This window comes from Dermacentor andersoni, chromosome 6, assembly GCF_023375885.2.
Source record: "Dermacentor andersoni chromosome 6, qqDerAnde1_hic_scaffold, whole genome shotgun sequence".
In the NCBI taxonomy this organism is placed as follows: domain Eukaryota; kingdom Metazoa; phylum Arthropoda; class Arachnida; order Ixodida; family Ixodidae; genus Dermacentor; species Dermacentor andersoni.
In genome coordinates this window covers 68866869-68938957 of record NC_092819.1, presented here as the reverse complement: position 1 = coordinate 68938957, position 72089 = coordinate 68866869, and positions in this window count along the sequence as shown.

Below are 72089 nucleotides of genomic sequence, written 5' to 3'. Positions count from 1 at the left end.
AACGTCGGAACGATTTATGTAGGAGGGGTGTAGTACAGTGGGACCCGGCTCTCGCGCTTATTTTGGAACACCCGGCGTCATCAGACTTAGCGGCCGCCAAGCCGGTGCGTGCAAGCGCGGAGAAATGCGTCACGCGGCCACCGGATTCTTTCCTCACAGTTCTTTGTGGAGACCTGCGCCATCTAGTGTCCCCACCGAGGACTCCGTGTGTAGCTTTCAAGACGAGAAGCGTTGCGCGCTGGTGCAGGCGAGCGCCCCGAATAGTTCCTTCGCTTGCCGCAAACTTAGTGGCACATACTCAGTCACCGAAGTTGGCGAGAAGTTCATTGAAGAGTGGTACATGAGCAGGGCATCTATGGCGCAGCTCCTAAGGCGTTTGTGTGCGAAGCTTTCAGTGAAAGCGGCACATACGTACTGCATTTGTCGCACTGCCTGCTAATGCGTCGGGTATTTACCGAGAGAGACTGTGCAACAGAAGTACGTATGTACACATTGGTACGTGCTCAGTGAGCCAAGATGGTCCAATGGTTGGTTGCGAACCCGGTTGTCTCAAATGCGCAGCACGATGCTCTACCCATTCCACCACTTACCACTTAGTGACCGAGGTAGACTGGTACATAAGAAGCCGATCAATGAGTTAGCGGTAAGAGGGAAAATAGAGGACTTCCAGATCAAGCTACAGAACAGGTATTCGGCTTTAACTCAGGAAGAGGAAATTAGTGTTGAAGCAATGAACGACAATCTTGTGGACATCATTAAGGAATGTGCAATAGAAGTCGGCGGTAACTCTGTTAGACAGGATACCAGTAAGCTGTCGCAGGAGACGAAAGATCTGATCAAGAAACGCCAATGTATGAAAGCCTCTAACCCTACAGCCAGAATAGAAGTGGCAGAACTTTCGAAGTTAATCAACACGCGTAAGACAGCTGACATAAGGAAGTATAATATGGATAGAATTGAACAAGCTCTCAGGAACGGAGGAAGCCTAAAAGCAGAGAAGAAGAAACTAGGAATTGGCAAGAATCAGATGTATGCGTTAAGAGACAAAGCCGGCAATATCATTACTAATATGGATGAGATAGTTCAGGTGGCTGAGGAGTTCTATAGAGATTTATACAGTACGAGTGGAACCCACGATGATAATAGCAGAGAGAATAGTCTAGAGGAATTCGAAATCCCACAAGTAACGCCGGAAGAAGTAAGGAAAGCCTTGGGAGCTATGCAAAGGGGGAAGGCAGCTGGGGAGGATCAGGTAACAGCAGATTTGTTGAAGGACGGTGGGCAGATTGTTCTAGAAAAACTGGCCACCCTGTATACACAATGCCTCATGACCTCGAGCGTACCGGAATCTTGGAAGAACGCTAACATAATCCTAATCCATAAGAAAGGGGACGCCAAAGACTTGAAAAATTATAGACCGATCAGCTTACTGTCCGTTGCCTACAAAGTATTTACTAAGGTAATTGCAAATAGAATCAGGAACACCTTAGACTTCCGTCAACCAAAGGACCAGGCAGGATTCCGTAAAGGCTACTCAACAATAGATCATATTCACACTATCAATCAGGTGATAGAGAAATGTGCGGAATATAACCAACCACTATATGTAGCTTTCATTGATTATGAGAAAGCGTTTGATTCAGTCGAAACCTCAGCAGTCATGGAGGCATTGCGAAATCAGGGTGTAGACGAGCCGTACGTAAAAATACTGAAAGATATCTATAGCGGCTCCACAGCCACTGTAGTCCTCCATAAAGAAAGCAACAAAATCCCTATAAAGAAAGGCGTCAGGCAGGGAGATACGATCTCTCCAATGCTATTCACAGCATGTTTACAGGAGGTATTCAGAGACCTGGATTGGGAAGAATTGGGGATAAGAGTAAATGGAGAATACCTTAGTAACTTGCGCTTCGCTGATGATATTGCCTTGCTTAGTAACTCAGGGGACCAACTGCAATGCATGCTCACTGACCTGGAGAGGCAGAGCAGAAGGGTGGGACTAAAAATTAATCTGCAGAAAACTAAAGTAATGTTTAACAGTCTCGGAAGGGAACAGCAGTTTACGATAGGTAGCGAGGCACTGGAAGTGGTAAGGGAATACATCTACTTAGGACAGGTAGTGACTGCTGATCCGGATCATGAGAGTGAAATAATCAGAAGAATAAGAATGGGCTGGGGTGCGTTTGGCAGGCATTCTGAGATCATGAACAGCAGGTTGCCATTATCCCTCAAGAGAAAAGTTTATAACAGCTGTGTCTTACCAGTACTCACGTATGGGGCAGAAACCTGGAGGCTTACGAAAAGGGTTCTACTTAAATTGAGGACGACGCAACGGGCTATGGAAAGAAGAATGATGGGTGTAACATTAAGGGATAAGAAAAGAGCAGATTGGGTGAGGGAACAAACGCGCGTTAATGATATCTTAGTTGAAATCAAGAAAAAGAAATGGGCATGGGCAGGACATGTAATGAGGAGGGAAGATAACCGATGGTCATTAAGGGTTACGGACTGGATTCCGAGGGAAGGGAAGCGTAGCAGGGGGCGACAGAAAGTTAGGTGGGCAGATGAGATTAGGAAGTTTGGAGGGTCAACATGGCCACAATTAGCACATGACCGGGGCAATTGGAGAAGTATGGGAGAGGCCTTTGCCCTGCAGTGGGCGTAACCAGGCTGATGATGATGATGATGATGACCGAGGTAGGCGGGAACACAGTAAGATGCAAACTTAAAGGCATAGATAGATAGATAGATAGATAGATAGATAGATAGATAGATAGATAGATAGATAGATAGATAGATAGATAGATAGATAGATAGATAGATAGATAGATAGATAGATAGATAGATAGATTCTATATATGTATCTATCTATCTATAGATAGATACATAGATAGCCCTTTGAAAGTGCGTAATGTACCGAAAGAATGCTAACGCATTAAAATTCGGCAGAACCCATTTCATGGTAACGGTGGATGGTAATGCGCTTAACATTCAATAAGTATAGCGACAGAACGTATTGCCACCGTTCAAAGCAGTTATACTGTTCCCTAAAAGCTCTCAGTGCCATCTAGCGTCATTGCCGTGAAGCCTCCGCATCGATTCCTAAATGCCAGTGGCGCCGGTGCATGCGAATGCTGAGAAAGGCGTCATGTGGCAGCGAGGCTTTTCTTTCGTGCTTTTTTCTAAACACGGGGCGCCATCTAGTGGCGCAGCCGGGAAGTCCGGTGCGTGGCCTCCGAGACGAGAAGCATGGCGCGCATGTTGGTGCAAACGCTGGGATTTGTTCACTCGCTCGCTGCACACACAGGGACCCAAGTTGATGAGAGGTTTATTGAAGAGTTGCCGTTGGCTGAATTTGAAACTGGTAGCCGGTGGGATGACGGTTGTATCCTCGGCCTCGTAAGTGTGACTCGATGGCACATGCCCTATGCATTCATGACAACAGTCTGCTAAAGCGTCCAGCTGCTGTCATTGATGAAACCATGGGGCTTGGGCTTGATTCCAGCAAGAATCACCGATATTTCAAGTATATTTTCTTGTTACTATACAACGGAACACACCTAACGGCACTTGCACTATGACCATAGTTAGCGTCAAGGATATTGATTGATAACCAACCCACACCGATTAGCACGTACTGAGTGCCGCGATTCGGTGTCAAAGTGTTCTATTCAAAAGAAGTTCATACCCAATGGCACTAAGAGCCCCGACGTCGCGTTGTGTCTTTTTCAGCGTTTTCCTGCACCGGAGCGTCATGCATTGAGGAGGTGACACGCAGGATTCCTGGTGACGGTGCTAGACAGATCCGAGTGTTCATAGCGCAGCGTGAAAAAAAGAGTCCCGCTGCAGTGCACGCCTCACACGTGTCTCGTTTCGATGGTGGCAATACGTTGCGTCACTATATTTACACAATGCCTAACGCATCATTACCCTGGATAATTATTGTTACATAGTTTGCGCCGACTCTTATTTTTGCAAGCAAAAATTAGTAAAAGAAATTCATACTATGCAGCGCTTAAGTATACTGCAACTCAATCAATTCGTGATCTTGCGATTGAGCAACAAATTTGTGCTTGTGATCCGTACAGGCGTAGAAACTTGTGTATTTCAGGGTGTGATCATTTGCGACTGAGTCTCAACAACGTGGTCGGCCTCCTTGGCAGCAACCAGTTTGCCTTTTATATGTGAGATATAAAATTAGACGATCATTGACCAAGTATTATTCAATGTTTTAAATTAGCACTTCAAAAGAAAAATGTGGGCCTGTCACGCGCCCATGGAGTAGGTTTAAGCAAAGCTTTCATTGGTTTATGCAACGGTGTTCTTGTTCAGCCATCATTTGCAAGTATAGGGCACATAACCAAGTTGGAACATTTTTACCGGGAAATTCTTATCTCAGCATTAACTTGTGGCACACGACCATGCGGATACAACGTGTCACGATGAAGTAACGAGGGCATGACAACGGCTGCTTGACGACGAGAACGTGACGGCAGTGGGTTGACGATATCAGAAGTACCGCGACGGGAAGGTGTCCATCAAGTTTCCACGATGGCATGATGAAGGCTGTATAAAGACAGCCGATTGACTGCGGTGGCTAACAACGACATAGTTACGGTGACGGCTTGACGACGGCGACGTGCTTGTTTTGGGCTGAAGTCTGCCTTTTCGTGCCTCACTTGTCGCCTCGGCCGCCCCTCACTGCACTATGCGCCCTAGTAGCTAATACCGAAACAGCCAGTACCCTCAGAAACGGCGTTTCGTGAGTATGTCCCGACTCTTACGTATTAATGCGGTCTTTGTATTGGGCATGCATCGAGCCTTGTATGGCATGGAAAAGCAGCAAAAAACACACTCACGAGACTGAGTATATGAGCCCTTTAATTGTCCACCAGGCTAGGGTTTAGCAGTACGGATTGAGTACTGTAAGTGAAGTGCCAAATACAAGGACTGAAGGAGGGCACATCCCAGGCGGTCACTTCAACTGCACTCCTTCTGTCCACGTTTATTGCGCTTCACACGCAGTATGTTGTATCAGAAGACCAAATCTATACCCTTCTGACATGAATACATTCCTTTAGGCTGGCCGCCTCTGCTGGCTGACACGATTTGATTTTGACGCGCTAATATTCATGAAATCAATTTAAAGGAGGACGAGGAGGAAATAACTTTCTTGAGTCCTGAGGAATCCCTCCCCAACCACTCTTGGTTTAGTGGTCGGTAGGGGTCGTGGGCCGCACCGACGTTGCAACGGGAAGCCCGTGAGCTTCCGCCCTTTCGTGAGCCCTCTGCACGGCCCTTAGCTGGGTCTGGTGGTCATCGCTTCGCAGGGCGTCCACCCAGTTTTCTTTACTGAACACGGTGCCGCTTAACGCGGAGCATTGCCAGAGAATGTGTGCTAGCGAGCAGTACGATTCGCCACAATCCGGACATAGCGGCTCTACTTCTGGTGAATAAAGGCTCAGTCGGTCTCTCGAGCGGAACGACCCTGCCTGAAGCATTCTGAAAATCGATGACTGTGGTCTATTGAGTTAAGCGTGGGGGAGCGGGAAGGTCCTCCTCGACAGCTGATAGGGCGTTGTTATTTCGTTGAAGCTGAGCAGCGGGTCTCGGTTTTCCCCTCCCTCCCCGCCACTTTGCTCGCCACCATCGCCACGGTGCGTGAGTCCTCGCGCGCGGCCGTGCGCCAGCTCGTTGGCGTTGGGAAAGATGGGGTGCACGTCAGCCCCCATGTGGGCCGGAATCCATTTGACGATGTGATGACCCGCGGCTCCGTCGTTGCCGAGAACGGCCACCGCTTCCCGCGATATCGAGCCCGAAGCGAATGCTCTGGCCGCCGATCGCGAATCTGTGTACACGTAAGGACGTTCGGTATCCCTCATTGCCGTGGCTATTTCCACCTGAACGTTACCCCCTTGACCAATACTGCGTTAATGATCGTCCAATCCCAGCGTATCGAGATGGTCGCGTACCGGTCGCTGCGCCCATACTGGGCCGCGTCTACAAATGCCGCCAGTCCAGGGCAGCTGGCGGTCGATTTCAGCAGGGCTCGGGCCTTCGCCTTTCGGCGTCCCTGGTTGAATTGCGGGTGGACGTTCCTCGGAAGTGGTTCTACCTTGAAAGTGCCCCTGACCGCCGCGCTGAGCGCGACCTTGCGTGCGTTGCACTCTGCCTCTGTATTTGTGCCTGCTTCTTCTAAGGTGCGTCTGCCGGCCCTGGTGGTCGACAGCCGCACGACCTGTGCCTTCGTCTGTGCTTCGATGATTTCAGCTAGCGAATTGTGGACCCCTAACCGTTCCAGCCGCTCCGTGCTTGTAGTGATTTGAAGACCTAGCACCCTTTTGATGCTCTTGTGCATCAGTGTCTCTATCTTGGCCGCGTCTCTCTTGGTCCATTTTAGAGCCGAGGCTGCGTAACTTACGTGACTCATGAGGAAGGCGTGGTAAAGCCTGATGAGATTGCTCTCGCTGAGCCCTCCCTTGCAGTTCGTCACCCTGAGGATCAGCCGGAGCACGTTCTCCGTTTTGGGCGTAAGTTTCATGACCGTTTGCGTGTTACCGCCTTTAGCCTCAATTAGCAGCCCCAGGATTCTTATAGTGTCTACTCTGGGGATCGGCTGGCCGTCGCTCGCGTTTAATTTGATCTGTATTTGATCGATCGGCGTCAAATTTCTTATGCCTTGTTTTGAGGGCCTGTATAGCAACAGTTCCGATTAGCTGGGTAACAGGCGGAGTCCCGTTTCCTTCAGGTACTCTTCCGTTGTGTCCAGCGCCTCTTGAAGAGCCCGCTCGACTTCTGCCTCGCACCCTCCCGGGCACCAGACTATAATGTCGTCTGCGTACAGGGCGTGATAGACGTTGGTCACTCTCGTCAGCCGGTCCGAGAGCCCTTTCATTGCTAGATTGAATAATAGTGGGGAGATCACCGCCCCTTGTGGGGTGCCCCTCACGCCCAGCGTGTACCAATCAGACGTAGTCTGTCCTATTTCGATCGTGGCCTTCCGGTCTCTGAGGAAGGAGCCTATGCAAGAGTGTAATTTCCGGCCGAGCCCCATCACCGAAATCGTTTCCATTAGAAATATGTGTTTGACCGTGTCGAACGCTTTCGTTAGGTCCAGGGCCAGTATACCCCTGGTGTCTCTGGTCATGCCGTCGATTATATGCTTCTTGAGTAATAAGGTGACTTTCTGTATCGAGACGCCTTGTTTGAAGCCCACCATGTTATGTGGGAACAGGCCCTCTCTCTCTATGTACCGCGATACTCGGTTATGTATGGCATGTTCCGCCGCCTTGCCCACACACGAGGTTAGCGATATCGGCCGCATGTTCTCAGCCGCCAGTGGTTTACTGGGTTTCGGTATTAGTATGACCGAGGCCTCTTCCCAGACCTCTGGTACTCGTCCCGTTTCCCACGCTCTGTTGATTTCTCCGGTGAGCTTCTCGACCGACTTCCCGTCTAGGTTCCTTAATAGATTGTTCGAGACCCCGTCCGGGCCCGTCGCCGAGAGTCCGTTGAGGCCTTGTAAGGCATCCCAAATTTTTTTATTCCGTGAAGGGCGCATCGAGTTGTTCGACCTCTGTGCCGGCGTATTGCGGTTAGTTGCCGTCGCCTGACGGGCCCAGTGGTAGATACGTCTCCGCCAGCTCCTGTAGGAGCTCGCTCTCCGTTTTGCCCTGCGACTTTTGCTTGCGTAAAATCCTATCGATTGCCAATATCTGATTGCCTTTGGATTGCCTGTCGTCTAAGAGTTTCTTTAGGACGTTCCATTTGCCTCCGGCTCTCATTTGTCCGTCAACCGACGCGCACACCTCGTTCCACTGTTGCTCGGAAAGCTTGATCGAGTACGCTTGAATTTCCCGGTTTAGTGTAGCTACTTTCGTTCGCAGTCTCCGACTTAGTCTTTACGTTTTCCACCTGGCCGTGATGCAATTCTTTGCCTCTAATAGGTGTGCCAATGTTGCGTCCATCCTTTCCACGTTCAGTTCGGTTTGGACAACCGTCGTCGCGGTGCTAACGTCGTCTTTGAGCCTTCTAAAAGGCTGTCTAGGTCCGCGTATTCGCTTGCGCCTTCCTTCCTTATTTTTCGGAAGGCGTTCCAGTCGGTGACCTTAAATTCTCTCGGTTGTGCCACCCTGATGGGGATCGTCACCGCCAGTATGCAGTGGTCGCTGACGAGTTTCTCGTGCAGGTTGCGCCACTCGGCCCCTCGCACCTTTCTGACTATGGTCAGGTCGGGCGTCGTGTCCCGCGCCACCGATGTGCCAAGTCGAGTCGGAGAGCGGGGTTCTGTCACCAGCTCTAGCGAGCACTTGGCACTCGAATAGCCGCTCTCCCTTAGGCACTGGCCTTGCGTAACCCCAGGCTTCATGGGGTGCGTTAAAATATCCCGCCACTATTAACGGAGCCCCCCTTCCCATTGAGGTCGCCTTCGTTATTATCGATGCGAACGAATGTCTGTGGTCAGAGGGCGGGCTGTACACGTTCACTACGAATACGCTGTTTTTCAGCCAACCATTTGGTATGCTCTCGATCGCGGTTACCTCCGCTTTCGCGTTGCCTAATTTCAAATCTCGTTCCTGGAAAGAGCACTTGTTCGCGACGAGGGTCGCCACTCCGCGCTTACCCTGTTCGAATTGCGACGAGGTGATTCGGTAGCCGGGCAGGGTTGCCTCATTACCCAAAGTTTCTGGTAGGATTATGACGTGCGGTTTGTCTGCCTGTGAGGCAACGAACTGTAGCAACGGAGCCTTGCGCTTTTTGAAGCTAGCGCAATTCCACTGCCACACGACGAGCTCTCTAGTTGAGTTGTTCGTCATGATTGATACCTTGGATTTGTATAGCACCTGCAGGCGCCATGTGTGCTTCGATATGCGTCACAATTTAAAAAATTCTGGATTTTCGCGTGCCAACACGAAGATCTGATTATGAGGAATGCCGTAGTGGGGGACTCCGGAACAACTTTGACCACCTGGGTTTCTTTAGTGCGTCCCCAATGCACGGTGCACGAGTATTCTTGCGTTACGCTCCCATATATATGGTGCCACCACGGCCGCTGTTTCATGCCGCAGCCTCATGCTTAGCAGCACAACATGGTAGCACCTAAGCCGACGCAGCGAGCCATGAAATCCATCATTTCGCCAAGAAATGGGATTGTAGTGCCCCGAAGTACATGCCAAGACCCATTGCCAAACTGTGTAACAGGCCCTCTGGATATGCGAAAATCGCGTTGGAAGAGGAGGAGAATGTTCGCCTGCGCAATTTTCTAAGCGTCGTCCTCCGTATAGCATCGGTCCACACTCATCAAGCTGGCCGCAGGGAGTGAACCTATTGTGACCAGCAGCTAGTACGCAAGGAGTGATGTCACGGTCGTTGTCATTAATCTTCGCTGTGGCTGGCGCAGCTGCAAAGGTCACGCTGGAGTGTTGCAAGTAATCGACTGCAACGTTCGCCTGGAGGAAACTCATGTCGAGCATAGAGTCGCTTGAATATTTACAGAGTAATGAACTGGCCGATGTAGGTGAAGCCCTGATGCTTCATTCTTGATGTGGACTAGCGCAGGGCATTTATGAGGTGCCCTCCTGCAGTACGAATATGAGTTTCAATCCACAGCGCAGATACATTTCGCGGTATTTACGCAAAGTTCTGGCTCACAATAGACGTCTCTGCAGCCGTATCGATGAGCGCGGTGGCTGCGTGGTGTTGTGCCATACCACGTGACTATCATCGAGGCGACGGGAGCTGCCATACTACGTGCACCACGTGCATATCAGCGAGGGAACGGGAGCTCCGACTTCTCCACGACGAATCAAGAATTCAACGAGGGAGTCTTTAAGAAGCACCCAGCAATCTCCGCGACGAATCAAGAATCCGACGCGAGTAACGTCAGCATCTGCCAAACTGGTTTCTGCCGACGAGGGGTCGCCAAAGGGACTTCAGGGAGAGCCCGCTCATTGTGAGGAGAGAGAGTCGCCTCCAGCCGCGCAGTCGGTCTGATGCGCTCTTACAGCTATATGTACGCTATCATCCACTATCTTTAAACATTGTATCAAGTTTTTCGTTTCTTCTTCGTTTGCGAAAAGAGTCCATCTGTTGTCCTCCACCCTGAAGTCACAACAGTGGGCATCTAGGTTATTGGTACGCCACAATGTTCTTGCACCAAACTACTCGGTGCCTGAAATTTGTTGTGCAGCTGTTTATGTAGTGGAGAATGTCTAGCAATCACAACGTCCCCAATCTCCCCTCCTCCGGTCGCTGGACTCAGTTTTCTCGGGTGTCAGAGCTGAAAGAGTGACGTCTGGTTGTGTTCAAAGCCGATAGCGGGCTGGACGGCCTGTTTCGTGCGGAATCGTTGAGAAAACAAGGTCTTGGCGTACTCGACGTAGGCAGCGATTTTGAGCAGGCGTTTCCCATTGCGTGCACAGGGCACATTAGGTGAAAAGAAGTGCAGCCCCACACGGCAGCAAGGACATGGCTTGTAAAGGTGATCGGGTTCACCACCATGAAAAACGAAAATCCACAGGTCCGCAGTACACCAGCCTCCCCTCTTCAGTGCGCTCTTGAGCACTGTTGCCATTTCAGCGATTATGTCACTTGATTAAGTGACTCACGGGTGTGTTTAGCAAAATTTTTTTTAAATTAGCGAATGGCTTTTGTAGGCGACGTGACATAACAAGTGACGACACTTTAGTGACTTGAAAATTAGCAAAATTTGGGACGCTATCACGTAAAACTATTCTAGACTGTTTCTATTTTATTTTTCCAATCAGCCCTGCATGATTCAGTGAAAATTTTTCGCGGCACCCCCCCTTCGCTTGTCTGTCACGTGACGTCACGGAAACAGCGAAAATTCCCCATCTCCTATGACATGTACACACTGATTATGTATAAGCAGACCGAGCAAAAAAAAAACAAATTTATGCTACTGCCGGACGCAGACCTCTCCCAGTGATCTCAAATTGCCCCTATGTTGCGCTAGCTGATTCCAAGTTATCGTCAAATTTCCGAATTTCCCCGCCACCTAATTTGCGACCGTATTCCACTGCTCTATTTTTTTCCTTGTCACGCATTCTGCAAGATTATTTCACCACAGGTTATCTGGCCTACCGATAGCATGACCTGTCCAGCTCCATGTTTTTTTCGACTAATGTGAACTACAACATCTGCTACACATATTTACTCTTTGATACATGCTGCCTCCCTGCTCTTAATGTACGCCTAACATTTTAATGCGTAAGTATTCTAGGGTTACTTCCCGCGTAAACCTGCCTCTATGCCCATCAGTCTGTAACGCATGACACGGTGGGCTCAATAGGTATGTATAGGTTGCTGTGGGGCTATAATTGAGAATTTCTTGTGGCTTCTTAATACGAGATATTTTTATTATGACTATATAAAGTAAGTACTGAATGGCTACTAACAGTAAGTCGGCTAACGAAAGACACATAAGACATGTTACGAAGAAATTACTTCTGCGGAATGAAGAATAAGTGAAGGTAATTAGGGAGGTTAACTAATATAATCTTAAGATGAAATAATTAGTCTTATAAAAATAATGAAGCCTAAATTAAGTTCAATATTGAATAATTAACTGTAAATAGGCAAGCCTAATCAGAATTCTTTAACTGTAGCAAACGTGCTCAAACTAATTATTTACTATATGTCATTGGGATTGATGAACAAAAAAAAAAAGAAATCGAGCAAACGTCGCCATCATACAAGACGCGTTCGGATACTGCAGACACGTATCCAACTGGAAACAATTCTCACGCTCTGTCTGACGAGGCCAACAAGGGAGTTCTTGCAGTAATATATTTTTTCCATCGATCATTGCACACTCCATATCTTCTCAAGCTACATTCTTAACCTTCACGTTTCTTGCCCATATGGTATCCACAGTAGAATATGATGATTCTGCATTTTTCTTTTCGAAGAAAGCGGTAAACTGGTAAGCTGCCGTCATGGTTTGTTAATGCCTACGGTATGCCCTCCAACCCTTTTTTTTTTCCTGTAAATTTTGATCTCGTGATCACGGTGCCCAATAAGTGCCCAAGGTAAACCTACCCTTGCACAAGTTCTTGTAAGTTCTCGACTAAGGTCCTCTATCATCTGTTACAGTTTATTCCAACTTGTATGAACAAGACAATGTCATCTCTAAACCGGGGCTTACTGAGATAGTCTCCATTGATCGTCGCTTCTAAACCTACCCTCTCTAATAGCGTCAAAACTTATTTGAAGAATGACTTGAGTATCATTAAATAAATTGTTCTGTGTCATCTTCGATCCCTTTCTTACTCGGTGCTTTATTGATTTGCCTTAGAGAATTAAGGTAGCCTGTGAGTACTTATAGATATTTGCTAGGGTATTGATGAATGGTACTTGTACTCTTGATTACGCAGTCTCTAGGACTTCCTAGTATCTATTCAAGATGGCATGCATCTTTATATTTGAAATTACCTTGCTAAATAGTTTATACCATATTGTAACCAAGCGAATGGGCTAGGAATCTTTCAATTCCTAAACGCCTTTGTTCTTATGAATTAGCATAATGCCAGCACTCTTTTGCTTGTTGGTACAGTTGAAGTCGGGAGGCACTGCCCACAGGCGGACGCCAGTATTTCAAGTACAATATCTCCGCCACCTTTAACCAAACTGACTGTCATTCTATCTTCTCCCGATGCTTCTCCAGTGGCGCGCCTTGCAAGGTTCTTCAAATTCCATAGCTAGTTAGACGTGTAGATTCTGTATCCTCTTCGTCGCTAACTGCAGTGAAGATCTCGTGGCTGTTCTGGTAACTGCTGCTATCAGTTTTCGTGCTTGATGCATTTGGTGCGGCGACGCATCGGAGAAAGTGAGTGCCGATGTGGAGAAGGCGAGTGGTGTGCAGGTACAGGAAGGCAATTGGAATAAAATGAATAGGTAAGATGGTTGGGAGGCAGCGAAAAAAAATTGAGGAAAGGAAGGTGGTACTCGCCGTATGTTTGGACTAGGAAGCATGCGAAGATGGCAGAAGCGTGCTAGGTGTCCAGCACCACCACAAGTAAAACGTGTCGGACGTTAATCCATGGTGCGCCACTGCTAGGCGTACGCTTCGTGTCGCGGCACGAAGGTGGCAAAACACAGCCGTTCTAGTGGCGCTGTAAGTGGCGGCGACAAACCCTAGTGTCGAGGTTGGACAACTGCTTCTGCATAATTCAGAGGTGAAGTGACTGGTGGCAGATAAAAGGCTTGAGGGATAGCTTGAGAGACTTGCTCTTGGATGAAACCGTGGAGCCTAGGTGTCAAAGAGGGTGAATGACGCTAGCTAGCGAACTCTGAGCAAACGAGCTCTTGAATTTTCACATGCAGAGGAGCGTGGTCGTTTGCGATGGCGAGACTTGCTAAAGAATGGCAATGCTCAGGAGGGCGTCTAGTCAGAAGTCATTGCCTGCGCAGCTTGTCGTAACTATGACAGAGTCCGATTACATTGACGACAGAGCGAGGGCTTTTTGATACAAGCATTTGGTATGCGTCGCTTCGATACCCTTCACTTTCATTACGTGTTTGATCGTCTCTTCATCGGGCACCGACGCGTTTACGCGCTTTTAAAGGTGGGCGAGTTCGACAATATACCTGGTGAAATTTTCACTCACGTCCTGGGACCGAGTTGACAGGCGTTGCTCCGGGCGAATCTTTCGTAGAGCAGGGTGCGCGCAACCATTGGTGAAACTGTTCTTAAATTCGGTCTATTGAGTAAGGTCCGCTTAGTTTCTAGAACACTTACAATTCTGGGGTTCTACGTGCCAAAACAATGATTTGATAATGAGGCACGCCGTAGTAGGGGACTCTAGTATGATTTCGACCATCAGGGTATCTTCAATCAGCCCCCGATGCATGGGCGTTTTCACATTTCATCTACATCTAAATGCGGTCACCGCAGCCAGGATTTGATCCCGCAACGTCGTGCTTAGCAGCGCAATATCACAGCTGCTATACCCCCCGCGGCGGGTGGGTCAGTGTTCAGAAACCATAACCTGGCAACGTCTGACAGGCAAAGCATTGGGTTCCTCAAATTGGTATCATCTTCCCATTTGTTATGGGCCCTCACTTGTTTGAATGAGAAGATAAAATCTTCCACTTGTTTCTTCCAACTGTGCTATTGAAGATGGATGGACCTCGTTGCCGCAAGGCACCGGCACATACCAGCGTGGGCACTGACATCGAAGCAATGGTACTTGCGTCGTCGGCAGTGCTGTGGGGCGGTGTGTGACTCCGGAGTTCCAGGGTGGACGAGGGCCGGCAGCTCCACCACAGATGTTTATTGCAATGGGACGCGGAAAGACCAGATAGCAGTCGCAGATGTTCAGGCAAGCGAGCCAAGCGAAACACCACGAGCATACGTCGATGGCGATGTCGCTTACGCACATGTCACTGTTCACTACACAAAAAAAAAAAATGCGGCGGAGCACAGCTAACGATCACTTTCGACGGTAATGCGTTAGGACTGACTCAATATAGCGACACAACGTATTGCCAACGTCGGAACGATTTATGTAGGAGGGGTGTAGTACAGTGGGACCCGGCTCTCGCGCTTATTTTGGAACACCCGGCGTCATCAGACTTAGCGGCCGCCAAGCCGGTGCGTGCAAGCGCGGAGAAATGCGTCACGCGGCCACCGGATTCTTTCCTCACAGTTCTTTGTGGAGACCTGCGCCATCTAGTGTCCCCACCGAGGACTCCGTGTGTAGCTTTCAAGACGAGAAGCGTTGCGCGCTGGTGCAGGCGAGCGCCCCGAATAGTTCCTTCGCTTGCCGCAAACTTAGTGGCACATACTCAGTCACCGAAGTTGGCGAGAAGTTCATTGAAGAGTGGTACATGAGCAGGGCATCTATGGCGCAGCTCCTAAGGCGTTTGTGTGCGAAGCTTTCAGTGAAAGCGGCACATACGTACTGCATTTGTCGCACTGCCTGCTAATGCGTCGGGTATTTACCGAGAGAGACTGTGCAACAGAAGTACGTATGTACACATTGGTACGTGCTCAGTGAGCCAAGATGGTCCAATGGTTGGTTGCGAACCCGGTTGTCTCAAATGCGCAGCACGATGCTCTACCCATTCCACCACTTACCACTTAGTGACCGAGGTAGACTGGTACATAAGAAGCCGATCAATGAGTTAGCGGTAAGAGGGAAAATAGAGGACTTCCAGATCAAGCTACAGAACAGGTATTCGGCTTTAACTCAGGAAGAGGAAATTAGTGTTGAAGCAATGAACGACAATCTTGTGGACATCATTAAGGAATGTGCAATAGAAGTCGGCGGTAACTCTGTTAGACAGGATACCAGTAAGCTGTCGCAGGAGACGAAAGATCTGATCAAGAAACGCCAATGTATGAAAGCCTCTAACCCTACAGCCAGAATAGAAGTGGCAGAACTTTCGAAGTTAATCAACACGCGTAAGACAGCTGACATAAGGAAGTATAATATGGATAGAATTGAACAAGCTCTCAGGAACGGAGGAAGCCTAAAAGCAGAGAAGAAGAAACTAGGAATTGGCAAGAATCAGATGTATGCGTTAAGAGACAAAGCCGGCAATATCATTACTAATATGGATGAGATAGTTCAGGTGGCTGAGGAGTTCTATAGAGATTTATACAGTACGAGTGGAACCCACGATGATAATAGCAGAGAGAATAGTCTAGAGGAATTCGAAATCCCACAAGTAACGCCGGAAGAAGTAAGGAAAGCCTTGGGAGCTATGCAAAGGGGGAAGGCAGCTGGGGAGGATCAGGTAACAGCAGATTTGTTGAAGGACGGTGGGCAGATTGTTCTAGAAAAACTGGCCACCCTGTATACACAATGCCTCATGACCTCGAGCGTACCGGAATCTTGGAAGAACGCTAACATAATCCTAATCCATAAGAAAGGGGACGCCAAAGACTTGAAAAATTATAGACCGATCAGCTTACTGTCCGTTGCCTACAAAGTATTTACTAAGGTAATTGCAAATAGAATCAGGAACACCTTAGACTTCCGTCAACCAAAGGACCAGGCAGGATTCCGTAAAGGCTACTCAACAATAGATCATATTCACACTATCAATCAGGTGATAGAGAAATGTGCGGAATATAACCAACCACTATATGTAGCTTTCATTGATTATGAGAAAGCGTTTGATTCAGTCGAAACCTCAGCAGTCATGGAGGCATTGCGAAATCAGGGTGTAGACGAGCCGTACGTAAAAATACTGAAAGATATCTATAGCGGCTCCACAGCCACTGTAGTCCTCCATAAAGAAAGCAACAAAATCCCTATAAAGAAAGGCGTCAGGCAGGGAGATACGATCTCTCCAATGCTATTCACAGCATGTTTACAGGAGGTATTCAGAGACCTGGATTGGGAAGAATTGGGGATAAGAGTAAATGGAGAATACCTTAGTAACTTGCGCTTCGCTGATGATATTGCCTTGCTTAGTAACTCAGGGGACCAACTGCAATGCATGCTCACTGACCTGGAGAGGCAGAGCAGAAGGGTGGGACTAAAAATTAATCTGCAGAAAACTAAAGTAATGTTTAACAGTCTCGGAAGGGAACAGCAGTTTACGATAGGTAGCGAGGCACTGGAAGTGGTAAGGGAATACATCTACTTAGGACAGGTAGTGACTGCTGATCCGGATCATGAGAGTGAAATAATCAGAAGAATAAGAATGGGCTGGGGTGCGTTTGGCAGGCATTCTGAGATCATGAACAGCAGGTTGCCATTATCCCTCAAGAGAAAAGTTTATAACAGCTGTGTCTTACCAGTACTCACGTACGGGGCAGAAACCTGGAGGCTTACGAAAAGGGTTCTACTTAAATTGAGGACGACGCAACGGGCTATGGAAAGAAGAATGATGGGTGTAACATTAAGGGATAAGAAAAGAGCAGATTGGGTGAGGGAACAAACGCGCGTTAATGACATCTTAGTTGAAATCAAGAAAAAGAAATGGGCATGGGCAGGACATGTAATGAGGAGGGAAGATAACCGATGGTCATTAAGGGTTACGGACTGGATTCCGAGGGAAGGGAAGCGTAGCAGGGGGCGACAGAAAGTTAGGTGGGCAGATGAGATTAGGAAGTTTGGAGGGTCAACATGGCCACAATTAGCACATGACCGGGGCAATTGGAGAAGTATGGGAGAGGCCTTTGCCCTGCAGTGGGCGTAACCAGGCTGATGATGATGATGATGATGACCGAGGTAGGCGGGAACACAGTAAGATGCAAACTTAAAGGCATAGATAGATAGATAGATAGATAGATAGATAGATAGATAGATAGATAGATAGATAGATAGATAGATAGATAGATAGATAGATAGATAGATAGATAGATAGATAGATAGATAGATAGATAGATAGATAGATAGATTCTATATATGTATCTATCTATCTATAGATAGATACATAGATAGCCCTTTGAAAGTGCGTAATGTACCGAAAGAATGCTAACGCATTAAAATTCGGCAGAACCCATTTCATGGTAACGGTGGATGGTAATGCGCTTAACATTCAATAAGTATAGCGACAGAACGTATTGCCACCGTTCAAAGCAGTTATACTGTTCCCTAAAAGCTCTCAGTGCCATCTAGCGTCATTGCCGTGAAGCCTCCGCATCGATTCCTAAATGCCAGTGGCGCCGGTGCATGCGAATGCTGAGAAAGGCGTCATGTGGCAGCGAGGCTTTTCTTTCGTGCTTTTTTCTAAACACGGGGCGCCATCTAGTGGCGCAGCCGGGAAGTCCGGTGCGTGGCCTCCGAGACGAGAAGCATGGCGCGCATGTTGGTGCAAACGCTGGGATTTGTTCACTCGCTCGCTGCACACACAGGGACCCAAGTTGATGAGAGGTTTATTGAAGAGTTGCCGTTGGCTGAATTTGAAACTGGTAGCCGGTGGGATGACGGTTGTATCCTCGGCCTCGTAAGTGTGACTCGATGGCACATGCCCTATGCATTCATGACAACAGTCTGCTAAAGCGTCCAGCTGCTGTCATTGATGAAACCATGGGGCTTGGGCTTGATTCCAGCAAGAATCACCGATATTTCAAGTATATTTTCTTGTTACTATACAACGGAACACACCTAACGGCACTTGCACTATGACCATAGTTAGCGTCAAGGATATTGATTGATAACCAACCCACACCGATTAGCACGTACTGAGTGCCGCGATTCGGTGTCAAAGTGTTCTATTCAAAAGAAGTTCATACCCAATGGCACTAAGAGCCCCGACGTCGCGTTGTGTCTTTTTCAGCGTTTTCCTGCACCGGAGCGTCATGCATTGAGGAGGTGACACGCAGGATTCCTGGTGACGGTGCTAGACAGATCCGAGTGTTCATAGCGCAGCGTGAAAAAAAGAGTCCCGCTGCAGTGCACGCCTCACACGTGTCTCGTTTCGATGGTGGCAATACGTTGCGTCACTATATTTACACAATGCCTAACGCATCATTACCCTGGATAATTATTGTTACATAGTTTGCGCCGACTCTTATTTTTGCAAGCAAAAATTAGTAAAAGAAATTCATACTATGCAGCGCTTAAGTATACTGCAACTCAATCAATTCGTGATCTTGCGATTGAGCAACAAATTTGTGCTTGTGATCCGTACAGGCGTAGAAACTTGTGTATTTCAGGGTGTGATCATTTGCGACTGAGTCTCAACAACGTGGTCGGCCTCCTTGGCAGCAACCAGTTTGCCTTTTATATGTGAGATATAAAATTAGACGATCATTGACCAAGTATTATTCAATGTTTTAAATTAGCACTTCAAAAGAAAAATGTGGGCCTGTCACGCGCCCATGGAGTAGGTTTAAGCAAAGCTTTCATTGGTTTATGCAACGGTGTTCTTGTTCAGCCATCATTTGCAAGTATAGGGCACATAACCAAGTTGGAACATTTTTACCGGGAAATTCTTATCTCAGCATTAACTTGTGGCACACGACCATGCGGATACAACGTGTCACGATGAAGTAACGAGGGCATGACAACGGCTGCTTGACGACGAGAACGTGACGGCAGTGGGTTGACGATATCAGAAGTACCGCGACGGGAAGGTGTCCATCAAGTTTCCACGATGGCATGATGAAGGCTGTATAAAGACAGCCGATTGACTGCGGTGGCTAACAACGACATAGTTACGGTGACGGCTTGACGACGGCGACGTGCTTGTTTTGGGCTGAAGTCTGCCTTTTCGTGCCTCACTTGTCGCCTCGGCCGCCCCTCACTGCACTATGCGCCCTAGTAGCTAATACCGAAACAGCCAGTACCCTCAGAAACGGCGTTTCGTGAGTATGTCCCGACTCTTACGTATTAATGCGGTCTTTGTATTGGGCATGCATCGAGCCTTGTATGGCATGGAAAAGCAGCAAAAAACACACTCACGAGACTGAGTATATGAGCCCTTTAATTGTCCACCAGGCTAGGGTTTAGCAGTACGGATTGAGTACTGTAAGTGAAGTGCCAAATACAAGGACTGAAGGAGGGCACATCCCAGGCGGTCACTTCAACTGCACTCCTTCTGTCCACGTTTATTGCGCTTCACACGCAGTATGTTGTATCAGAAGACCAAATCTATACCCTTCTGACATGAATACATTCCTTTAGGCTGGCCGCCTCTGCTGGCTGACACGATTTGATTTTGACGCGCTAATATTCATGAAATCAATTTAAAGGAGGACGAGGAGGAAATAACTTTCTTGAGTCCTGAGGAATCCCTCCCCAACCACTCTTGGTTTAGTGGTCGGTAGGGGTCGTGGGCCGCACCGACGTTGCAACGGGAAGCCCGTGAGCTTCCGCCCTTTCGTGAGCCCTCTGCACGGCCCTTAGCTGGGTCTGGTGGTCATCGCTTCGCAGGGCGTCCACCCAGTTTTCTTTACTGAACACGGTGCCGCTTAACGCGGAGCATTGCCAGAGAATGTGTGCTAGCGAGCAGTACGATTCGCCACAATCCGGACATAGCGGCTCTACTTCTGGTGAATAAAGGCTCAGTCGGTCTCTCGAGCGGAACGACCCTGCCTGAAGCATTCTGAAAATCGATGACTGTGGTCTATTGAGTTAAGCGTGGGGGAGCGGGAAGGTCCTCCTCGACAGCTGATAGGGCGTTGTTATTTCGTTGAAGCTGAGCAGCGGGTCTCGGTTTTCCCCTCCCTCCCCGCCACTTTGCTCGCCACCATCGCCACGGTGCGTGAGTCCACGCGCGCGGCCGTGCGCCAGCTCGTTGGCGTTGGGAAAGATGGGGTGCACGTCAGCCCCCATGTGGGCCGGAATCCATTTGACGATGTGATGACCCGCGGCTCCGTCGTTGCCGAGAACGGCCACCGCTTCCCGCGATATCGAGCCCGAAGCGAATGCTCTGGCCGCCGATCGCGAATCTGTGTACACGTAAGGACGTTCGGTATCCCTCATTGCCGTGGCTATTTCCACCTGAACGTTACCCCCTTGACCAATACTGCGTTAATGATCGTCCAATCCCAGCGTATCGAGATGGTCGCGTACCGGTCGCTGCGCCCATACTGGGCCGCGTCTACAAATGCCGCCAGTCCAGGGCAGCTGGCGGTCGATTTCAGCAGGGCTCGGGCCTTCGCCTTTCGGCGTCCCTGGTTGAATTGCGGGTGGACGTTCCTCGGAAGTGGTTCTACCTTGAAAGTGCCCCTGACCGCCGCGCTGAGCGCGACCTTGCGTGCGTTGCACTCTGCCTCTGTATTTGTGCCTGCTTCTTCTAAGGTGCGTCTGCCGGCCCTGGTGGTCGACAGCCGCACGACCTGTGCCTTCGTCTGTGCTTCGATGATTTCAGCTAGCGAATTGTGGACCCCTAACCGTTCCAGCCGCTCCGTGCTTGTAGTGATTTGAAGACCTAGCACCCTTTTGATGCTCTTGTGCATCAGTGTCTCTATCTTGGCCGCGTCTCTCTTGGTCCATTTTAGAGCCGAGGCTGCGTAACTTACGTGACTCATGAGGAAGGCGTGGTAAAGCCTGATGAGATTGCTCTCGCTGAGCCCTCCCTTGCAGTTCGTCACCCTGAGGATCAGCCGGAGCACGTTCTCCGTTTTGGGCGTAAGTTTCATGACCGTTTGCGTGTTACCGCCTTTAGCCTCAATTAGCAGCCCCAGGATTCTTATAGTGTCTACTCTGGGGATCGGCTGGCCGTCGCTCGCGTTTAATTTGATCTGTATTTGATCGATCGGCGTCAAATTTCTTATGCCTTGTTTTGAGGGCCTGTATAGCAACAGTTCCGATTAGCTGGGTAACAGGCGGAGTCCCGTTTCCTTCAGGTACTCTTCCGTTGTGTCCAGCGCCTCTTGAAGAGCCCGCTCGACTTCTGCCTCGCACCCTCCCGGGCACCAGACTATAATGTCGTCTGCGTACAGGGCGTGATAGACGTTGGTCACTCTCGTCAGCCGGTCCGAGAGCCCTTTCATTGCTAGATTGAATAATAGTGGGGAGATCACCGCCCCTTGTGGGGTGCCCCTCACGCCCAGCGTGTACCAATCAGACGTAGTCTGTCCTATTTCGATCGTGGCCTTCCGGTCTCTGAGGAAGGAGCCTATGCAAGAGTGTAATTTCCGGCCGAGCCCCATCACCGAAATCGTTTCCATTAGAAATATGTGTTTGACCGTGTCGAACGCTTTCGTTAGGTCCAGGGCCAGTATACCCCTGGTGTCTCTGGTCATGCCGTCGATTATATGCTTCTTGAGTAATAAGGTGACTTTCTGTATCGAGACGCCTTGTTTGAAGCCCACCATGTTATGTGGGAACAGGCCCTCTCTCTCTATGTACCGCGATACTCGGTTATGTATGGCATGTTCCGCCGCCTTGCCCACACACGAGGTTAGCGATATCGGCCGCATGTTCTCAGCCGCCAGTGGTTTACTGGGTTTCGGTATTAGTATGACCGAGGCCTCTTCCCAGACCTCTGGTACTCGTCCCGTTTCCCACGCTCTGTTGATTTCTCCGGTGAGCTTCTCGACCGACTTCCCGTCTAGGTTCCTTAATAGATTGTTCGAGACCCCGTCCGGGCCCGTCGCCGAGAGTCCGTTGAGGCCTTGTAAGGCATCCCAAATTTTTTTATTCCGTGAAGGGCGCATCGAGTTGTTCGACCTCTGTGCCGGCGTATTGCGGTTAGTTGCCGTCGCCTGACGGGCCCAGTGGTAGATACGTCTCCGCCAGCTCCTGTAGGAGCTCGCTCTCCGTTTTGCCCTGCGACTTTTGCTTGCGTAAAATCCTATCGATTGCCAATATCTGATTGCCTTTGGATTGCCTGTCGTCTAAGAGTTTCTTTAGGACGTTCCATTTGCCTCCGGCTCTCATTTGTCCGTCAACCGACGCGCACACCTCGTTCCACTGTTGCTCGGAAAGCTTGATCGAGTACGCTTGAATTTCCCGGTTTAGTGTAGCTACTTTCGTTCGCAGTCTCCGACTTAGTCTTTACGTTTTCCACCTGGCCGTGGTGGAATTCTTTGCCTCTAATAGGTGTGCCAATGTTGCGTCCATCCTTTCCACGTTCAGTTCGGTTTGGACAACCGTCGTCGCGGTGCTAACGTCGTCTTTGAGCCTTCTAAAAGGCTGTCTAGGTCCGCGTATTCGCTTGCGCCTTCCTTCCTTATTTTTCGGAAGGCGTTCCAGTCGGTGACCTTAAATTCTCTCGGTTGTGCCACCCTGATGGGGATCGTCACCGCCAGTATGCAGTGGTCGCTGACGAGTTTCTCGTGCAGGTTGCGCCACTCGGCCCCTCGCACCTTTCTGACTATGGTCAGGTCGGGCGTCGTGTCCCGCGCCACCGATGTGCCAAGTCGAGTCGGAGAGCGGGGTTCTGTCACCAGCTCTAGCGAGCACTTGGCACTCGAATAGCCGCTCTCCCTTAGGCACTGGCCTTGCGTAACCCCAGGCTTCATGGGGTGCGTTAAAATATCCCGCCACTATTAACGGAGCCCCCCTTCCCATTGAGGTCGCCTTCGTTATTATCGATGCGAACGAATGTCTGTGGTCAGAGGGCGGGCTGTACACGTTCACTACGAATACGCTGTTTTTCAGCCAACCATTTGGTATGCTCTCGATCGCGGTTACCTCCGCTTTCGCGTTGCCTAATTTCAAATCTCGTTCCTGGAAAGAGCACTTGTTCGCGACGAGGGTCGCCACTCCGCGCTTACCCTGTTCGAATTGCGACGAGGTGATTCGGTAGCCGGGCAGGGTTGCCTCATTACCCAAAGTTTCTGGTAGGATTATGACGTGCGGTTTGTCTGCCTGTGAGGCAACGAACTGTAGCAACGGAGCCTTGCGCTTTTTGAAGCTAGCGCAATTCCACTGCCACACGACGAGCTCTCTAGTTGAGTTGTTCGTCATGATTGATACCTTGGATTTGTATAGCACCTGCAGGCGCCATGTGTGCTTCGATATGCGTCACAATTTAAAAAATTCTGGATTTTCGCGTGCCAACACGAAGATCTGATTATGAGGAATGCCGTAGTGGGGGACTCCGGAACAACTTTGACCACCTGGGTTTCTTTAGTGCGTCCCCAATGCACGGTGCACGAGTATTCTTGCGTTACGCTCCCATATATATGGTGCCACCACGGCCGCTGTTTCATGCCGCAGCCTCATGCTTAGCAGCACAACATTGTAGCACCTAAGCCGACGCAGCGAGCCATGAAATCCATCATTTCGCCAAGAAATGGGATTGTAGTGCCCCGAAGTACATGCCAAGACCCATTGCCAAACTGTGTAACAGGCCCTCTGGATATGCGAAAATCGCGTTGGAAGAGGAGGAGAATGTTCGCCTGCGCAATTTTCTAAGCGTCGTCCTCCGTATAGCATCGGTCCACACTCATCAAGCTGGCCGCAGGGAGTGAACCTATTGTGACCAGCAGCTAGTACGCAAGGAGTGATGTCACGGTCGTTGTCATTAATCTTCGCTGTGGCTGGCGCAGCTGCAAAGGTCACGCTGGAGTGTTGCAAGTAATCGACTGCAACGTTCGCCTGGAGGAAACTCATGTCGAGCATAGAGTCGCTTGAATATTTACAGAGTAATGAACTGGCCGATGTAGGTGAAGCCCTGATGCTTCATTCTTGATGTGGACTAGCGCAGGGCATTTATGAGGTGCCCTCCTGCAGTACGAATATGAGTTTCAATCCACAGCGCAGATACATTTCGCGGTATTTACGCAAAGTTCTGGCTCACAATAGACGTCTCTGCAGCCGTATCGATGAGCGCGGTGGCTGCGTGGTGTTGTGCCATACCACGTGACTATCATCGAGGCGACGGGAGCTGCCATACTACGTGCACCACGTGCATATCAGCGAGGGAACGGGAGCTCCGACTTCTCCACGACGAATCAAGAATTCAACGAGGGAGTCTTTAAGAAGCACCCAGCAATCTCCGCGACGAATCAAGAATCCGACGCGAGTAACGTCAGCATCTGCCAAACTGGTTTCTGCCGACGAGGGGTCGCCAAAGGGACTTCAGGGAGAGCCCGCTCATTGTGAGGAGAGAGAGTCGCCTCCAGCCGCGCAGTCGGTCTGATGCGCTCTTACAGCTATATGTACGCTATCATCCACTATCTTTAAACATTGTATCAAGTTTTTCGTTTCTTCTTCGTTTGCGAAAAGAGTCCATCTGTTGTCCTCCACCCTGAAGTCACAACAGTGGGCATCTAGGTTATTGGTACGCCACAATGTTCTTGCACCAAACTACTCGGTGCCTGAAATTTGTTGTGCAGCTGTTTATGTAGTGGAGAATGTCTAGCAATCACAACGTCCCCAATCTCCCCTCCTCCGGTCGCTGGACTCAGTTTTCTCGGGTGTCAGAGCTGAAAGAGTGACGTCTGGTTGTGTTCAAAGCCGATAGCGGGCTGGACGGCCTGTTTCGTGCGGAATCGTTGAGAAAACAAGGTCTTGGCGTACTCGACGTAGGCAGCGATTTTGAGCAGGCGTTTCCCATTGCGTGCACAGGGCACATTAGGTGAAAAGAAGTGCAGCCCCACACGGCAGCAAGGACATGGCTTGTAAAGGTGATCGGGTTCACCACCATGAAAAACGAAAATCCACAGGTCCGCAGTACACCAGCCTCCCCTCTTCAGTGCGCTCTTGAGCACTGTTGCCATTTCAGCGATTATGTCACTTGATTAAGTGACTCACGGGTGTGTTTAGCAAAATTTTTTTTAAATTAGCGAATGGCTTTTGTAGGCGACGTGACATAACAAGTGACGACACTTTAGTGACTTGAAAATTAGCAAAATTTGGGACGCTATCACGTAAAACTATTCTAGACTGTTTCTATTTTATTTTTCCAATCAGCCCTGCATGATTCAGTGAAAATTTTTCGCGGCACCCCCCCTTCGCTTGTCTGTCACGTGACGTCACGGAAACAGCGAAAATTCCCCATCTCCTATGACATGTACACACTGATTATGTATAAGCAGACCGAGCAAAAAAAAAACAAATTTATGCTACTGCCGGACGCAGACCTCTCCCAGTGATCTCAAATTGCCCCTATGTTGCGCTAGCTGATTCCAAGTTATCGTCAAATTTCCGAATTTCCCCGCCACCTAATTTGCGACCGTATTCCACTGCTCTATTTTTTTCCTTGTCACGCATTCTGCAAGATTATTTCACCACAGGTTATCTGGCCTACCGATAGCATGACCTGTCCAGCTCCATGTTTTTTTCGACTAATGTGAACTACAACATCTGCTACACATATTTACTCTTTGATACATGCTGCCTCCCTGCTCTTAATGTACGCCTAACATTTTAATGCGTAAGTATTCTAGGGTTACTTCCCGCGTAAACCTGCCTCTATGCCCATCAGTCTGTAACGCATGACACGGTGGGCTCAATAGGTATGTATAGGTTGCTGTGGGGCTATAATTGAGAATTTCTTGTGGCTTCTTAATACGAGATATTTTTATTATGACTATATAAAGTAAGTACTGAATGGCTACTAACAGTAAGTCGGCTAACGAAAGACACATAAGACATGTTACGAAGAAATTACTTCTGCGGAATGAAGAATAAGTGAAGGTAATTAGGGAGGTTAACTAATATAATCTTAAGATGAAATAATTAGTCTTATAAAAATAATGAAGCCTAAATTAAGTTCAATATTGAATAATTAACTGTAAATAGGCAAGCCTAATCAGAATTCTTTAACTGTAGCAAACGTGCTCAAACTAATTATTTACTATATGTCATTGGGATTGATGAACAAAAAAAAAAAGAAATCGAGCAAACGTCGCCATCATACAAGACGCGTTCGGATACTGCAGACACGTATCCAACTGGAAACAATTCTCACGCTCTGTCTGACGAGGCCAACAAGGGAGTTCTTGCAGTAATATATTTTTTCCATCGATCATTGCACACTCCATATCTTCTCAAGCTACATTCTTAACCTTCACGTTTCTTGCCCATATGGTATCCACAGTAGAATATGATGATTCTGCATTTTTCTTTTCGAAGAAAGCGGTAAACTGGTAAGCTGCCGTCATGGTTTGTTAATGCCTACGGTATGCCCTCCAACCCTTTTTTTTTTCCTGTAAATTTTGATCTCGTGATCACGGTGCCCAATAAGTGCCCAAGGTAAACCTACCCTTGCACAAGTTCTTGTAAGTTCTCGACTAAGGTCCTCTATCATCTGTTACAGTTTATTCCAACTTGTATGAACAAGACAATGTCATCTCTAAACCGGGGCTTACTGAGATAGTCTCCATTGATCGTCGCTTCTAAACCTACCCTCTCTAATAGCGTCAAAACTTATTTGAAGAATGACTTGAGTATCATTAAATAAATTGTTCTGTGTCATCTTCGATCCCTTTCTTACTCGGTGCTTTATTGATTTGCCTTAGAGAATTAAGGTAGCCTTTGAGTACTTATAGATATTTGCTAGGGTATTGATGAATGGTACTTGTACTCTTGATTACGCAGTCTCTAGGACTTCCTAGTATCTATTCAAGATGGCATGCATCTTTATATTTGAAATTACCTTGCTAAATAGTTTATACCATATTGTAACCAAGCGAATGGGCTAGGAATCTTTCAATTCCTAAACGCCTTTGTTCTTATGAATTAGCATAATGCCAGCACTCTTTTGCTTGTTGGTACAGTTGAAGTCGGGAGGCACTGCCCACAGGCGGACGCCAGTATTTCAAGTACAATATCTCCGCCACCTTTAACCAAACTGACTGTCATTCTATCTTCTCCCGATGCTTCTCCAGTGGCGCGCCTTGCAAGGTTCTTCAAATTCCATAGCTAGTTAGACGTGTAGATTCTGTATCCTCTTCGTCGCTAACTGCAGTGAAGATCTCGTGGCTGTTCTGGTACTCTAGAGGTCAGTATAGAATTCCTCTGCTGCGTTTACTATGTCATCAAAATTGCTCATGACATTGCACGGCTTATCTTTCAGTGCATACGTAATAAAGTTTTGTTTTCACTGATTCCTTGCCGCCACTGTTTTTACTGCTTCCTCAACCTTTAAGTTTTCGGGTATCACTTACTTTCTTCTTTATTAGCATCTTTATCAGCATCTTTATCTTTATTCTACATCATCTCTTTAAACACCAACTTTTATACTTCGTGCCTTCTTTACGATGTCGTATTTTACTTGGGACTGCTCACTTCTTGTCTATGCGTCTTACCTCCCACTTCAACTGATGCTCCTGAAATGACTTCTTACTGTTTCTTTCATCATCTGAATGTTATCTTCGTGTTCCTATTCCAGAACCGCATATTTGTTTGGGAGCAATAACACGCATTAAACTCTTTTTACCCTGACTGCGTCTTGGTTGCCCTGTTTCTCCTTGACTAATTTTGCTTTTTCACTTTCTAAGTAGAGAGAAATCCTAGGCCTCACTAGCATATGATCGCTGCCCTTTACATTACCTAACACTTCTAGATGCTGCAATATGGTGAAGTCTGCATTTTTTTTTCGTTAGAGTTTTTCTAGATTTGCTTCTTGTTATTGCACTTCCAGAAGAAGCTATTCATCGTTCAGTGTAGATTACTGTCTGCGAGCTCTAGAACCAAATATCTTTTACTGTTCTTACAGTCGATGCTATAGCTATCGATTGCCTGTTCTACATCTTGGCCTTCTCCCACTTGTACATTGAACTGTCCGTAACTCCAGTATACTGCGTTCTCACTTGCCTCATTGTCTTGCCTATTGCCCCATTTGTCAGTGACTTCCTTAAACGTCGGAATAAGAACTCGCACCTTAATTTGAGCTTTGCAATATGAAAACGAAATGCTACAGAATAAACTATCACAGCACTTCCTTTGTTATGTAGCATTCTATGAACTCTTCAAACAAATAAAACAGACCGCGATTTTTCGTAGTGTAAAAATTTGCTCAAACATTAACGCTGCCAGTCCTCGATAACAAGCTTTAAGTCACCAAAATAGAAAACAGTTACCGCGGTCTTTCGCTGCAGATAATTGGCAATGTAGTCTGGAAATACGGACAAATGACGCCCACGTGTATTAGTTAGCCAACACCTTCATATGTACTTAACGAGTTTGAAAAGCTAATAGCTCTTCGCGTACCTTCATAATGTTGCATACGAAAATGCACACGTTATCATCAGTTGAATCTATTATCAAGCGCTTTTTATTTCGCAACTGAAGCTTTTCAAACGATGCGTCTGTACACGGCTAGGAAGGCGTACCATGGCCCCGGAATGCCGTGTGTTCCGGGATACTTAAATTTTCCAGTGACTCTAGCTTCAAGTGCTGCTTATGTAATGCTTCCCGCCATCTTTTGGTTTAAACCAAGCTGTATCCCTATAGTGAATGCCAGTTGTGACACATAGCTCACATATGGGCGGCGTACCACCGCTGTTGATCAACCAGCCCCGTCCCACGCTTCGGTGGCAACGCTAACGCAGCGAGGCTGTCTGCTATCATAATTAGGAGTTAACAGACATTTACTTGTGGCAATGAACTTTATGCAATGGCAATAACTAAAAGCTAATATCCTCTGCATTTAATGCATAGGCTAGTGGAAGATTAGGTCCACCGGAAGGATATTACTGCGATACGAATTGTTGAATTTCCGGCGTTCTTCCTACAAAAGAATAAAAGGACGAGCTTTGCGCCAGAGTGCATTTGAGCGTGCTCGAAGAGAGACTGGGAGCCATCGTTTACATTCTGGGCTCAACTGGACGCCAATAAACGCCTGTCTGAGTCTTAAGTGATTGTCGGTTTTCCGTGTGCCTCATATTCTATAGCAATTATATGGACACTCCAGGCGCATTTCCACCGTCGGCGTCGCCGTGATGTTCTGTATAAGGTCCCCCTGGGATAACATCAGGGCCGTGCACCGTATGTGGTAGGCACGAGTAAAAGCGTTCTACTTCGGCGGCGGCTGCGTATGGCGTGGCCGAGCGCGACCGCACGAGCCCTATCTTGAAAGTTATCTGTAATGCGGACAGACTGCACCGAGCGCAGATAACTTAGTGTGCGCTGTGTTCAGTCCAGGCCAGTCCGCTCGGCCAGTCCGCTCGCTGCTGCTGCCGCGCTCCCTCACGCCAGCTTTTTTGACAGCAAGTTTACGCGGTCATCGACTGAGATGTGTTCGTGCTTGCTCGCGCGCACGTAACCCCATGCTTAATGATTGAGTTAGTAAGCAAATGTTTGCAAATTTATGCGGCCCATAAAACTACTGTCTGAATAGCCGTGTAATACTTCGATATCGCAATCGATACTTTGCGTTCGGACGAAAGTGCGACTACTTTTTTTACTTACATTTCTCACGTGTATGGTGCTTCCAGATAACGATCCTGTTTTTTTGTTTTTTTTGTTCATATCTACGTTGATGCATTTGTCTCATGTCCCGAGAACCGCGACAATGTAATGACCGCGTTGGAGCATCCTCGAAGCATCTATATTTCATTCTAAATGCACGTACATTATAATAGAAATTACCTGGTTGTGTATCAGGAGTTGAAATCATGAAAAGCTTGCGAAAGACTTCGCTGTAAGACTTTATTTGAAAACTTCGCATATGTTATTATTCAATTAAACTTGAAATTAGCGACTACAATTAGCAGATCATCTACAAATGTACGCAGAATAAATAGTACTTATTCACTGTATATATAGAGATCACGTGCTTTGTAAAGCCACGAAGCAGAACTTACCTCTAATGGCTTAATTTCACTCGGTACTTCACATTCGTCGTAGAAGGTCGTTTGAAATATGAAGAGAAGACACAATATCAGGACAAATAATGTCAGATTCTTTTAGAGAAACTTTGTTCTAAATTTAACTTTCTTAACGGACAACACAAAAAGCTAGCACTTTCTAATAAGATAAAAAGGCCACTCTTTAGATGAATGGTCTTCCCATACCGTGTATATTTAAACTGCCATTCATATATCAACAACTACAAACAGCCGTCTTTTTATCTGAACAAGGCTGTTGTCGCAAGTCATAGAGAAACATAGCTTGTTTGCACCTTTTGTAAGTTATACGCTAGTTCTGAATTGAGAACCTAGTATTAGTGTAAAAAGAAAAAGATCTTCAATGTGAGTAATCTTTACCTTTGATCTTTACAAAACAATTCCAAAATGTGGTAACAGCCGCACAGAAATGTCTCAGAAGCTGTCCAAACCGAGCATGGTATATTCACGCCTAAATTATAATATCACTAAATACACAATTTTCTACTAGCTTCTAGTGAAAGATAAGTTGTATAATGGCTGAATATTATTTTAATGCGTCAAAAAATTAATCAATCATTTTTTCGCGTCACATAAAGTGTAACAACATTCCTGGTGCGGTATCATGTCTATCTTTTTTACGAGAGAGAGAGAGAGAGATACAAATGAGAGAAAGGAAGGGAGGTTAACCAGATTTATTGCCTCCGGCTTGCTACCCTAGACTAAGGGAACGCAAAGGGGAAGTAAATACGCAAAGAAGAGAAAGGCGTGAGAAAAGAAATTACGGCATAATTATACTCTTTCTAATAGGCCCCTGCCACGTAAAAAGGTCAACAAAGCCTGCATCAAATTTCGATGCGACGACAGTTCATGTCGGCATCCCAAGACTGTCTGTTCTGAAAGGGGCCTGTCGTCAAGGCGTCCCAACACGGCCGCTATCGACAGCTAGTGCACGGTGTATCGAGGACTGTGGCAAAGTGAATAATGTAGTCCCCTCGCCGCCACAGTGACTTGAAGCCGCGCTCTCGTCCACACGGATTCGGAAGGCAAATGATCTTGTGGAAGCGACACCAAGCCACCGTCGGCGAAGTACTACTGTCGCGAGTCGAGAGAGTCCAGATGGGAGTCGAAGTCGAAGAGACGGGTACAGTCGGCGCAGATGTGTGTACTTCAAGCTTGGTGTGCTCCGTAAAGACCTTATGGCATCATTTGCAAGCTCACAAAGTTTCGTTGCTGCGTCCGTACATGAGAATGGTATCGAGTCTTGCAAGCTCTGATCATGTGTAGATCATGCTGCTGCATCGGCGTGTTCATTGGCCATTGTGCCACAGTGGCTTGCAATCCACTGCAACGTCCTGTCGTGTGCTTGCTCTACGAGGTGGTGAAGCAGCAGTCTAATTTCTATAACTAGTTTTTCGTGCGGTCCGTGGCGTAAGGCAGAAACCAGATAATAAAGGGCAGCCTTGGAGTCACTGAACATGCTCCATTTCTTGGGTAATTCATCAGAAATTGCGCGAACTGCACAACGAATAGCTGCGAGTTCCGCCCCAGTCGATGTAGTCTGGTGAGGTAATAGAATTTTTACAATGGAGGTTGTTGCAGGAAAGATCACTGATCCTGCAGACCCATTCACCGTGGTTGAAGCATCATTAAATAGATGGTGGTGCTCGTTGTATGTCCCGTACAGCAAGAGCAGTGAAAGCTGCGTGAGTGCTGGAGACTAGAGTTGTGCTTTAGTTTGTATTCCTGGTACCATTAGTCGAACTTTTGCTTGACCCAAGCACCAAGGGGGAAACGGACCTCCCGCTGGAGCTATATATCCTGGTGGAAGGTGTGCACGATAGGACAGGACTGTCTGAAAAAAAAAAAGCACTTGGTCGCTCCTCTGACAGAGAGGCAAGATGATGGGCAGGGGCTCGAGCAAGGTGTCTTACGTGTGCTCGGAGCACTTCTGTGAATATATGGGTCTTAGCTGGGAAGTCATTTGTGATCGCAATTGTTTCAGCTCTTGACGAGATTCGCGGCAATCCCAGACACACTGTAAGTGCCTGGGCCTGGACGCTTACGAGTGTACGGATATTGGTTCTGCAGGTGTTGGTCAGCACAGGCAAGCTGTGTCGCAAAAACCCGAGGAAGGTCGTCCTGTATAATTGCATCATTGCATGTACGGTAGTACCCCAGGCTTTTCCTCCAAGAAGCCTGAGCACATCAGAAACATCCATCAGGCGCTTCTCTAGGTAGGCCGCAGGAGGATTCTCGCAGAGGTCACGATTGATGATTACGCCTGAGAATCGGTGCGTCCTGACGTAAGGAATGCTTTGAACTTCGATAGAGACATTGTATAACCTCATTCTCTTTCGTCTAAACGCGACCAATGCGCATTTTTGGCGAGATCTTGAGGCCTTGTTCATTGAGGTACGTAGATGTTAACGTCACCGCTTTTTGAAGCCTTGCGCGTACCTGCGGCCGTGTGACACCAGATGCCCAGACCCAGATGTCATCAGCATGCAAGACACTTTGAGCGTGTTCTGCAGTCGTTCCAGAAGACGAATGAGTACAAGGCTGAAGAGCGTGAGACTGAAGACACCGCCTTGCGGAACGCCTTGGTGCGTGTAATGTTGCGAGGTTGGGCCAGCTTCAGTGTTAACAACACGAGTCCACCTATGTAAATACCTGCGTGCCCAACGGCATAATTGACCGCCTAGGCCCACCGATTCCAATGCTTCAAGTATGGCGTCATGACGAACGTAGTCAGAGGCTCCTTTTATATTTAAGAACATTGCGACAGATCTCTTACACGTCTTGTGATGTGGAACACAGGTTACCACATCGATAACGTTGTCGATAAAACATCGGTGACGTCGAAATCCAGCCACGGCGTCTGGGTAGATTTCGTAGTGTTCGACATACCACTCAAGTCGGGCGAGGACCATTCACTCCATTACCTTTCCAGTATAACTTGCCAGCGCAATAGGTGCGTATGAAGTAATCTCTAGGGGAGACTTGCCACGCTTAAGAAGCGGTACCAGGCGACTGATCTTCCAATCTTGAGGAACCTTGCCGTCCTGCCAGGACTCGTTATAGATATTAAAGAGCGCACTTCTTCCCCGTTCACCAAGGTGACATAGCATACGATAAGATATGTCATCCGGACCAGGCGACGGCGACCAATTACATAGGGCGAACACCGCGCCAAGTTCTTGCGTTCTGAAAGGCAGATCCGTGCGTCAACCTCGTTAGTCTGAAATATAGTTCTATGTAAGCGAACCTGTGCAAGTTGGCTGGCACGCAATCGTAAAACAGAAGTCTTCCGCCACATCAATGTCTTGTCGGTGCTGGAACAGTGCTAGGGCTTTAAGCGGGAAGCGCTGTTCCGGAACAGAACGTAGACGTCGCACAGTTCTCCCTATTTGAGGTAGCGGTTTGCGGGGATCTAGTGACGCACAAAATTTTGACCATCACTAGTTTATCAACGCGGCATTGTATCTTCTTCTGCATTCGCCGCGCTATCCTTACATCCAGAATTGACTTAGTACGCCGGTATCTTCCTTCAGCACGACGGCGAATCTCATAAAGCTGCTCCAATTCCAAGTCGAATTCAGAGTACCTTGGAGAACACGTGAGTGTGCGCGTGGCAGTCTGTGCCGTTTTCTTGATAGCTTGTTGAACACTTCAGGAGACGCCTTTGTGGCGAGCGTCCTATTTTGAGACTTAAAAATTGTCCGATTTATTCTTCGTATCGTCGTGGACGTATACGTGTTAGACATCCCCTTTATCTTGAAGTAAGTGGGCATGTGGTCGCTTCCATGCGTTTCAATGTCCTAAAACAAACTAACATGTGTGTCCAAGCGGCAGGAGACGAAAATCAACTCGAGCCAGCTGCTGTACGCTATTCCTTGCAGAAATGTTATAATCGCATCATTCAGCAGGTAGGAACCATTGTTGGAAAGTAGTGAAGCTAGTCATCGTCCCGTCGTCTTAACCTTCGAGTTTCCCCAAACGGTAGGGTGTACGTTGAAGTACCCGGTGATAATCCACTGACTGTGCAGTGCTTTTAAGATATTTTTTAGTCTTTTGGTGTCAAATTAACTTTATTGGGACAGATACATCCCCAAGAGTGCAAAGGTTACTTTTATATTTCTAACACTCACGCACACATACTGATTGTCGTCATGAGCTTGCACAGGCGGGACGACGTAAGTGAGCGAATAAACACGGCGACTTTGCTACCTTTGTTGTCGCTTGACGAGAATAGCGTCTCGTAGCCGGATAGCCTTATTGGATGTTATAATCTTGGTTCACAGATGAGACAATGATTGGGAATCCATAAGTCTGGACAAACCGACGAAAATTGGCGATGCGAGATCTTAGACCTCTCACGTTCCACTGAAAGACCGACGCTTCTCTGACCACCTTGCAACATGACTGGTGATTGTTAGCCATGGCTTCACTCAAGGCTTGCTAGGACGGTACTCAGAGCGTCCAGCACTTGTATCCCACTTCGAGCAGATGGGGTGTCAATGCTTGTCGGCACAGCCCTGATGCAATATTGCCCAATATAGTTGTCAAAATGCTCACATCAGGATATTCAAACTGTGTGTTTCTGATGTCTCGATGTTATCGAAGATCAATTGAAGTAGTTAGTTCTGCCTTGTTCCAAACCACCCTCGCGCGGGTATCGATCGGAGCGGATAACGAACCCGTGCCCAATGGGTGCAGGTTTAATATCCGGGACAATCACGCAATAATACGCGAGGATCACGGATTACTACCTACGGCATACATGGCGTGGGTGACTAAAACATAAAGTGCCGCCTAGTGTGCCTAATTTAACTACAGCCTTTGCAATAACTTTAGTCTTTGAATACTTACGAATCTGTTATACGTAAGGGAATCATGAATGACAACAATTTAAGATCTGGTGGAATCGGGAGCTATGTGAGGGTGATGTGCGTACTGAGATTATAATTTGTAAGCGAATTATAGGCTTGAGGCATAATGCAAAGTTTTCGTTTTCTCCATATTTGAAGGCTCTAAAGATATCGTTATCGGGCGAGGAGGAAAGGACGCGTGGTGGCCCTTTCCTCTTCTCCGACTTCTACGAGCCGGAGCTGCGCTCCTTGAATGCGTCGCCGTCGCGTGCTGCGGAACGATATGGAGTTGTTTTAGTTCGCTCTCCATAAAATGTACGCGATGACAGTTCACACGTAGTCGTCAAGTAACCACTGTGTAGCCTTCCAAGGAAATGGTAACTACAGTATGCGGATAATTTCGTTGGCTGCGCAAACGTGCGACATGCGACATGCGGCGTGCGACACGGACTACTACTCTGGCTGTATCCGTTTTCACTCGACTAAGAAAACCATTGTCTTTGAACTGTCAGCTTAAATTGAATTGGATTGGATCGGAGCCATCTTTATTTGTGCCTGCAGTTGGGCGCTGGCGCGCCCCGACGAGGGCCTACGTCATCAACGACGTCGCCGTTACTCGGCGCGGGTCTCCGCTCGCCGTTGCCGGCTCGCGGGGTCCATGCCTTTCGAGCGCTCCCAGGACCTGCTGGATGGCCCCGAGCTATTCGTCTCGGTCGTAGCTCTTCGCGGCTGCCTTGAGCCGCGGCGGGATCGTTCTTGATTTTGCTTCTGGATTTTTAACGCAATTTCGCAAGATGTGCATGTAATCTGGCGTCTCCCTCCGGAGGACTCTGCACTTATCGGTCGGATATGTCTCAGTGTACATGCGATGCATCAGTCGCGGCTCAGTAGCAATCTGGTCTGGAGCTGTCTCAGTAGTACCGCCTCCGCTCGACTCAGCCTCGGGTGCGGGGGTGGGAGATTCCTGCGAGCCAGGCCGTAGGCCTTCGTGATTTCGTTGTAGCCCGTCGTGCGGTCCTTGGTTCCGAAACACCACGGACGGTCTGTCGCCGGGGCGCGGTTGGTTAGCGCTCGCGCTGCTGCGTGCGCCGTCTCATTGTGGTTCCCATTGCGTTCCGACGCGGCGCCCGCGTGCGCCGAGAACCACTTGATTCTTACTTTTCTGTCTTGTAGTTTGGCCGCTCGCAGTACGCGCTCGGCCTCCCTGCAGATTTGGACTTTGGCGAAGTTTCGCACCGCCTGTCCTGAGTCACTCAGCACCGTGTGGCAGTCTGCATCCGCGATGGCCAGGGCGACGGCTACCTCCTCTGCTTGTTCCGCTCCGGCGCTTCTCACACTCGCTGCCGTCCTTGTGGCGCCGGTTGAAGCCTCTATGACGACCGCTGCGAAGGTGTTTCGTTGGTATTCGGCCGATGTCCACATACCACGCGTGCTCGTCGTGGGCGTGCTGGTCGATGAGAGCCTTGGCCCTAGCCGCTTTTCTTCCCTTGTTGAAGTCGGGATTCATGTTCTTCGGCATGGGGTCGATTCTGGTCTGACGTCGGACCTCTTCGGGGACGGGGAGCTCCATCTCCACCTCGTTCGAGCGTCCTATTCCCAGGTTGTCCAGTATCTTCCTCCCTGCTTTGTTAATGGACAGCCGCTCCAGTTGAGAGGTCCATTGCGCTTCGGCTATTTCTTCGAGCGTATTGTGTATCCCGAGTTGTAAAAAGCGGGTCGTGCTCGTGGACTCGAACAGGCCCAGCGCCGTCTTGTACGCTCTTCTGATGATCACGTTGACTTTGTTAAGTTCGTGTTGAAGCCATCTGTGGTAGGCTGCAAAGTATTCGACGTGGCTGATGACGAAGGATTGGACGACCCTAATTAGGCTTTCCTCTCTCATGCCAGCCTTCCGGGAAGTGACTCGTTTGAGAAGTCGAATCGCGTTGGCTGTTTTTGCCGTGAGACGGGTGATGGTTTCGCCGTTTCTTCCGTGCTTTTCGATGACCATGCCTAGGATCCTAATTTTGCCGACCTCGGGGATCACGTTGCCGGATTTGGTTACGATTCTGATTTTTTTGTATTCGCGTTGCCTGGTCTTGCATCTGCTCTTTTTGGTAGATGGGAGTTTAAGAAGCTCCGATTTGCTCGGCGAACATCTCAATCCAGTGCCTTCCAGCTGGTCTTCTATTGCGTCAACGGCAGCTTGCAGCGCGCCCTCCATGTGGGCGTCGCTGGCACTGGTCACCCACAGCGTGATATCGTCCGCGTAGATGGTGTGCCTGACGTCTCCGATGTCCGCGAGCTTTTCGGCCACTCCGATCATTACCAGGTTGAACAGCATCGGCGAAATTACCGATCCCTGCGGTGTGCCGGTGCTCCCGAGCTTCTTCTCTTGCGTCTGTAGGTCGCCTGCTCGTAGCTCGGCGGCCCTGTCCGTGAGGAAGTCCTTGATGTAGTTGTAGGATCTGTCGCGCATCTTGAGCTTGGAGATTTTGGGACAGAATCGCCGAGTGTTTCACCTTATCGAAGGCACTCTGCAGGTCGAGCCCTAGGATTGCTTTGTTGTGGCAGGCGCTGCCGCCATCGTCGATGATTTGGTATTAGAGCTGCAGCATCGCGTCCTGCGTGCTTAGGTGCAGTCTGAAACCGATCACCATGGCCGGGTACAGCCCTTCTCGTTCCAGGCAGTCTTGCCACCTGTTGAGCAGGACGTGCTCCAGCACCTTGCCCACGCAGGATGTGAGCGAGATGGGCCGGTGGTTATCCGTGTCCGGCGGCTTCCCCGGCTTGGGAATCAGGATGGTCTTGGCTGTCTTCCACAGCTTTGGCGGCGCGCCCGTTCTCCAGCACTTGTTGAAGTATTTTGCCAGGTTCTCAATCGAGCCGTCGTCGAGGTGCTTAAGCGCCTTGTTCGTGACGAGGTACGGGCCGGCTGCCGACCGGCTGTTGAGGTCGTGCAGGGCCCCGCGTGCCTTCTCGACGTCGATGTCACGATCGAGCTCCGCGTTAGGTAGTCCGCCATATGGCGCGTGTTATTCGCTGGGTGTAGTTGGCAGGCATTTGTCGTTAATGCGCCTGATGACTTCGTCGGCGCAGTGTACCGAGACCGCCCGATGTATGAGCCTGGCGAGTCTGTCCCTTTGGTGCGACTTGGTCTTGGTTTCGTCGAGCAGGTGCTACAGCAGGTTCCGCGTCTTCCCGCTGTGCATCTGCCCGTCTGCAGCGTTGCAGATCTCGTTCCACTTTTGTGGAACGAGATCTGCAACGATCTCGTTCCACTTTTGTGGAACGAGATCGCTAGGTTCACCTCCGCCAACTTCTTTCTGAGTCTGCGGTTAAGCCTTTGTTTCTCCCAGCGATTGAGTATCGACTGTTTGGCTTCGATGAGATGCGCAAGCCGGCTGTCTACTTTGTCGATCTCCGCGCCTGTTTCAATTTCTTTGGTCGCGTCGCGTACGCTCTTGGTGATTTCGGCCGTCCACGAGTCGATGTCTTCGATCTCGTCGTCACCGTCTCTTTTCTGGCTTCTGGCGTCTCCAAAGGCATCCCAGTCTATCCATCTTTGTGTTTTGATGCTGGTTGCATTGTGTTCCGGTATGACGATTTCTACGATGGTGGGGTCACTGCCGAGTTCGGTCCCCGTGTTTCTCCAGGTGATCGCGCACCGGATATCGTTCTTGACGAACGTGAGGTCCGGATTGGTGTCCCGGCACACGGAGTTACCTATTCTCATTGGATATGTCGGGTCCGTGATGTGGGCGAAGTCGAGTTCCGTGGCGTATTGGTACAGCTCGCGGCCCTTTGCTGTTTACTTGTAGCCCCAGGCAGGGTCCATCGCGTTGAAGTCTCCGCACGCGATCAGCGTGTTGCGGCCTGCTGCGGTACTGGCTCTGTGCAGTGATGTCTTGAATCTGTTTTCTCTGCGATGGGTTGCTGTAGACGTTGAGCAGAAATATGCTTCCTTTTCTCTTCTTGCCCGGGATGATTTCGGTGAGCGTGTGCTCGATCTTGATATTGCTTTGCAGCTCGTGTTCGATGAACGTTGAGTCCCTTCCTGACCAGGGTGCACAGGCCTCTTCCGTCGGGTGGTCTCTTGTGCACTCTGAAGCCGGGTAGGGACGGTGCGTAGATTAGTGTTTCTTGTAATAGTATAACGTCCGGCTTGCGCGGGGCATGTGCGATGTGCTGTTGAATGACTGCCTTCTTCCTTTCGGACCCGCGATAGTTCCACTGCCACGCTGTTACAGCTGCTGCTGATGATGTTGCATTGGCGGCCATGATTTCGTTGGTGTGTACGGAGCTCCCTGGTTGGGTGGATGTTGCGCGAAGAGGGGCGCAAACGTCGGGTGGCTTACCATCGGCTGTAGGGTCCTTTCAATGTAGGCGAATCTGTTCGTGTTCTCGGCTTGGTAGGTTTCCATTGTTTGTTTCAAGGCTCTCACTGCTGCGATGTTCGCCGTGATTAGCTGCTTGAATTTGGTGAATGTCGCTTCGAATTTCGCTTCGAGGCTGTCGATGCGATCGTTTTCTGTTACGTTACGCGTGGCCTCGACGGCTCGCTTCAGTGCGGGTTCCTCTATGGCTGTCTGCTGGATGTTCGTGGTTGTTTCCTCGGTCTTGCTTGTGCTTGGCGTGGGTCTCTGTAGAGGCTCGTTGTTGCATAGCACCAACTGACGGATCTCGGCAATCTCTCTCCTGAGGTTGTTGATTGTCGCTCGCAACGCCCCGTTTTCTTGTCTTAGAGTTTCATTTGCTTCTCGCACCTTCTTCATATCTTCTTTTAGTGGCTTCAGTGATTTTCTGCGCGTTCCTTACATTGTTCCCTTTCGCTGCCTTGACCCACCTCACTCGCTCACGTTATGGTGACCTTTTCCTGCTGAAGCATCTCTTGCAGCAGCTGCTGTCTCTGGATTTAGGCGCGTGGTTCTCCGGTGGGATCCTTGACTTTCGCGCAGCTGGCGGCTTGTTGAGTGGCTGGAAATCGCTCTCCGACAGCAGCTGGCGTTCTGCCTGTCGTCACTCCCTTTGTCGCTTGCGCACTACGTAGGGGATCTTGTACATCGCCTTGCACGTTCATTCTCCGGTCGGGTGTTCGGCCCCGCACAACTTACATTTTGGGGTACAGCGATGGCCTTCTGTACGGTTTCGCGAGTGCGCAGGCCAGGCACGTCTTGATTATGGGTGTCGGGCACACCTCCTTGCGGTGTCCCACTCGGCCGCACTGCTGGCAAACGTCGATTTGTTTTTTTGTAGAGGCGGCAAGGTATCAGGGTGACTCCGTATCGGACGAATTTCGGTACCTTGGGTCCCTGGAACACCACGATCGCAGTGGTCCCGCTTCCGATGCTTTTGTGCCCACTGCTAGCGGATTCCTCTCGTTGACGATGTTTCTATCTAGCTCGTCGGCGCTCGCGTCGATGGGGAGGCCTCTGATGATGCCCTTTACGGTGTCGTGAGGTGCCGTGCGATATGCGCTGACCTCGTAGGGTTTGCCTTGAATAGAGATTTCCTGAATTTTAGCGCACCTTGCCGCGTTGTCTTCGTTCGGTGTACTGACGACCATGATGTTATGTTGCATGTTGGGGCAGATGGTGTCCGCGGCGCTTTCGTAGCTCGTGATCTTGGCCGCAGCGAGTATGGCCGCAGCGACGGTGGTGGTGCCGGTCTTCACGATGTCCAGTCCCTCTCTGGGTCTGAAAACTATCTTGCTTTCTTCCAGTGGCATGGCTGTCATGCGTGCTGCCTTGATGACCGAGGCTCTGGCGTTCTTGTTGAATTTCGACCTCGTGCTTCTTTGACCCCCGCCGGGTCCATCCGGCTTGCCGCTGGCGGGGGTCCGCTGGCGCAGACTCGACATGCGTTCGCCCGCGAACGTCCACCGGCGCCGTTGTGGTATTCATCGGGTGGTACCTGTTTTCCTTGAACTTGAACGCACATGTGATTGTCCACGATCATTGTTGTTTGAGCGGGCGCATCCATCTAGGAGCTGACAAGCCGTAGCCGCCGAGGAGTACGGCAGGCCACTGTGGGTGGGACGGTATTGGGCCTAGCTTCCGCGGAACACGCCTAGGCCTAGCAAACCTGGTAGCAAACGGCGGCAGTAGAAGTAGTCACGAAATGTGGCAAAGAAAAACGCACCTCTGGGGTCAGCTGGTATCGGTGGATGCCGCTCGCCTTCATGGACACATTGGTGCAAGCAAAACTTTGGTTCAAGGTTATTAGCACTGCATAATTGGCTAGCAATCACGGAGCCGATCTGTGACTAGGAACGAGCGTTTCTTCTTCGTCGTCGTCTCCAGCTTGAATTGAAAAATATTCTCACATTCTGATCGCTTCGCATAGGAGCTGAAACACAAGAGTGCTTGTCTACGAACAATCGAATGCAACCCCGAAACATATAAGCGCCAATCTTCATAAAATATTTGCGTCAGCCACCGAAATCGTTCTCGTGCATTTGAAGTGCAGAGTAGACTTGAATCCACTATGATATACCTATGTTAGCCCTCTCTATGGGGCCGATGGCCTCGCTCGGTGCTGTGCTCACAGCGGTTCGTAAGCCAGCATGATACAAAAAAGCTTTGTGCTTCCGTATTTAGGTTTCACCCCGTAAAGCAGTAATATCCAAACGGGATCACATTAAATAAATCCGATGACTATTTGTCAGCAGAAAATTTGCGTAAGATGGATGAGTGCGTCGTAGAGGACGGAACGAAAAAGACCGATAAAACAAAACTTGGGTTTTCAGCATGTTCTTTTGCTAAAAAATGGTACGAAAAATCAAGCTAACCCTCGCTTGGTAATGCCGCGGGATTGGATGATGTGCCATATAAAGAAAATGGGTTTACTGGTTGTCCCACTTGATCCAAACATTAAAAACATGCAAACGCCATGTAGCTTGACAGAAGCAAGGTAATCTTCTTGGCCTTTGCTTGTAGATGCTCATATTCGAGAAGGCCAAGAGCCGCCGTATTGAACGACCATTCGCCCGGCTGCGCAACGCCGCCGAGACGTCTTCTGGTGCTGAGCTGCCGCCCTCTCATCTTTCACCGCCTTCGGCCTAATTGACGAGGATTGTCCGCCACGTAATCTAAGCGATGGCTCCAGCCAGCCTCTCTGCCAACCTTAACGCCGGCGATTTGAATGCACCAGCAGTTTCACTCGTGCAAGCCATCGGGAGAAATGAAGTAGCGAACCTCGGGGTTGACGCTGCTTGCACTGTGGAAAGCCGTACGTCCCCTTCTTGGACCGCGACATCGTTCCCTCCTTATCAGAGGTTCGCTCCACGATCTCAGAAGCCTCTGACGAGAAAACTGATTACGATCGATCTATTTACTTTTACTTTAACTGCGACTACGCCATGCAAGAGCCTCACTACTGTAACAAGCGCTGGTCGTTCCCGCAACGTGCACCATCCTTTGCCCATGCTCGCCGCCTTGATCGCGGCCTTTTTGAGCCACCACCTGCGGCCACCCACACAATCCTGACGATGCCACGACATAGTGCAGCCACTCGCCCTCAGCTAGAGGTCACCAGCTGCGTTCACAACCTTTCCGTCGTCCTTCCTCCCGCTCCCTTCCACCAGTCTGCTCGACGTCGCAGAGCAAACGCGGCTCCTTCACTCCGGAAAACTTGCGGAAGCTAGACAGTGCGAGTGGACAGAGTGTCTTGCTTGGCAGTGGAGCCCGCCTGCTGAAATCATGGGTTCGAAGCACTGAAATATTTCTATCTGGGCTAATAATGAGCCGATTTGTAAATGTTTTGTGGCAGAACGGAGCACTGCCCCAAAACTTAGAGGAGCACTTAGAGAAGCACTGCAACTTCCAGCGTATAACCAAAATTTTATATGGAGGCTGGTGAGGGGCCCTTTAAGCACCCAGCTCGAGCCTCAAATAGGAAGGCATTGCCCTTTGTGTGATCGTACAGATTTCTTCTAATTTATTTCCTCCCATTCATGTACATCTCTCTAGTCTTTTTCGTTTCCATTCTTTGCATCCAATTCACTCTTTCTGTTTCTCTCACTTTCTATTTGGTGGCCCCTGGCTTTCTATTTACGCTTTTAATTACCCCGTATTTGGCTGCCAACTTGCGTTTGACGTCTTCCTTCATTATGTGTCCACAATTTTCAGGTACAGATACTTACCGGCATATACAGATACTTCGATGATGATGGTGATGATTATTTACTCACTTCCCCTGTGAAACCGGGCAGTGAGAAATAGTCTCCTAAACTGCTTGACTTGATCAGGTCTGCTATAGATTCTATTCGTTTCAGCATTTTTGTAAACATCTCCTGAATTTTTTACTAATCAAACTTCTATATCTACCCTGTACCGCCGGCTATGCCTGTAACGAATCCGGTTGTATCAATATCTTCCCACCTTTTTTGTCTCTATTACTCTAAACTTCTCTTGCTTATCTCAGCTGCTGCCCGGCGGACGCTTTCGACGGTTAATGCTTCTTTACGAACACTCGGAGCCACCTAGCAGCGCTGCCGCGAAGCCTGCGAAATGCAGCCATAATGAAGCACAGAGCACTATGGGGATACAATAGGTACGAGGTGCTCCGGGGTATGGAGAAATGTGTGATGGTTCCAGAACTTACTTTTAGAAATGCGGTTGTTTGCTTGAAATCAGGGGTGCAATCAGGACTCGATGGGAACCAAAGGTCAGTGGGACGCCTTGCATTTGGCGCTCACGGGAAGACTACAAATGAAGCTGTGCAGAGTGATTCGGGTTGGACTAGTTTTTAACTGAGTGAAGCTCACAGTAAAATTGATAATGAAGAACGACTGACGAATGTTGAAGAAAGTAAATGGGCTGGCAGAGTTATGAGGTATCTGTACAGGAAAAACATTTATTCACAGTGGAGGAAAAGAATTAGGACGCTTACCAGCAAGTATGCGGCCTGTAAAGTGGGCAACACAGCAACAAACAACATCAAGCGGAAAGTCACACAGGCTGAAATAATCTCATGGCTGGCGGCAACGGAAAACAAGCCTTCCATGAGTAACTACTTAAGAAGAAAAAACGAAGTCAGGAAAGAAACAATTTATGATAACCCCAAGAGAAGCTCATTGCTTTTCAAGAGAGATCGGTATGCCGTAGAACACGCACCTGTAAAGCGAGATATAAGAAGGAAGAACACGCATGTGCTTGCTGCGGTATAGCTAGGGAAGCGATGAAGCATGTTTTATTAGAATGTGAAGACGTCTGCCCAGCAGTCGATTTAGGCACAACTGGCCTCCTTGAAGCATTTGGGCTCAGCGAGAGCAGTAGAAAAGTAAAGATGTCCGCAAGAGACATTAGTAAGAGGCGATTGAAAAATTGGTGGAAGAAAAGTATGGAAACGACAAAAAAAGACGGAGACGTACAAAAGCAGAGTTCGCAACAGGGGGACAGAAAATGTGGCTGTGGGAGTACATAGATCTTTTTTTGCTTTTTTTTTCTTTTTTAACCTAGGTAGGATTTTTGGCAGTATAATATCAAAGGCTTGGTGGCGCAGCCCACCACCCCGTTTCAAAGGGGACGCTCATAACATCCATCCATCCATCCATCCGCGTCGCGTCCGAAATGCATGGCCCGCCGATGCGTTGCGAACGCTGAAAAATGCGTCATGCGGCAGACGGGCTCTCGTACCTCTCTCTCGCGCTTCTTTCTAGACACACGACGCCATCTACTGGCGCTGGCAAAAATTCCGCGTGCGCCTCGGCGACGTGATTGGTGGCGCGCCAGTACCTAAGAACGCCGAGAATTGTTCCTTTGCTTTCCGCACATCCAATGGCACATATGCAGTTACCCAAGTTGGCGAGATGTTCATTGAAAAGCGGCACATATAAGTTGATTCATGGCAAAGCTGGCTGAGGCGGTGGCGTCAAAGGCAATCATAGAAAACCGGCACATATCCAGCATATTTGCGGCACAGCCTGCTAAGGCGTTGGGTTCTTGAAGAACGCATGTGACGTGGGTATGGCTCCACCCAGGATTAGACAAGTTTAAAGGATATTTTTGTCGTTGTAGAGCGGCGTGCACCTACTCGCACATACCTAGTAACCCAAGTTAGCATCAAAGAGGCTCATTGAAGACCAGTACAGACCGATTGGCACACACCCAGTTCTTCAATAATTCGGCATAAATGTGTTTGATTGAAGAGCGTACAGACCCACTCCCGCACCTACAGTGACTCAAGGCTGCGGGAACCAGGTTTGTTATTGCTCATGGTTGCGGGAAAGTGACTCATGGCGGCGTAAAATAGGTTCGTGACTGAGTATGTGGCAAAGTACGCATAGCCACATACTTTGTCACTCAGGTTTGTCGAAATGTTGATTTAGAACCCTCTTCCCTCAGCACAACCAGCCTGATGATGTAACCATTCGACCGTGGACTACACAGTGACCCGCGTTGGTGGGGAAACGGTTCGACACAAACATAAACACATACATAGATACAAAGATATTGTTACGGCGGAAAGGAGGACAAAATCGTCGACGGTGAAGACGATGAAGTGGCAACAGCCTCTCGGGGTTCTGTGTTGCTCTATATATACGCCCCGCACCTCCACCAAAATGTCACGGGTATAAACTATTTACACGATGTATTTACACGATGCGTATATATACAGCAGCACAGAGCCCCGAGAGGCTGTTGCCACTTCGTCGTCTTCACCGTCGACGACTTTGTCCTCTTTTCCACCGTGACGAATACGAATACATAACCGCCCGAAGGCCGTGAGGTGGCCTAAGAATGTTAATGCAGTCAAACTACTTCGTGTCTTTTGTTGGAACTTCCGCATCGCCAATGTCTGCAATCTAATCATCGATTTCGCCTTCCTTGCGTACTACATTATACCTTTTTGCCGCCAACCGCATCGTTGACGCCACAGCGGGTCTGTTGCCCAGTCCAGCATACGACCCCTATCAGCCCAGTTTGAAGGTTCTCTGGGTTAAAATTAAGTTGGCTTAAGACACCCTTCCTGTCAAATTCGCCTACCTGACTTGTCCCAGCAGGCTTCTGTGCGAGGTGCCTCGTAAGACTGTCCACTACTCCGGTGCCACCGGAAGCCCTCCGGTATCCTGCTGCTGTGACCATCGGCCAAGCTGCGTTGGACTCTGTGCTCATCGAAGGAATCGCCTGCCGCTCCAGTGGGTCATGGGTGGCGCCCCATCATCTGGTAACAATGAATTCGGACGGCTTGCGACCCCGCGGAGATTATCGTGCCCTCAAGGCCCGTATCACTTCCGACAGTTATCAGACCGTAACATACAGGACTTTGCCCAGCGCATACATGGCTGCCACGTCTTTATGCTTGATCTAGTCATTGCCTAAAAACAAATTTTTGTCGACTATAATGATCCCGTCATTTTTTTTCTCCCCGCTCTTCTTTTCGGCTTTTCTTACCTTTCCCTTCCCCTAGTGGAAAGTAGCAAACCGAATTTCTTTAACTCTGGTTAACCTCCCTGCCTTTCTCTCATTTGCATCTGTCTCTCTTTCTCTTGTCAGCTCGGACAACGTGCCGAATACTGCAATAACCCGGCCCTTCGGTTTCTTCGATTTCTTTTTTTATGAGTTTCGGCCTAAGAAACACGCGATACTCGTCCTCTCTCGGAAAGTTGAGCACCCACCTCAGCTTGAGCGCCTACTTTTCAAGCACCTCATAGAGCATGGTTTAGTTATTAATGTACGGAAGACGACGCTTGGCGCACCCATCGTTACCTTGCCAGGCTACCAAGTCTTGGCAGAAGGAACTCGAACATTGCCTGATCACATCTGTTGTTGATGGCCAGTTTGAAACCGAGATCCAACATGCCAACGGAAGGGTATTGTGGTCACTGACGCACTCTGCGCTGTCTCCGCTACCAATTATTCGTTTGTGGCATTTCTTCGTCAGAAATTACTATCTACTTCAATATATACTTCACAAGACCCTAGACCGCACGTGGCCTCATCACATCACCGTGGCCTCTTGAATCAACTGCACAACCTCAGCCATCCTGCAGTCCATGCCTCCACGCTCCTTGTGGCCGACCGCTACGTCTGCCCTTTCATGCAGCGTGACTCTCGCGCCTGAGAGCACACCAGCATTCAGTACCCGAGTTGCCAAAATTGCCGTGCTCGTGATTTCACCTCTCGGAACATTCGCCCAACCTTGAGAGCGCTTCCAACACGTCCACTCAAAAGCTTACGTGTAGTCAAAACTTATCGCTACTGTCTCACCATGGATCGTTTCATTCGATGGCCTGAAGTATGGCCTCTCTGAAGGGTCACAGAAAGGATTCCTGCGATTTCGCGGTGCGACTCTCAAGCACCACGACCACCCGCCGTCCGTCTCTAGTAGCGCATTATTTTAAGTAAGCATAGTTTGTTTTCAAAGAACTCGCAACATGTGCACACGCTTCCCTCCGCGATGACGCAATCCGTGTTTCGTTCCAGCCTCACGCTGTCACGCCAGCGCACATCACCGACCTCAATAACAGCAAAAGATTGTCTGTACGCCAAGGACAGCTACTGCCCACTACACGCACCATTCGACCAGAAATTTTTTTAACTTAAATTATGGGGTTTTACGTACCAAAACCACTTCCTGATTATGAGGCACGCCGTAGTGGACGACTCCGGACATTTCAACCACCTAGGGTTCTTTGATGTGCACGTAAATCTAAGTAAACTGGTGTTTGCATTTTCTCCCCATCGAAATACGGCCGCCGTGGCCGTGATTCGTTCCGGCGACCTAGTGCTCAGCAGCCCAACACCATAGCCAACGAGAAACCACGGCGGGTCGACAAGAATTTCTACGCGGTTCACGGATCACCGCACTGTCGCTACGACTGCTGCTTTGTTTACGTAAGAAACCGGCATATCTGGGTATCCTGTGATATGATCCGTCACTGCGTGATCTCTCGTAGTTTTCGCGGTCTCCCCAGGAAGCTTCTAATGACCTAAATTTAGATGTACATGTTGAAAACATAAATTAGGGGATATTACGTTTAGAAACCACGATATGACTGTCACGCACGCCGTAGTGTGTGTGTGGGGGCGGGGGGGGGGGGGGGACTACGGAATAATTTTGACGAGCTTAACGTGAAGTTTCTTAGCGTCAACGTAATGCGCAATACGCACTCGTTTTCGCATTTTGCCGCCGTTGAGATGCGACCGCCGCGTCCGGAATTCAATCCCGCGCCATCGGGCTCAGCAGCGCGACGCGAGATCCATTATTCTCACCCATTTGGGGTGTGACAATGTCTTGCTAAAGTTTAAGTTATGTTATAAAATTATGTTCTTCGCATAAAATTATTTAATGCACAAGTAGAAAGCACGGCAGAAGTGCTTATACGCATGATTGCATGAAAAGGGGTGTCGTATAATTGCAAGGCAGGGAAACGTCCTTTTTAAACATTCCGTTCGATAGCGGTAATTAAAAATATTATTTATGCAAGGGCTCGAAAGAAGGAGCTTCTAAAGAAATAGAACTGCAATTCTCTAGGCCCACAGAAGAAGGCCACGTATTTTTCTGCGACGACAAGAAGAAGAAGAAGTATTTTAATGATTGGAAAATGTAGAGAGGTCGGCCGGATAATGGAGCATCTGGCCTGCTACTCTACGTAAGGGAAGGGGAAGAGTGGGAGAAAGAGTGTCACAATGGGGGATGATAATGGGAGGAACGTGGTGAATGACACATTACACAACTGGTATCACAGGCGTGAGTCCAGGCCCGTGTCACCTAGGAAACGTGAAAGTGCGACGACAAATCATGCGCTACAGCATACCACAGTCAGCGTATCCCACACACTCGCCGTCCTTTCTTCGGAATGCATTCTCTCCGCATCCACATTCACCTCGATCGGCTAAACAGAGCCTCGGGTGCCATCCCGGACATGCCTTTTCCGGAAGTTCGTAGTCCTCGCAATACATCCATGCTTCGTTTCCCCTACAAGCTGCAGAGAACCGGAAAAAAACAATTGTATAGTCTTGGGAAACTTTTCCACGCTGGAATATATTTCTGCACACAAAATAAATGAATCAATCTCACTGAAGAAACGTGTGAATATTGTTACGTGAATGAAGCAAATAAGGACCATGAATTTGGGCGGCTAAGCTTGTCTTGCAAAGGAACACTACATATATAGTGGGCGGAAGAGACACAATGCATTAAACTCTAAGGGCATGCTTTCCAATGAACAATAAAGGACAAAATTGCGCTCCTAATGAAGTAATGTTTAGTCAACGTCACCGGCGAATTCGCTTAGCGATGACACTTTGGTATATACTTGCGCGAAATTATTGGTAAATATTTGTCGTGTTGCTTCAATCGACAGCACACCATCAGTTTCGTGTTTTAACGCAGGAGTCATGAATTCAGACTTCCGATTTATGTACTCCCAAAATTTAGCTTGTTTAGTTTTCAGTGATCTCGACGAAGTTTGCATGAGCTTGGGATGCTACTATTGAGGCGTCGGCCTTAGTTGGCGCTGGCTAAAGCTTTCTTTAAACCTTTGGTGCGTTTAGTCCGGAATTATAGTTTTTTCCTTGTTATTTATACACCACTTGCATCTTATGTGAACCAACACGCCTACCTGCTTATTTTATTTGTTGTCGTTGATATGTAGCGCCATTCCTTTTTTATTTAGTTTGTCACGAAAAAGCCGCCACTTTTCATTACTTGTTCGGGCACAGTAGGAGTTTCAGATGCTGCGTCACTAAACTGTTACTTACAATTTAGTCTACCACAGTTCGCTCTAGAGTAGTTCGATATAGGTTTTTGTAGTGGAGCATTTATAAGGAAAAAGCGGCTTAAAAAAACGTTATGCTATAATTTATGTCCATGTAATGCCGCTATCCGACGGGTTGCAGAATTATTAGAGGGATTTGTCAGCAACAGTGAAGGAGGGATGAATCCCGACCATTCTTGAAGTTGTTAAGTGAGCTAGGTTTAGCAAAAAGAAAAAGTCACAGACCTGCACGGCACACGTAGCACAATCACAGCCTAAGCTAGAGGAGCGGCGCCATAGGAGTTCCATGTTCAGCAGTACGCTCTAGATGGCCTTCGCGTCGTTTTCACGAGAACGATCGGAACTGTCCGCCCGGCGTCGACGGTGAGCTGCGGCTTGTGCTGATTATGCACAGCGGTGTCCTGAGCACGATGTTGCCTCGTCGCAGCCGCGCGCATAGCTCTACAATTCGCTTTTTCAACAGTGGTTCATGTCTTGCGAGGAGGCGCCATATTGTGTACTGAAGAGTACGCGCTGGTATCCAGGCTACGTGGTCCACATGTCACATCCCTTGACCCGTGGCACGGTGCGCTGATCTTGATGATGACGATGATGATGATGATGATGATGATGATGATGATGATTTAATGGTATCTCCTTCGAAACGCGGTGGTGACAAATAGTCGCCTAGCCTGCTTGACTTAACTAGGTCCAGCTGCCTGCAGCACGCAACTGCTACATGCAAATGCTACATGTCGCGACACCTGGCGGAATATAACGGGACTGCAATGCAAACTTTGTACGTATCGACACTACGCGGCGCGCATATGGCATCGCGCGTCAAATGGCAGGATACGATGCTAATGATGATGATGATGATGATGTATTGGTATTCTTTTTGAAACGGGACGGTGACAAACAGCAACCCAGCTTACTTGACATAAGCAGCTATGCCATACATGTTTTTTCATTATACTGAAAGAGTTGAGTTGAGTTGAGTGGTTGTAGGCTACTCAAGGAAGGTCTCTGGTTCATTACTCCGTTATTCAGAAAGACCTCCTTGCCCGACATAACCCTACCCACAAGATAACGAAACGTTATACACAACACCTTCGCCTCACACGACCATTTTTCAGCGCGTGTATGTATCTGTCTGTTATTTTTCTTTCATTAAATCCTCAGATGGTTCTCTGCACTCCGTCTTCGTTTTCTTTCTCTCCCTCTATGTAATTTCGCGCTGCCCAAGTCAGTGATGATATTCCTGTAAAATGTATGCGGTGCTCGGCGGAACACAAGCCGAGTCACACAAGTTCTTTTGCGGTGTTCGGTGTGAGACCTGGTTGCTGTATCAGCGAACAGCTTTGTAACCAGTGTGTTTGCTTAAGTTAGTCGCTAAAACTTCACGACTTCACACACTTTTCAGTATCTATGATGACCTTATCTAAGATCTTCTACGTTAACTAGAGTCACTCGATATGTGCCAATATGCATGAAAGATATGCAGAGACCGAACTTGGATTAGAACAGCGTAGATACCGACATTATAATAATCCAGCAGAAGGGCCCTTTGCTGGGCGAGGTGGTAATGCATCCTCCACTCAGGCAGCTCGAAATAACGCAGACAGGGAGAACGAACCGACAGACAAAGCGCGAACGATTAACTGAGGATTTAATGAAAACAACATACAGCTATATAGACACACTGAAAAGCACAAGGGGTGCCAAAAAAAGTTGAAAATTTTTTTTAGTCTCTACGTCGCTTATTGGTGGGCATCCAGGTAATCTAACTCACCCTCATGCAGCATAATGGATTGCCTTGCGGCACACTTTTCACCCAATTCGCTTACAAAATATTCTCCTTCTATTTCTTGTGCCACCTGGTCTTTGATTCTCGAAAGTGTCCTTGTTTCAACAAACATGAGTGCAGAGCCACATTCCTTAGAATGTAATGATAAGTTTGAACACGGCTATCTACTCAAGGAACGTCTGTGGCTCATTACGCCGTTATTCAGAAAGACCCTCTTGCCCGACATAACACTACCCACAAGATAACGAAACACTATACACAACACCTTCGCCTCACACGACCATTTTTCAGCGCGTGTATGTATCTGTCTATTATTTTTTTTTTCATTAAATCCTCAGGTGGTTCTCTGCACTCCGTCTTCGTTTTCTTTCTTTCCCTCTATGTAATTTCGCACTGCCCAAGTCAGGGATGGTATTCCTGTAAAATGTATGCGGTGCTCGGCGGAACACAAGCCGATTCACACAAGTTCCTCGAGCACAGTGAGGGATTACTTCCCTAGTTTCGCGTGCATTAGTGCGCCACGCATATCGGAGGCTCCACGCATACTTCGCAGCGGTGTCACAAGATGGCGCAGCGTGTTCGCAGGGAAGTGCGAGAGAGGAGTCTGGCCAATCCACACACTACGCCAAGCTCTTTAATCAACACCTGGCACTTTAACATATCCCAACCCTCCCTATGTCTCACTACTTCCTTCATTATAATGGCCACAATATTCATCATGATACTTATCCCAATACCTCAAACATGTCGCCAATTACATTCCATTTGTAAGAAATATTACTCATTGCAACAACATCGCTGATCGATCATCTCCACAGAAGGAATTCCCTGCCATTTTTTTTTCAGTGACTGTTTGGTAAGAGAGTAATTCCGAAGTAAGAGTCTAATAATTTCTCACCTTTTCAGGAGTAGACCTTTTATAATAAGTCGGGCTGAACTTATAGTTCCTTGTGAAATAATTCCACTTACCTCTAACAAAAAATTGGCGGGAGCACAAATTAATAAAACTCAGCAATATAAAGAGTCGCATTATATTCCAGGCTCTCTCAGATGCTGTTAGACTTTTACAGTGTCAACGCGTCCTGCTACCTTTACGATGCCTGAAAGAAACAGAGAGACAACTTAGGAACGCATTCTAAGCGTTTTTTTTTTATTTATTTAATTTATTGCATACTGCAGACCACAACAGGGTCCAAGCAGGACAGGCACGACATATTAACTGTACAACAAGAATAAGAATCAGAATACGGAACACAATATAGTACAGGTGGCGGGAAAAATAGTTAATAAAATTATGACGAATTTGTAAGATGGTAAGAATTGTAAGACTCCATTCAGATATGGTACGCGGGAAAAAAGAAAATTTATGGCAGTTAGTTTTCCAAAAATATGGCGTCAGTGACTGCGTGCGATGGTGTCGGATATGTCGGGTAGATAGAGGGGATAAGTATAAGGAGGAATCTATTGCGAGTTTACAATATAGTAGCAACTGAAGGAAGTTAAGGTGACATTTCCTTTTTCGATCTTCAAGTGTTTCAATATGGTTAGTCCCGATAAGATCGGTAGGATTATTCATAATTTTAAAGTTTTAATAAACAAACCTGACAGCCTTTCTTTGAACTCTTTCAAGTTTATTAAATGTTTTCTTTGGTAAAAGGATCCCACACTATAGATTCGTATTCTAGTTTCAATCTGATGTAGGTGTAATATGTTAGTAGTTTAATATATGGGGAGGGGGGGTGCATTTCTAAGCTTATGCTTTAGAAAACATAGCTTACGGAATGCAGACGAGCATATGTTTTCTATATGAAAGTTCCAGGTAAGCTCGTTAGTTATCGTTGCGCTTAAATACTAGCAGGTATAAACCTGTTTTAGTGTTGATGACCCTAGTTGATAATTATAGTTTAACGGATTTTTTTTATGGGTTACCTGAATAGAAACAGTTTTATCTGTTCAACGTATAACGGGTTCCAGCAAGTACGCACGCGAGCACAAGTAAGAAGAAACGGGCAGGACAGCGCTGGACTTACAACTCACGTTTATTGGGAAACCCTTTCACAAATCTCCGCCATGCATGCGTATACAACCAAGAACAATAACAAGGCATATAGTCAAAAATCAGCAAACGATATACACGTACACAAAAAGCCTAGTCACACCCCTTCCCTACAAGGGCAACAACACTTGGATTAAGGTGGTAAATATCAAAATTTAAGTTTTTCATCATTGATATGGATCGAAGGTTCACTCACACATGTATGCGCGCCCAACTTTTCGATGTGGAACGCTTCGCTTATTTCTATTTCCACTTTACTGAGTTCTCTCTCCACGATTGATACGCTATCAAAAACTGGTCGGCAATCGTCCTTTTTGGCATGCGATGGCAAATTCCCACTTGTACTTGTAGGTAGCAAATAGCGATGCTCTCGCATGCGATCATTAATGCAACGACCTGTCTGGCCAACATAGGACAGTCCGCATGAGAGAGGTATGTCATACACGACCGAAGATGCACATTTGTTGTAAAAAAAAGGTGTACTTTTTTCCACAACCACTAGCCGCGTCTTTCTTTTTTCCTGTGATGTTTTGCACAACCTAGCCAGTTTGCTCGGCGCCGAAAACCCTAGCGTGACGCCACTCCTAGTGGCCACCCTCTTTAAGATTATGAGACAAGCCATGCAAATACGGCATCACTACGACCGTTTTTTTTTTTTTTTTTTTGAAGATTCATTGTCGTCCGGGGTTTCCACGTGTTTCTTTTTTGTCAACTTTCTAAACACGGTTTCAGCCACAGCCATCAAAAGTGAGACCGGGTACTCTGCCGACAATAACCTCGCCTTCTGGGCTTCAAACCTGTCCTGCAATGAGCAGGTGCAGCTCTTGTTAAGAGCATTCGTCAAACACAAAGAAAATGTGCCACGTTTTATTAATTTCGAGTGGGACTATTCGTACGGGAGGAGCGATTTTCTCGATCTAGAGCAATACCACCAACACACATGACTCTCACTTTGAAATTTAATTTCCAAATAAAGAAATCTGATCAAGTTTCCTTTGCAAAGTTCGAATGTAAACCTGAGATCCTGGGAGGACTCCTCGAAATAAGTTAAAGTACTTCTCGCGTTCGACTCAAGGCTATCATCGGAATTGAGCCTTAAAAGCACGCACCAAGAAATTCGCACAATATTCTTACTTGTAGAAAGGCTGTCAGCGTCTTGGTGCAGGCGGCCAGACTTGTAGACTACAGAATACGAAAATTCTTGTAGTCTCAAAGCCCATCGACCAAGCCGGCCTGTAGGATCTTTTAGGGATGAGAGCCTGCAGAGAGCATGATGGTCAGTGACTACGGAAAAAGGGCGACCGTAGAGGTAAGGACGGAACTTCGCAACCGCCCAGACAACAGCAAAGCATTCTCGTTCCGTAATGGAATAGTTGCGCTCCGATGGTGTGAGGCGGCGGCTTGCATAAGCAATAACGCGATCCTGGCCACGCTGACGCAGGGCTAAGACGGCACCTACGCCATGACCGCTGGCATCTGTACGCAATTCTGTAGGGGCATCAGGGTCGAAGTGGGCGAGAATGGGTGGTGAGGAGAGAAGAGTGACGAGACGAGAGAAGGCGGCGGCTTCTGCAGTACCCCCCGAGAATTGTAGGCCTTTCTTCAAAAGATTAGTGAGGGGTTTAGCAATTGCCGCAAAATCTTGAACAAAACGACGAAAGTACGAGCATAGCCCGACAAAACTTCGAACGTCTGCGGCTGTCTTCGGAACCGGAAAGTCTCGGACAGCGCGAGTTTTGTCGGGTTCAGGCTGCACTCCGGAAGCATCAACGAGGTGGCCCAGAACAGTAATTTGGCGGTGGCCGAAACGACATTTCGACGAGTTAAGTTGCAGCTTCGCCTCTCGAAATACATCAAGTACAGCTGTTAGACGCTCAAGGTGAGTGTCGAACGTGGACGAGAAGACGATGACGTCGTCGAGGTAGCAGGGACAAGTGGACCATTTGAAACCACGGAGGAAGGAGTCCATCATACGCTCAAAGGTGGCAGGGGCGTTGCATAATCCAAACGGCATTACTTTAAATTGGTATAGGCCATCAGGTGTGATGAACGCGGTTTTTTCTGTCCATATCGTCAACAGCAATCTGCCAGTATCCAGAGCGAAGACCGATAGAAGAGAAATAGCTGGAACCGTGGAGGCAGTCAAGGGCGTCGTCTATACGTGGGAGCGGGTAGACGTCCTTCTTAGTAATGTTGTTCAGATGGCGGTAGTCTACACAGAAGCGCCACGTGCCGTCCTTCTTCTTAACCAACACCACAGGTGACGCCCAGGGACTCGAAGAAGGCTCAATGATGTTTTTCTCTAGCATTTTGTTGACTTCGCTTTTAATTACTCGGCGTTCCGATGCAGAAACTCGATACGGTCGTCGGTGAAGAGGAGTAGCATCGCCAGTAAGAATCTGATGCTTGACCGCGAGCGTCTAGCCTAAAGGGCGATCGTCGAAGTCGAAAATATCTCTGTAGGACGATAATACTTGGTAAAGGTGTTCAGCCTGCGCAGAAGACAGGTCCGTCGCAACCATTTTCTTTATCTTGGGATCGGCGGCCGAGGCTGGCACGATGGGCCTGCTAAGCTCGCAAGAAGCATCGGTTGATAACGCTGCCACGTGATGGTCACCGAGACAATCAACGTTGGCAAGGCAAATACCTTGCGGTAGAATTCGCTTTGCAAATCCAAAGTTAAAGATAGGTATGCGACTGCGGTTCGCAGTAATAGTAAGTCTACTGTGAGGCACGATAACGTCATACTGTAGTGGAATGTCGGGCAGAGGAGTGACGAGGTATTCGCCATCAGGGACTGGTGGAGAAGACAAGAGTTCAATATAGGCTATTGGTTTTTGCGGCAGGCGAATAAAGCCGGTGGGGCGTAGGCGGCACTGGGGTGCGTCAGAAGGTTCTGCGAGAATCGGCAACTCAAGGCGAAGGGTACTGGCAGAGCAGTCAATAAGAGCAGAATGCGCAGAGAGAAAATCGAGGCCGAGAATGAGGTCGTGGGGGCAATGAGCAATCACGGTGAAGAGGGCAGGAGTGTGGTGGCCGGCGATGCTAACACGTGCCGTACACGTGCCGATGATACGCACAGTACCGCCATCCGCAACGCGGACGACGCGTGCCGACGCTGGTGTGAGGAGCTTGTTCAGTCGTCGTCGGAAGGCAGCACTCATAATAGAAAGATGTGCCCCTGTGTCGATGAGTGGCGTGACAGGATAGCCATCAACGTCAAGAAGATTTTGGTTCGTGTTTAACGTGAGCAGAGGATTTGAGGGCAGTGTCGACAACTCAGCTTCACCTCCAGAAGCTGCAGTGCCTAGTTTTCCAGCTGGGCCCGGGAGGCGATAGGCAGTGAAGAGAAGCGGCGGGGTTGGGGCGAACGAGACTGACGGCGTCGAGGTGAGGGCGAGCGGCTGTAGCGGAGGTTCGGAGCAGGGGCACCAGCGGCAGTGGGTTCATGGCGGGTGGCATAGGGAAGAGAAGTTCCAAAGGTGCGGGAATAAGTGGCGGCGTATGTCCGAGGAGGCGGTGGCCATCGGTTGCGGCAGTGACGAGCGACGTGGCCGATGCGACAGCAGTGGAAGCAGATTGGTCTGTCATCAGGGGTACGCCATTCGGACGGGTTGCGGCGAGATGTGGTAGAAAAGGACTGTCGGGGACGAGGAGGGCCGGTAGAGAACTGGGGAACGCTGTGTGTATATGTTGAACACACGGAGTTCAGACCCATGTTCTCAAATTCCTGCCTGACTACGGCCTGAATCATGGCAATCGTGGTTGCTGGCGGATCAGGAGTCGTCGTGGAGAAAGTTGGCGAACAGGCGGCCTCGAGCTCGCGGCGAACAATACGGCTGTCGTCGTCACAGGTAGTGGCCTGACGCGGTCGACCCTCACATGTCGACGTAGCAGCGGTGTTGGGTAGCCGCGTGACGTGGTGCGTGATAGGGTGGCTCTTGGTTTGTTCAAGGCGACAGCATTCTTTAATGACGGCGTCGATTGTCGAGACGTTGCCGAGAACAAGCAAATTGAAAGCGTCATCGGCGATGCCTTTTAGAACATGGGACACTTTATCTGATTCAGACATAGCATCGTCAGCTTTGCGACATAGAGCCAAGACGTCGAAGATGTATGAAACGTACGGCTCTGTAGATGTCTGAACACGAGACGCAAGAGCCATTTTCGCGGCAAACTTGCGGCCAATGGGATCGCCGAACAGTTCCCGTAGCTTTTCTTTGAAAGTGTCCCAACTGCTTATCTCGTCGTCATGTGTCTGCTACCACACGCGTGGGGTGCCGCCAAGATAAAAGATGACATTGGCGAGCATAATTGTTGGGTCCCACCTGTTATTAGCGCTGGCATGTTGATATAGCTTGATCCGTTCGCCAACGTCTTGTCCCTCCAGGCCAGAGAACACACCAGGGTCGCGATGTTGGGCAACCGTGACGATTGGAGCAGTCGAACCAGCCGAAGCCGTTGCAGAGGCGGGCTCGTCACTGGGAGGCTTGGTGACAAGCTCGATGTACCGACCACTCCGGAGTTCCGTGGCGAGGACGGGGATCGCTGACCTCCACCAGAATGTTACGTGTAGAAAGACACAGACGAAAGAGGCTATTTACAGGCTATTTACACTGGACTGGAGCCAGAGCACCAGGCCGACATTCACTCGCGCCAAGGTTGTTGTTGTTGTTGTCCTATGTGGTCGTGGCACATACCCACAGTGGGGGATTGGCCAAGAATCGGGCGGTTTAATTAAGTGCCTAAAAATAATAATGAAACAAGGGAGTTAACAATTTGGGCGTGTGAGCTTAAAAGTAAACGTTTTGTGTCTGGAAAAAAAAATAGATAATCAGATGAAAACCGGGTATAAGAAAATAATAATAATAATTACAATAATAATTAATAATAGATAAGAAATAAAAGAAAGCTGTGGTAGGGAGGGAGAACGATCAATCTAACATGGAAAACGATTGGTTTCAATTAGGTAATTTTGGATCGCCAAGCAAACATTTCTGTGGCTGAACCCAACAATGGAGGCTCCAAAAGATAGGATCACAGGCACTGATAAAGTTAGACCAATAGAGCGAAGCGGCATTTCGAGTAGTCGTTTTCTTATAATAGAAAACCGTCTGCAAGACAACAAGAAATGGTCGATTGTCTCCGCTTCGCCACAGAATGAGCATAATGGTGAGGGGACCAGACCAGACCTGTGGAGGTAGAAGTTCAATGCAGGTATACGGCAGCGCAGCTTCGTGATGGACACTTCAATTTTCCGTGTTCGGCAAAAATCTCTGTTCCAAGGGTGCAGGAGATGTCCGTAATCCTCAGAGTTAGTAATTGCGGAGCCTGATACGGACTGTATAATGATACTCCTGCGAAATCTAGCTGCAGTAACATAAGCAGTCAAAGGGCAGCAAGGAAGAATCGGGCCACTTATCGATGCCTTGGCTAGAGAGTCTGCAATTTCATTAATGATTAGTCCTTTATGGCCAGGCACCCAAATCAAACGCACGCTTCTCAAGTAACCAGGTACCAATGATTGAAATGTCCTCATCACGCGAGAATCACTAGAAGCAGTAAGGGATGAGCACAATGATAAAGAATCAGTGACTATCACGGCTGACGTAATTGATGGTCCTAATTTGCGTAATGCCAGCACCACGGCCATGAATTCAGCTAAAAAAATCGGTATGAAATCTGGCAGCCGAAGAGAAAATGTCCAATCGAGAATCGGGGAAAATATTCCTACACCTGACTTTTCTTCACATTGTGAAGCATCTGTAGCAATTACAACGTTTGTTTGAAGGTATTTCAGGTGATCTTGTAATATACCGTCGAGAATACGGTGTGGAAGTAATTTTGCATTATTAGGAACGATGTCATCAAATTGAATATCCGTGGCAACAGCTCTGTCGGTAATAGGAAGTACATCGCATATGCGCACGCCCAAAGAGTCAAGTAATTGTTGCACGAATATAATTTGCGGTTTATGCAGTCGCGGCCAGATGACACCAAAAAACAACGCAGGTTGTGAAATAAAGATTATTTGGGTATGACGTAGTGGTGATTCGTAAATTCTTAAGAACGTCTGCACCGTCAAAAGCCGGAACCTGCACGAAAGTGACGGAACACGGGATTCTAGATAAAGAATAGAATTTGCAACAAATTTAGGAAGACCTAAACACAGACGTAATGCCTCTCTTTCTAAGAGGATTAGAGGACGGGACATGTAGGCTGGAGCTCCCGAGAAGAGCACGCAACCAAATTCTAATACAGGGCGAACGTACATACGGTATATCATTAGGAGTGTATCTCTTCTCAATCCTATTCGACGACTGCTCAGCCTACGCAATATGCCAATTGCACGGGTACCTTTCCCAGTCAACAGATCTATGTGTGAGCGCCAGTTGAGAGAGGCATTATAAATAATTCCGAGGTATTTAACAGATTCCACCTGTGGTATGTCTTGAAGGTGGTAAGACAATGAAATGTGCACTATGTCACGTATCGGAAAAACGAGAACAGCACATTTGCTGGCATTGAGTGTGAAGTGACTAGCATCTAACCACCTCTCCAGATCATAAAGGTAAGTTTGCAGTCGTTGGTATAGCGTGTGGATGTCGTTTGCAGATGCAAAAAACGCAATATCGTCTGCATAAACATAAGTAGTTATTTCTTGATGACAAGGTAGTGTGCTCATGAGAATATTAAAAAGTACCGGGGAAAGCACTGAGCCTTGCGGTACGCCTCTCGTTTGTTTGTGTTTAGAAGAAGAAACGCCGCTTTCGTAGCAATAGAATTCTCTTTCACCTAAGAATGACTGAATCCACGCTACTATATACCCAGGAACACCACAGGAAGTTAACCGATTGATCAATATAGTGTGCTCCACAGTGTCGTATGCTTTAGCGATATCGAGCGTCACTAAGGCAGCGTATTGCTTATGACGTCGAGCGAGTTGTATTCGGCTTTCTAAGTCGACGTGGGCATGCCAGATGGAGCAGCCGGCCCTGAAACCAATCTGACAGGGACTAAGAATGGAATTATCATTAATAAATTTCATGATGCGACGGTGAAGAAGCCTCTCAATAAATTTTACTACGTTTGATGTAAGCGCAATGGGCCTAATGTTCTCCAATACATACCTTCCTTCTTGTTTCTTAAGCATCAATATTACCTTGGCAAGCTTCCAGTGCAACGGAATCCAAGCATATTTAATTGAATAATTCACCAGGTCTAAAAGAACGTTAGGTGATTCCTGTAACAATATTTTTAACATTGCATTTGTGACGCCATCAGGGCCAGGGGCTGAATTCGGTAAACATAGTGCAGTCTCATTTAGTTCAGCTAAGGAAATTGGAGTAAAGCCATCCCAAGGACCTAATGTAGAATGAATAGCCGGAAGCCTGGCCGTAAATCGATTTTCTAAGCCTTCGGCAATCTCTTCTAGGGAGGCGCTCAGTTCCTGCGGGGTCAAAACAATTGAATCTAATGTTAAGGGTGTTGGTAGCACCTTCCTAGCACGAAGGAATGCAAATAAAGCACGCTTATTTTTTGAATTAGATAGATAATCGTAATGTCTAATATCGTATTCCTCTTTGGCTCTATTAACAGTACGCTTAAATACACCAGCATGAAACTGATAATTTTTCCAATTTGTCGGGCACTGATTATGCAGAAGCATTTTCCAAGCGGCCTTTCTTTTTCTATAGTCCCGCGTACACTCATTATTCCACCAACGACAAGCGGTGCCTTTAGCCGAAGGGATGACAAATTCAGCTTGCTTCCGGGAATCCTCTAGAATTGAGCAAATGGTTGAAGCGATTTCCTTATCATTGGCATTGGCAAGTTTCGAAACGGCAGAACGCAAGAAAGTCTTAAATTTCGTATGGTCCATAAATGTGCATGCCTGGTATTCTAAAGATGTTATTGGACAATTGATTTCAAATGACACAGGAAGATGATCACTGTTGGTTGCTGATTCAACCGCTACCCACGACAAAACCTTGATGCCAGCGCTACAAAATGTCAAATCTAACACTGAACGGAAGGGTCCTCTAACAAACGTTACTTGTCCTGTGTTCTGACATGAAAGGTGGCTATCAATCGTCCACTCCCATAGTCGCTTACCGCACACATCTGTTTTTTGCCCCCACGACACGTGATGCGAATTGAAATCCCCTACAAACAAAATTTCTTTTCTACAGGCAGCCACAGCCCTATCAAGTTGACGTGTACTTTGCACGCCGCTGGGGAAATAAGCATTTATAATTGAAAATGGATGGTATCCTGGGAGGCATAAATCTATGGCCAGAATTTCACAGTCGCAGTCCATGATTTGAAAAGAAATTTTTGCCTTGTGACAAATTTTACTGGAAACAAGTATCAATAATCCTCCACCTCGCGAGTCTCTATCTAATCGGAAGGACCGAAAACCTTTTAAATGAAAATTTTTCTCTGGTGAAAGCCACGTTTCCTGAAGAAGTAAGATATCTGGATTGAATTAAATAGATAGGCAAGATAAATCTGTTGAAGCTGAAAATATAGAACGACAGTTCCACTGCAGCACTTTCAACTGTCCAATGGTGTAGAACGCACAGCAGCGGCAACTGCCGCCTTTAGAATACTTTCTGTGAGCACAGGAGTTGGTTGACTCTTTTTTGATTTTGGTTTCATAGTTTTTGAAATTGGGGACCCCATACGTTTGGGAGCTCGAGTGTCAAGTTCCATGTCTGTGGCAATAACAGTGTCTGAATAAGAGGGCTCATCCTCGCGTGTTTGGACTACCGAAGTAGTGTCTGTGGAATATTCTGCAACTGCGGAAGGCGTCTCTACCTCGTTGCTAGGCGTTCGAGGTGTGGCGTTAGGTACTGGGCACTGCATTGGTGTCTTATTGGGCTGCAATATTTGCATCATGTGGCTGGAAATGATTTGTGCTAAGCAATCAGAGAGACTGGATATCAATTTGTCCATAGCTTTAGCCATTGCTTTTTCCACAGCATAGTCAATTGCTTCTGAGAGGTTAAGATCCATGCTTGGAGTGTTGCGCGCTGTAACACCAGAGTATCCGAAGGCCCTGTCTTTGATAACTGAAATTGCATCTCTTCGGGAGCAACGACGGCGGTCGATTATTTCAAGAATTTGTATTTCTTGAGCGCGAGCTGAGCAGTTCGAATAGTCTGCTGGGTGTTCTCCCCCACAGAGGCAGCACTTTTGAGATTGAGTAGAGCATTCACTTGAAGAATGACCATCCCCACAGGTGCGGCAACGCAAGCTAGACTTACATCCTCCTGCGCTGTGCCCGAATCTCCAACAATTCTTACACTGGATTGGACGTGACGCAAGCGGCTCTACACGGAACACAAGAGGCCACACCTTTATTTCAGATGGACATGATGTGCCCACAAACGTTGCAATAACAGATTCTGTCGGAACCCTCTCGTTATTGGCCAGTCGATTGCAACGGTAGATGGCAATGACGCCTGCTGCGGATAGCTTGTCCAGGGTTTCAGTAGGACTTAATCGGGAGTCTATGCCCCGTACAAGACCCTTGGTGCACGCAAGGTGAGGCGGAATAAAAGCACTCACCGGGGTGGAAGCGAATGAAGTGCATTTCAAGAGGTCTTCTACACAGGTCTGGTCGGGTGAACGACACACTATACCTCCCCGTCCGAACGCTCGCACATCAGTGATGGTCTGGAAGTGGTTGGACGTGGCCTTAAGTGCCTTCTGGACAGCCTGTGGATTCGTGATCCTGATGGAACCTCCATTGGTAGGCACAAGCGCCACAGGAATGGTGCTGACGCCACTGCGAAAAAATAAATCTATGGGCAATTCATTAGGTGGCAGAGATGCTGACCAGGCGGATCGCGCCTGGCCAGGAGAACTGGTCGACATCAGCTCAAGACGGCTGACGCAAGGAATGCCAATCAACCAGGAACTAAAATATGGTTATTGAGACACCTTAAACCACCCGATACTCAGCCAAAACACCACTGCAGGTCAACGAAACGGTCGCTCTGTCGAGGCCAGCAGGGACCGTCGACACCGGGTGGAACGCCCCAACGGATGGCAGGAGCGTCGAACGAGCAGCCACCACGTCCCTGCGACGGGGCTCGTCTCTCGGGTATCTACCGATAATATCGTAATAATATGTTTTTCCTGGAGCCTGCGAATTGCATTACTATCAAACTTGGATAAAAAATATGACACAGTACCCGAGGAACCTTAGATCCGATGCAAATACCCTTTCTCTGACACACTACACTGGTTGCCAGGTAAAACGTGAGAAGTTCCATAAAAGACTCAAGTGACTAAGCGCATGAATTCACAAAAGCTACTTCCCCTCTTTCTTTAATCAGATCGCGTTCAGCTGTACACAGGTCTTCCTGTGGGATAGAAATGTCGCTCAATATCTTCAGGCATCGCATCATGGGCACAAATCTCACTTCGCTTTAACCAGTGCACAACTTCCAAGGAGCTCTGGATGCCAATAGTATCCGAAGTATCCGGAGTTTTCAACGTACGCTGAACGAACCCACTAACCACTATCTGCCATGAGCCTCCTTCTGTGATGATAGCACGAAACGGGATATCTAGCTTGCGCGCCTTAGCTGCTAAAATCAAATTGGATTGGATTGGAAAAACTTTAATAGAAGTCCTGCAGGACGCACGTCAGCGCGCAGTGGGCGTCTCCCACGCAGGGACCGACAGGGAGTACCTGGCGGCCGCTGCGCGAGCCTGCTGGACGGCCCATTGCTGATCTTCTAGGAGCGGACTTCGTATCGTCCTCTCCCACTTGTCGGAGGTAGAGTCGGGCGGAGCGTTTCTGCACTCCCAGAGCACGTGTGCGAGTGTCGCCGTGACCCCGCACGAGGGGCACGCATTGTCTGGGTAGACGTCCGGGTAGATGATGTGTAAGGTGGCGGGGTTCGGATAGGTATCTGTCTGTAATAAGCGTAGCGTAAGCGCCTGTGGCCTGTTTAGTTTGGGGTGCGGGGGCTAAAATCAAATGTAACACAACACTTCCCTGGGTAACTCCTGGGGCACTCCTATTTTTCTTTGTCGTATACGCATGCCTGGCGGAGATTTCTCGAATGTATTCCCAATAAATTTCAGTGTCAGTCCACCGTTGTTGTGTCCATTTCTTCTTACTTCTGCTCGCGTCCGTACTTGCTGAAACGCCTTATACGTTCAACATGCACCAACTGGCCCAGCAAACCACACTACTAAACGGTTTTATCTGTGTTAACAGTCATAGAAAATTCACTGCACCAATCAAGCACATTGTCTAGACTCGCGTAAATTTGACGAAATAACAGACAATCATCTGCAAACAATCCAATTTATCTTCCTGGTGTAATGACGGCAACAATATCAATATACAGCTTAAATAACATTGGCTCCAGGACACTTCCCTGGGGCACTCCTGAGGTGACTGGAAGAGAATTCGAGTGGTTGCCATCAACTGAAACAAAGTGCAGTCTGATGGTTAAATAATCGGCAATTCAGGAAATGAAAATATCGGGGAGGTTAATGTTTTTAGCTTCTGCATTATTTTTAAATGACTAGCTCTAGCAAAGGCATTCCTAAAATGCTTAAATACTGCGTCAATTTGACCATTATTATCTATAGTTTTTGCAAAAGTATGGAATATTGTAACTAATTGTGTCACTGTCGAGTAGCCCTTTCTAAAAACATGCTGAAAGTTACTCATTACGGAGTGTTGTTCAGGGAAATCATTTATGTATTTTCCAATTATATGCTCCAGCATTTTACAGCATGCAAATGTTAAAGGTATAGGACTGTAGTTTTGTATTAGTAACCGGTCACGTTTATTAAAGACGGGGATAACTCGAGCGGTTTTCCAGTCCGGTGGAAGTTTTGATGACAACAGTGATTTAGGAAACAGCACAAGAAGATACTTCTCACTAATTTCAGCATAGCGCCGAAGAAAGACATTCGGTAATTTCTCAGGTCCAGGTGATTTTTTTGTCTACAATTCCAGAAGCAGAGAGAACACACCACTGTAGCTAATAAAGTTAGTGTCCGAGGGTTGAAAATGCGCTGTCTTTCTCATCACTGCGAAATTTTATTCAGAGAATACACTGTGGAAATAGTCGTATAATTTCTGCGCAATAACTTCAGAACCTGTAAATATGTTCCCATCACCCGATATTTCTCTAACAAATTTTTTGCCATCGCTCATGTAATTCCAAAACTTACTGGGGCCACTTTTCAAAAAACTCGGCAACGTCGTGTTAAAGTAGTGTTCTTTTGATTCATGTACCGCACATTCCAGTTCCTTTTTCGGCGTTTGGACAAGACAAGACCGGTGGTTAACCTTTTTTGCAGGTCTTATTTTTTGTTTAAGATGAATAATCTTGCGCGTCATCCAAGGCATGCCTTTATGCACTTTTTTTGCGCTTTGTTGGCACGAAGGAACTTATGCAATATAGGCACATCTGAGCGAAGGGCGCCATGAGGAGGCAAATAAGCACTTCTTCTGTTACACCACGGACATGTTTCTGGTAAATAACACGTCACATGTCCCGAAAGTTCACGTCATCGGATAAAAACAAGTGTAAGTCTCTTGTCTTAATGAAAGGCACAGGATGAATAATATGACCATTATCCTCAATATTATTCTGCTTGTAACGACTGGCCTTCAATGCTGAGTAGCTCCACAACACGTGACCTGATCATGTCATAGATGTTGCGTACAGGATGACATCTCTAGATAGAAGCAGGTGCTAATTGTAAATTATTCAGGCAATACTCAGCCAGAGCACCCCATTGAAGGCCATTAGCCTATTGGGTTACTAAATATGACCTGGCAGACGGAGAACTCAATTTGATGAAGTAGACTAGGGCGCAATAAGAACAAGGAAGGAATGGTCAGATTTGAGCTTCATAATTCATAAGAACATAGCCAAGTCCAAAATAAGAATAATAAAAGTATTACACAGAGTGGTTCTATCGCGAATTAGAATAATTGGGATGCAATTACACGATTTGTCCCTTTCAGATAACCGTGAAAGGGAGCCAATCGCCATCGAGAAGTTCGATCCAGATCAAAAGTGATCTCGATCAAATGTGCCCAGTGTGACAGGAATATAGGACACTTTCTCTCAAATGCCGGCTAAGGGTCCTTATGTACCACGATAGTCTTGCCCTTAACCTTATTGTTAAATGCTAAGCAGCTACAGAACAATTCACCTGGTGCTGTCAAAACTGTTGTGCGCCGGAAAGTGAGAACTCCGGTTGCAAACAGAAGCCGCTTGCAACTAAGTATCGCAATATTCACCATGAGCGCTTCATTGAGTGCAACTAGCTTATCTGCACTCTTAAAGCACTAACAGATGCCACCCAGAATTCCAAGTACGCGCTCTCGGACGTGATGTCGTCATGGTCGTTCTATCGTCTTCATTCCACTTTCATCATCCGGGTCTCTTCTTGCAATCGTCGCCACACGTTGTTGTCTTACAGGTCATTGTCATCCCATTATTGTCATAACCCCTCTGTCATTCCATCAACGTCATTCTTTCTTCGCCATTGGATCATATTCATGTTGTCGTCATTCAGTCGTGAGTATTCTGCCGCTGTCAAGCCGTCCTTTTGATTGCGTCATTGCCATGCATTATTGGTATACCGTTGTCGTGATGTGATCGTAGTCGATCGTAGTCATGATTTCAGCTTCGTCGTCCTATTTTTCTTATACATTGTCGTTGTCAACTAGTCGTCGTCAAGCCATTGTGACCACAAAGTTTAGATTGCACCACCGTAGTCATACGCTCGTCGTCATCCCATTTTCCTCATACTCTTGTCGTATTGCTGTCGTCGCTAAACGAGGTCATTATTTTAAGATCATGATTCCATCCTACTGACGGGGTCATCGTCATACAGTCACCGTCATGTCATCGTGGTCGTGGCTGACCTTAGCGAGAGATTATCATGACAAAGTGGGCCAATTATGGAGACAGTGTGTGTCGAATATAGGCGAAGCAAACAAATAAAGTTCAGCATAACCACTACAGATTCTAAAAAGGGGTATCTTCCTCGATCCAGTGCATCACTAACTAGAACACTAATCGAAATTAGCAGTTAGTCTTCGTGAGATGGGTTCAGATTTTTTTTCTTTTTCTAGCTTTGTTGTGAACGGGAGGATGTGTAACTTAGGTGTAGCCAGTAGGCGCCGAGGCAAGGCGTAGTAAACAAGCCAAATGACTAGCACGAAATGGCAGATGAAGCACAAGTCCAGCAATGTTTTATCTATTATGAAAACTGCATGTAAAGTACAAACTAGTTTATTCGTCTGACTGGGCATGGATACCATTTACAAATGCACGCTAAGGAAAATAGAGTTTATAATTTGACCAATACACGTACTACTTTATTATGACGTAGCAGTGACGGAGAAGAACACAACAAAAGCTGTGTATCATAAAACTAACCCTCTATTGGTGAACTTCTGCCCTTAAAATCAAGCGGCATTCAAAGCACAACGACAGCGGCGAGCGCACTTGGCGATCAATTAAAATCTTATCTATGGGTCGAGCGCGCCTGCTTTTATACATGACTCGTGTCGAGGTTCAAGCGTAATCACTGGTGCTCGAACACCTTCCGGAAAGTAAAACACTATTCGCGCGGCGCATACAATCTAACCACGCAAGGTTTAGCGAGAATATGTGATAATGTCCATGTAAGTTTGTAAGGATGCAGACACATCTTGCGCTGAGCGATAGCTTTAACCTGTTAGCGGGTGAAATACTGTCCCCGGAAAAACGATAAACAAGTGCATGTATCAATACAATATTGACACGTCTACTTGTTTATCCTTATTGGATGACCGCGTTTCACCGTCTGATAAATGTTATCGCTCAGCGCAAGACGCACCTGCAGTATCGGACGTTTCTAGAACGTTATCGATGGTTCGATCCGGTGTCTGTTGTCACCAAATCTTGTGTAATCTGATTGTATGAATGCGCGACGTGCATTGTGCACAATTTTCTGGAAGACACGAGGGCACAGGCGATTACTCTCGAACACTCGATGACTAAGCTTTATTTTACTTAGTAAATGATACGGTACTGCGATACATGGCGCGTAAGACCCCCTGCGCACGCACATCGTATACCACAAATTGCTGTGGAGGCAAGCAGACGCTAAGCAGACGACGCGGAGCGGATGAACACAACTTGGGGGGCACTTGACCTAGCTATTAGCTATGGAGCCTTGTAGCTTCCACAGTCCTGCAAATAACTGCAGAGATAGATTATATATTCCTTTTCTCGCGTCTAAACCTTTTCGCGAAGCACCCAGGACTGACAAAAGCGCTGCAGTTCCGCAAATCTACGCGCTGACATCTAACTCATGGAGAAATCTTGTATAAGGGATCCACAGATAGGAATCACTTCTGTCCTCGAGCAACATAATAGTCTTCATTTCAGCATAGATAATGAATCTGCAAGGGAAGGGAAGCGTAGCAGGGGGCGGCAGAAAGTTAGGTGAGCGGATGAGATTAACAAGTTTGCAAGGACATGGCCACAATTAGTACATGACCGGGGTAGTTGGAGAAGCGTGGGAGAGGCCTTTGCGCTGCATTGGGCGTAACCAGGCTGATGATGAATGAATCATTGGATACACGGTGAAAAAAATTCAGCAACGGCTACAATGCTCCCTAATGCGGAATTTGAGCCCAGCTGTATACGTATCTTCAATTCAGCCCTTTTCAAGGCGGCGGGAGAAGTCTGCGGGCCAGCCAAAAGGCCTTGGTCAATTCGTTATAGCTGGTCATCCTGTCTTTGGCGCTGAACCTCAGCGGGCGACCGTTGCCTTGGGCGCGGTCAGTTAGTGCTCGCGCTCGGGCGTGTGCCATTTCGTTGCGATTGGCATTCTTCTCCGACGCTTGACCTGCGTGCGCCGGGAACCACTTGATTCGATTCCTCTTGTCATGGTCTGCCTGTCGGAGCAGGATGCGTGCCGCCGTTGGGGCAATTCTTCCTTTGGCGTAGTTACTCACCGCCTGCCTGGAGTCGCTGAGGATCGCGTGGCATTCTCGGTCTACGATGGCCAGGGCGATGGCAATTTCTTCTGCTTCCTCCACTTTCTTGATGGATGTGCTGGCGGTCGCCCGCACGTTGCCTCCGGAGTCGACCACCGCGATCGCGAAGCCGTTGCTGCCGGCATATTCGGCTGTGTTCACGTATCTGGCCCCGGGGTCTTCCGCGTGCAGGTCCGTCAGTGCCTTGGCTCTAGCGCGTCTTCTGCCTTCGTTGAATTCCGGATGCATGTTCCTCGGCAAGGGGTCAACCCACACGTTCCGTCGTACGTAGTCGGGGACGGGACATTTTCGTCCCTTTTGTTCGTGATAACCGACGCCTAGGTTGCACAGGATCTTTCTGCCGGCCTTTCTTGATGACAGCCTTTCCAACTGAGCGTGTTCTGTATACCCAACTGGATGAGACGTTTCGTGTTGATTGTTTCGGGTAGACCGAGGGCTGTCTTGTAAGCCCTCCGGATTAGGATGTCTAGCTATGCTCTTTTCGCTTTTCATCCACTTGTGGAAGGCTGCCACGTACACTATGTGGCAGAGTACGAAGGAGTATATGAGTCTGATGAGGTTTTCCTCCTTCATGCCTCCCTTCTTGGTGGTAAGGCGCTTGAGCAGCCTGGTAGCGTTGGCCACCTCTCCCGTGACGCGGGTAACAGTGTCTCCGTTCCTGCCGAGCGCTTCGATCGTCATGCCCAGGACTCAGATCTTGCTGACCGTCGGTATTGTGTTACCATCCCTGGGGCGGATCTTGATCGTTCCGTGTTCCCTTTGCTTCTTGATTCTGTGCGTTCTGATCGGTTGGTAAATCTGGAGCTCTGACTTACTTGCGGAGCAACGCAGTCCCGTACCTTCCAGGCTTACTTCGATCGTGTCGACGGCCGTCTGCAGTGTGCATTCTATGCGGGCATCACTGCCCCCGTCCACCCACAGCGCAATGTCGTCCGCATATATGGTGTGCTTCTGTCCTTCGAGCTGGCGCAGTCTTTTGGCAACTTGAATCATAACAAGGTTAAATAGCATGCATGAGATGATGGAGCCTTGGGGAGTGCCCTGGCTCCCTAATGTCGTCTCGTCCGTCTTCAGGTCGCCGGCTTTGAGCTCCGCCGTCCTGCCGGTGAGGCAGTCTTTGATATATTCGTAGGACTTCTCGCCTAGGTTTAGATGGGATACGTGCGTGAGGATGGCAGAGCGCGTCACTTTGTCGAAAGCACTTGGTAGGTCGAGCCCGATGACGGCTTTGGTGTCCCTGGTTTCGCCGTAGATGACGTGATGTTTGATTTGGATCATGGCGTTCTGCGTGCTCAGATGTTGTCGGAAGCCGATAATTGTCTCGGGCTAAAGATCTTCGTTTTCTAGGTACTCTTGCCGTCGGTTGAGTAGGACGTGTTCTAGGACCTTGCCCAAGCAGGACGTGAGCGAGATCAGGCGGAGGTTGTCCGTGTTCAGTGGCTTCCCTGATTTGGGGATGAGAATTGTCTTGGCCTTCTTCCACTGCTTCGGCAGTGTACCGTTCCTCCAGCATTTGTTGTAATACGCCGTTAGGTTCTCGATCGAGCGGTCCTCGATATTTTTAGGGCCTTGTTTGTGACGAGGTCCGAACCAGGTGCCGGTCGGCTGTTCAGGTGGTGCAGGGCTGTGCGTACCTCTGCGATTTCTATGTCCCTGTCCAGGCGCACGTTGGGTCGGCCGCGGTATGGACCGTGGTCGACCGACGGTGACGTCGGGACGTATTTGTCTTGGAGCTTCTATCGCACGGCGGCAGCCCCGCTCTTTGTGGTCTGTCGATGTAGAAGTTTGGCGAGATGATCTTTTTGATGGGACTTGGTTTTGGTTTCATCCAGTAGGTGTTTGAGTAAATTCGACGTCTTGCCGTTGTGTATCTGGCCGTCAGCCGCGTTGCATAACTCGTTGCATTGCTGGCAGCAGAGTGTACGGCAGTGCTCATCGATCGCGCGGTTGAGCCCGGCCACATTCTTGCGGAGCCTTCTGTTGAGTCTCTGCTTCTTCCATCTGTTTAGTAGGGATTTCGTTGCCTCGATGAGGTAGGCAAGTCGGCTGTCCATCCTGTCGGTCTCGACGTCTGTCTCGATGTCTGGGGTTGAGTTGAGGCGTCGCTGTTTGTGATCACGTCCACCGCGGCTTCTTCTCGATCCCTGCGTTTCCTGAACTCGGTCCAGTCAACCCAGGTGTACTTTCTCATGCCACTTGCTTGGTGTCCCGGCGTGGGTACTATGGTTTCGACGATCGTGTGGTCGGTGCCCAAGTCGTCTCCGGTGTTTCTCCAGGTGATGGTGACCGGTTCGTTGTTCTTGACGCACGTGAGGTCGGGTGTGGTGTCACGAGACACCGAGCCGGGTTCGTGATAGGGGTGTAGTTTAGTTCTAGCGCGTCTTGTGCTAAGTTTCTCCCCTTGACAATCCACCGACAATCTGTCTCGCTGGGCATGTTGCAAACGGAGCGAATTGTGCCGCCACTGCCTCGC